The following is a 71773-nucleotide window of genomic DNA, read 5'->3' as shown; positions in this document are numbered from 1 at the left end:
GTGTGAATGCCTGGGACCACCGTGGTCCGTGATTGGTCCACGAATGGTGTGAGTGTTGATGAGCGGATCTCCCATTGGGTCCCCTCCGTTTTGGCGCGAAGGGAACCGTGGATAAGAGGGGGCTGGAAACACCACTACCATGTCGATCTCCTGAGTTCTCACGAACGAAGGAATACAGGAGCCAAGTATCCTGCAACCAAGAGGCTGAACCGAGGAATCGCTGGTGACCCGCTGAAGGACTTCTCCTCTGCACTGCTGTCGTCTTGTGAAACCCTTTTCACCTTTGATCGAACCAGAAGGCCTGTTTGGTACTTCGACCCTTGGAATAGCGGGAACAGCTATTCTCGGCATCTTCACCATCTCCTGCCAGTAAGCCTTCGGAAGCGTCTCTGGGCCATCCAGCTGACTGACCAGCTTACACGGGAGTCTTGCTCTGTAACCGCCGCCAGGTTGTGTAGTATTTTGAGTCCTTGTCACTCTCCCAAGCTTCGTACACTTGGCGTTCCCAGGTCTGAAGGGAGTAGTGTACATTTGGCTCAGATACACACGGCCGCTCCGTTGCCCTGCTGTGGCAACAAACTGTGCAGGTTTCTTCGATTGGGACGTCTTTTTGCTCAACACGACGACGAGGCGTTCCCTGCTCTTCTGAACCTGCCAGCTGCTGAAACTGACGTGGAGAAGCCTGGGTCTGCTTGCATCGGGGACCGGTGAGTAGCATAGCTAGGATCTGGTCGCCCTCCTGCAGGAGCCCATTGCTTTTCCCCGCTGTGTAAAACAGCACCTTTTGTCCGTACTCGCGCTCTGCTTCTGCTCTCTGTGGAGGCTGCGCTTGAGTCGCGGAACTTCTTCTTCTGTTGTGCACTAACACAAACTGCCTGACTTCCTTCGAAGAGCTTCTCCTTTTGCCCGTTGGCACCAGCGCGTGCAGGTACTTTGAGCACAAGGCTCCACTCTTCGCAGGGCTCGGACTTCCATCTAGTTAGGTGCTTCTGAAGGTGAACTGGGTCTAAGCATTATTTCGCACTGCCTGTTTTCCTTCCCTTACAGGTGGACTACACATTTCGTGCATATAACGCTTGAGACTGTCGTATTTGTATATGTATTGTGTTGATATGGTATGTGTTGGTTTAATATCGTTATAGTGTGATTTTCTCGCTACGGTCATTGTTTTAAAGGCCTTGAAATAAATGTGTATATATTTTTAATATAACAACTGTTTGGAGTAGTTTGTAAGTGATCTTGCTTTGTGTGCTCATTGCGAGCTTTCAGTCACCCTCACCCCTCTTGAGACCTAGTCTTGACCGCCGCGATCGCTACCTTGATTGGTCTGGCTTGTCCAGAGGTTACGCTGTTCCAAGTAATTAGGTTGGCCTTCTGAACTTCTGCGCCACCAGGACAGAGTTCAGAAATCCGTCTTAACATGCGCCATTTATCTTGTGTGGCACACAGGTTACTCTGTACATGTGCTTGAAGGAGAACGCCACCTGAGTTGCCAGGTATACTGAGAACCGGCATGCGCCCTTCATCTTGTGTGGCACACAGGTTACTCTGTACATGCGGTTGAAGGAGAACACCGCCTGAGTTGCCAGGTATATTCCGTCTTTTGTGGTGTGGCACACAGGGTACTTTGTATATTCCATGCGGTCAAAATCTTTCTCCGTAGGATTGGTCATGTCATGTATGCCCCATTCTGTTGTCTATGTGCCCGCCACTACTTCTCTTATTCAAACGTGAAGGCGCCCACGCATGGCACTGCCCAGGACCCATATTTGCTTATGTACAGAGTTTCTCATCAAGATGTCCTTGCTATCCTTTTAATAATTAAGATTTTTTTTTTAAATGCCATATTGCCTATCCCACCTGTAGAATGGAGTAGAACATGTCAAGTGTGGGGTCCTTCAAGTCAAGTGAGGAGTGCGTCAGAAGGAGGGAGAGGTTGTCAATACAGTCACAGGGTACAGGATTATCGAGCAGAACGAGTTCAGTGAGTGGGGAACGCTAGTAAGAAAGTTGATGACGTGGGTGAGGGCAGGTGAAGTGGAATGTATGCTCCGGAATCATCAAAGGTGTGGGTGGGTCAAAAGGCAGGGAGAGCGGGGAGGAGGGCAGGGTGAAGAGTCTTCAAAGGGTTTCTCTGTTATGGGGAGGAAAGATGCAAGAAGGGAGGAGAGGTAGAATGAGGTGACGGGTGCAAGCGCCTTCATAATTTGTGAGGTGAAGTTGATGGGAGAACTGGATGGGCCAGCTGAGAGCTGGTAGAGGGCACTTGAAAGGGTAGTAGGGGGTCGGAGGGACTGAGAAATAAAAGGGTGGGCATGGTGTCACATAGGCAGTGAGAAGAAGGAGAGACCAACCCTTGCACCAGCAGTGAGGGTGGAGATGCAAATGGCCATATACCTCAAAGGCTAATTTCTGGCAGGCGGCCTTGTTGGAAACCCACCCTTTCGGGACTACAGCATGCACTTCCCAGCATGGCCCTGGAGAGCAGGAACTGGTTCAAGGTCGTGCCGGAGCAGCCAGAGCTAAGGAGTGTGAGATGGGTGGTGGTGGTGAGGCCCCAAGGGGAATCCCTCACATTGGGGGTGCCAGACCCATGTCCAGAGCTGGCCTGCAGGGATCCTGGAGCCTCTTCAGCTGTTGGCTGGCTGGATCCATGATTGGAGGCGGGGGATGTATCCGCGAGCAGGACAGGTGGTCTGCAGAGGGAGTAAGCACCTTATGGAAGTCTGCAAAGGCTCCCTCATCTTTGACGGGGAAAGACAAGTGTGTTCCATGTCATATCCCCCAGAGGACCCCCAAAGGCATGAAGCCATTAAGCAACTTCTCATCTTTTCCCCATTAGATTTTCTATACCAGTTTCTTTTTTTTGTATTATTTGTGCTTGGTTTATTTCAAACCTTCAGATACAAAATTCACAAAATACAAATAAATCGATCTTAGCATCAATTTCATCATCATTATTACTTCATCAATTCAAATACAAAGAATAATGGACCAATCCAGTAAATAGTCCTTATCTGAGCTTAAAAACCTCATCTGAGAATGTTATCCCTCCGGCCAGAGAAGCTAATTAGGGAGTGCAGTGAGCTGGGCAGGCATTGCCAAGAGTCTAAGAACTCACTATCCTGACCCTGCCACCAGTCGCTCTGGTAACGCTTTACTCAGCCAGAGAAGCTAAATTAGGGAGTGCAGTGAGAACTCAATATCCTGACCCTGCCAGTAGGTGGCATCCTGTCACTCTGGTAACGCTTTACCCATCCAGAGAAGGTAATTAGGGAGTGCAGTGAGATGGGCAGGGATTGCCAAGAGTCTAAGAACTCACTATCCTGACTCTGCCACCAGTCGCTCTGGTGACGCTTTACTCAGCCAGAGAAGCTAATTAGGGAGTGCGGTGAGATGGCCAGGCATTGTCGAGTCTAAGAACTCAATATCCTGACCCTGCAAGCAGGTGGCATCCAGTCGCTCTGGTAACGCTTTACACGGCCAGAGAAGCTAAATTAGGGAGTGCAGTGAGAACTCAATATCCTGACCCTGCCAGTAGGTGGCATCCTGTCGCTCTGGTAACGCTTTACCCATCCAGAGAAGCTAATTAGGGAGTGCAGTGAGATGGGCAGGGATTGCCAAGAGTCTAAGAACTCAATATCCTGACCCAGCCAACAGGTGGCATCCAGTCGCTCTGGTAATGCTTTACCCGACCAGAGAAGCTAATTAGGGAGTGCAGTGAGATGGGCAGGGATTGCCAAGAGTCTAAGAACTCAATATCCTGACCCTGCAAGCAGGTGGCATCCAGTCGCTCTGGTTTTGCCCATTTTGCTTTTCCACCAAACAAAGGGGCACAGTTGCCACTTCTGGATGGATAGATGACAGTGCTGGGCTGGAGACCATGGACATGTTTTTCAAAGTGGCTCCTTATTGCATCATGCCAGGAAGCTAAACGACTCTACGGCTCTGTGTGCCCCCAACAAGGGGGTGATCGCTGTTTGCATCCCGTGGATTCGTGCCGGGTTGGGGGGATACTTTAAAAATGCTTGAACCAGAGATGGGCTGCGGCTGTCTTGCATGTGTGCAATCTCAAGTTATAAACAAGAAAAAAAGATGGCCGCCACCAAAGTAAATAGAAAAAGGACCACGTCCCTTTTCTATGTCTAATGCGGCGGCCAGGTGAAGATGAGAAGGAACCCCGCAACTTCCAGTGCCAGCAGCTAAGTGGGGGTGGCGGGGTGCTAGTGGGGTGTTGACGATGACCTGGGGACTAGAAGGAGGCTGCGGTAGGGGCCTATGGGAAGGATTGAAGGCCCGGTTGTTGAAACTCTAAAACTAAGAAGGAAGGGGCACGGTGGGCTAGTGGAATGCAGGCGGGCACTGGTAGTCTCTGCCCGTATTTCCAGCCACCTGATTGGCTAAACGCTCTTTCCCTAGGAAGAGAAGATATATGGGTCCTGTTACTGGAAGAAAATATTACAACAAGGAACATATATTGTTAGTCGGGGTGACAAGGAGTATCAGGCCAATCACACAAACATGATCCTACACCAAAACCAGTTCCTACACTTACACTACTTTATAATTATGGCATTTTGCACGTGGTCCCACAGTACTGCGCACAGGCGCGAGCGCGCCCACACACACAGGTTCTTGAATTCTGAGTTGTACCAAATAAAAAGAGACCACAATTCAACTCGGGCTTGAAATGTGTCTGCCCCAACCTGGATCCAGTAAAGGAAAATCTATAGAACACGGAAAGTCAACATTTAATGACAAGGGCTCTTGCTGCTCTGTGAGCGAAGGGCATGGCACGGTATGCGACCCAAGATGTAGACATAGTGCCCAACTGAATGCACAGTATGTCTATTCTCTTGTCACCTAGTCACAAAATGTCACCCGGGGCAAGTTTCAACATCCTGTGTGGGTCTGCGCCATTGAACTGAGCAACACAACCGCAGTGTGAAGCAACGGGATCATACTTCTAGCTGGGCAGGATGCCCCCTGCGGCATCCCTGGCGGCGGTCTGCATGGGCACGCTGTCCCTCACCCTTTCTAGAATCTGAATAACGATTACAAGGCATTTCAAGGGCAGCAGCATCAGTCCACAAGAAAGGCACGTGTATCCTTACTTAATACGGGTAACTTTTAAACTAAAGCAGTTCAAGGAAGCTGCAGAGTCCATATCTAGGATAGCTGCAGGGCGCGGAGCTCGCATCAGCAGCCTCACAGAAATGGAATTCCAAAAAGGAACCTGTTACCTAGTGTCCAACAAGCAGACCTGAGTGCAGGCTCCACCGAGGCCTGCAGCACTCAGTCACTCTCTCCTGTCTGGGACCCCTCCCACACGAAGGGCCTACAAAGCAAGGTCCCAGCATGTGAGAAGCCAAACCTTTCCCCAGATGCGCTTCTATGTGATATTTCCCCTGAGCAGGCAATGGGGAAAGCAAGGCCCCCAGCATGTGAGAAGCCAAACCTTTCCCCAGATGCGATTCTATGTGATATTTCTCCCGAGCAGCCAATGGGCAAAGCAGGGCCCCAGCATGTGAGAAGCTAAACCTTTCCACAGATGCGCTTCTATGTGATATTTCCCCTGAGCAGGCAATGGGGAAAGCAAGGCCCCCAGCATGTGAGAAGCCAAACCTTTCCCCAGATGCGATTCTATGTGATATTTCTCCCGAGCAGCCAATGGGCAAAGCAGGGCCCCAGCATGTGAGAAGCTAAACCTTTCCACAGATGCGCTTCTATGTGATATTTCCCCTGAGCAGGCAATGGGCAAAGCAAGGCCCCAGCAGGTGAGAAGCCAAACCTTTCCACAGATGCGCTTCTGAGTGATATTTCCCCTGAGCAGGCAATGGGTGTTAAGACGGATTTCTGAACTCTGTCCTGGCGGCGCAGAAGTTCAGAAGGCCAACCTAATTACTTGGAACAGGGTAACCTCTGGACAAGCCAGACCAATCAGGGTAGCGATCGCGGCGGTCAACACAGAGTAACCTCTGTGCCACACAAGATGAAGGGCGCATGCGGGTTTTCAGTATACCTGGCAACTCAGGTGGCGTTCTCCTTCAAGCACATGTACAGAGTAACCTGTGTGCCACACAAGATAAATGGCGCATGTTAAGACGGATTTCTGAACTCTGTCCTGGTGGCGCAGAAGTTCAGAAGGCCAACCTAATTACTTGGAACAGGGTAACCTCTGGACAAGCCAGACCAATCAAGGTAGCGATCGCGGCGGTCAAGACTAGGTCTCAAGAGGGGTGAGGGTGACTGAAAGCCCGCAATGAGCACACAAAGCAAGAACACTTACAAACTACTCCAAACAGGTGTTATATTAAGAATATATACACATTTATTCCAAGGCCTTTGCAATAATGACCGTAGCGAGAAATCACAATAAAACTCTAGTAAACCAACACATACCAAACCAATACAATATATATACAAATACAAACGAGTCTAAAGCGTTAGATGCACGAAATGTGTAGTCCACCTAGAAGGGAAGGAAAACAGGCAGTGCGAAATAATGCTTGGACCCAGTCCGCCTTCAGAGGCACCTAACTAAAAGGAAGTCCAAGCCCTACAAAGAGTGGAGCCTTGTGCTCAAAAGTACCTGCACACGCTGGTGCCAACGGGCAAAAAGGGGAGTCTCTTCGAGGGAATCAGGCAGTTCAGTTTGGTGCACGAATGAAGAACAACAGAGTTCCGCGACTCAAGCGCAGCCTCCACTGTGGGCAGAAGCAGAGCGTGAGTACGGAAAGGCGTGCTGTTTTGACACAGCGGGGAAAAGCTATGGGCTCTCGCAGGAGGGCAACCAGTTCCTAGCTATGCTACTCACCAGTCCCCGATGCAAGCAGACACAGGCTTCTCCGCGTCAGTTTCAGTTCTGGCAGGTTCAGGAGAGCAGGGGACGTCTCGTCGTCGTGTAGATTCTGCAGCAGCAGAGTTGAGTTAAAGATGTCCCAAACGAAGTGAACCCGCACAGATTGTTGCCACAGCAGGGCAACGGAGCGGCCGTGTGTATCTCAGCCAAATGTACACTACTCACTTCAGACCTGGGAACGCCAAGTGTACGAATCGTGTGAGAGTGACAAGGACTAGAAATACAACACAACCTGGCGGTAGTTACAGAGCAAGACTGCTGGGTAGGCTGGTCAGTCTGCTGGATGGCCCAGAGACACTTCCGAAGGCTTACGTGCAGGAGATGGTGTAGATGCCGAGAATAGCTGTTCCTGCTATTCCAAAGGTCGAAGCACCAATACAGGCCTTCTGGTTCGATGCAAGGAGGAAAGGGTTTCACAGGACGACAGCAGTGCAAAGGAGGATTCCTTCAGCGGGTCACCAGCGATTCCTCGGTCCAGCCTCTGGTTACAGGATACTTGGCTCCTGTATTCCTTCGTTCGTAAGAACTCAGGAGATCGACATGGTAGTGGTGTTTGCAGCCCCCTCTTATCCACGGTCACCTTCGCGCCAAAACGGAGGGCACCCAATGGGAGAGCCGCGCATCAACACACACACCATACGTGGACCAATCACGGACCACGGTGGTCCCAGGCATTCACACCACCCTAGACTCTCTGGCACCCAGGATGTGTATTGGGACCAGACATCCCAGCCCACACCCTGGAGGCACACACACGGCATGTAGAAGCCCGCGAAAGCATCTGTGTTTCGCGGGAATGTACATGCCCAAATAAGGAAGGCCCCGGGTCACCCTGACCCGGGGAAGGTGAAGGGAGCAAGACGGACAGCGGACAGGACAAAGGAGCCTCGTGGTCTGGCCATTTTGGGGAGCCAGGCCACCATTTTGGGTTCAGGGCAAAAACGTGCTCAGAACGCCAAAAGGAGCTCAAAATATAAAGAATCGATCGCTGCCACCAGTCCCGTCACTGAATCACTTGTACCGATCACACACAGTCCTAAACGAGTATCTAGGGCCTGTAGAAGGCTAGAGACCCAAGAGAGCTGTAACTTAGCTTACAGTGCCCTCTTGTGTCGTGTTGCACTAAAGCCGCAACACGATAAAAGAAACTACGGGAAACAGCGTTCCCCGGTACAGACTGTCTTAAGGGCATGTCAGTTTCCCCGTAAGAAAGGAGCGAAAGCCCAGAGGAGTGCGGCAGAAGGCTGCACTTCTCTGGCAAAGTCAATAACAAGGTGAAAAACAACAGCAAAAAGTTTAGGGGTTGCCACATGGAAGGAAAATTACTTACAATTACGAAATCTTTCCTAACAGCAATGCCCCAGCATGTGAGAAGCCAAACCTTTCCCCAGATGCGCTTCTATGTTATATTTCCCCCAAGCAGGCAATGGGCAAACCAATGCCCCAGCATGTGAGAAGCCAAACCTTTCTCCAGATGCGCTTCTATGTGATATTTTCCCTGAGCAGGCAATGGGCAAAGCAAGGCCCCCAGCATGTGAGAAGCCAAACTTTTCCACATATGCGCTTCTAAGTGATATTTCCCCTGAGCAGGCAATGGGCAAAACAGGGCCCTGAGCATGTGAGAAGTCAAACGTTTCCCCAGTTGCGCTTATATGTGATATTTCCCCTGAGCAGGCAATGGGCAAAGCAAGGCCCCAGCATGTGAGAAGCCAAGCCTTTCCACAGATGCGCTACTACGTGATATTTCCCCTGAGCAGGCAATGGGCAAAGCAATGCCCCCAGCATGCGAGAAGCCAAACCTTTCCACAGATGCGCTACTACGGGATATTTCCCCTGAGCAGGCAATGGGCAAAGCAATGCCCCAGCATGTGAGAAGCCAAACCTTTCCACAGATGCGCTTCTACGTGATATTTCCCCTGAGCAGGCAATGGGCAAAGCAGGGCCCCCAGCATGTGAGAAGCCAAACCTTTCCACAGATGCGCTACTACGTGATATTTCCCCTTAGCAGGCAATGGGCAAAGCAACGGCTCCAGAATGCGAGAAGCCAAACCTTTCCACAGAATGCGCTACTACGTGATATTTCCCCTGAGCAGGCAATGGGCAAAGCAATGTGCCCAGAATGCAAGAAGCCAACCCTTTCCACAGATTCGCTTCTATGTGATATTTCCCCTGAGCTGGCAATGGGCAAAGCAAGGCCCCAGCATGCGAGAAGACAAACTTTTCCCCAGATGCGCTTCTATGTGATATTTCCCCCGAGCAGCAAATGGTCAAAGCAATGCCCCAGCATGTGAGAAGCCAAACGTTTCCCCAGATGCGCTTCTATGTGATATTTCCCCTGAGCAGGCAATGGGCAAAGCAATGCACCCAGCATGCGAGAAGCCAAGCCTTTCCACAGATGCGCTACTACGTGATATTTCCCCTGAGATGGCAATGGGCAAAGCAATGCCCCAGCATGTGAGAAGCCAAAACTTTCCCCAGATGCGCTTCTATGTGATATTTCCCCTGAGCAGGCAATGGGCAAAGCAGGGCCCCCAGCATGTGAGAAGCCAAACCTTTCCCCAGATTCGCTTCTGTGTGATATTTCCCCTGAGCAGGCAATGGGCAAAGCAAGGCCCCAGCATGTGAGAAGTAAAACGTTTCCCCAGTTGCGCTTATATGTGATATTTCCCCTGAGCAGGCAATGGGCAAAGCAAGGCCCCAGCATGCAAGAAGCCAAACCTTTCCCCAGATTCGCTTCTGTGTGATATTTCTCCTGAGCAGGCAATGGGCAAAGCAGGGCCCCCAGCATGTGAGAAGCCAAACCTTTCCACAGATGCGCTTCTATGTGATATTTCCCCTGAGCAGGCAATGGGCAAAGCAGGGCCCCCAGCATGTGAGATGCCAAACCTTTCCCCATATGCACTTCTATGTGATATTTCCCCCGAGCAGGAAATGGGCAAAGCAATGCCCCAGCATGTGAGAAGCCAAACCTTTCCCCAGATGCGCCTCTAAGTGATATTTCCCCTGAGCAGGCAATAAGCAAAGCAATGCACCCAGCATGCGAGAAGCCAAACCTTTCCACAGATGCGCTTCTACGTGATATTTCCCCTGAGCAGGCAATGGGCAAAGCAGGGCCCCCAGCATGCGAGAAGCCAAACCTTTCCACAGATGCGCTACTAAGGGATTTTTCCCCTGAGTAGGCAATGGGCAAAGCCATGCCCCAGCATGAGAAGCCAAACCTTTCCACAGATGCGCTTCTACGTGATATTTCCCCTGAGCAGGCAATGGGCAAAGCAGGGCCCCCAGCATGTGAGAAGCCAAACCTTTCCACAGATGCGCTACTACGTGATATTTCCCCTGAGCAGGCAATGGGCAAATCAACGGCCCCAGAATGTGAGAAGCCAAACCTTTCCACAGAATGCGCTACTACGTGATATTTCCCCTGAGCAGGCAACGGGCAAAGCAATGCGCCCAGCATGCAAGAAGCCAAACCTTTCCACAGATGCGCTTCTATGTGATATTTCCACTGAGCAGGGATTTGGGCAAAGCATGGCCCCCAGCATGTGAGAAGCCAAACCTTTCCACAGATGCGCTTCTATGTGATATTTCCCCTGAGCAGGCAATGGGCAAAGCAAGGCCCCAGCATGCAAGAAGCCAAACCTTTCCACAGATGCGCTTCTAAGTGATATTACCCCTGAGCAGGCAATGGGCAAAGCAAGGCCCCAGCATGCGAGAAGACAAACTTTTCCCCAGATGCGCTTCTATGTGATATTTCCCCCGAGCAGGCAATGGTCGAAGCAATGCCCCAGCATGTGAGAAGCCAAACGTTTCCCCAGATGCGCTTCTATGTGATATTTCCACTGAACAGGGAATTGGGCAAAGCAATGCCCCAGCATGTGAGAAGCCAAACCTTTCCACAGATGCGTTTCTAAGTTATGTTTCCGCTGAGCAGGGAATGGGCAAAGCAAAGACCCAGCATGTGAGAAGCCAAACCTTTCCCCAGATGCACTTCTAAGTGATGTTTCCGCTGAGCAGGGAATGGGCAAAGCAAGGACCCAGCATGTGAGAAGCCAAACCTTTCCCCAGATGCGCTTATAAGTGATATTTCCCCCACTTAGCAGGCAATGGGCAAATCCAGGCGCCCAGCATGCGAGAAGCCAAACCTTTCCACAGATGCGCTTCTAAGTGATATTTCCCCTGAGCAGGCAATGGGCAAAGCAAGTCCCCAGCATGTGAGAAGCCAAACCTTTCCGCAGATGCGCTTCTATGTGATATTTCCCCTGAGCAGGCAAAGAGCAAAGCAAGTCCCCAACATGTGAGAAGCCAAACCTTTCCACAGATGCGCTTCTGTGTGATATTTCCCCTGAGCAGGCAATGGTCAAAGCAAGGCCCCAGTATGTGAGAAGTGTAAGAGGATTCAATTCAGCACTACAGCCCAGTTAACGCCTAGTCTAGAATACTGAATGAAAACCCTTATTGATATATCTTTAGGTCCAGTTCATGCGTTCTGGATGACTACCCTTGTATAACACCCCTCTCTTGGAATCCCCCTGACTCCACTGAGCCAAGAAGTCGTTCTGTTTTGCAAGTTAAAAGGTTTATTTGATAAATTAAAATATAGATATCACACCTTATAATAAATTAATAATTGAATCTCACACTTAATCTGATATGATAAATATTAACAACGGAGAATCTGGCACTAGCACACTTCTTTACAATGACTAATGAGTTGACATGAAATGGATAAGGTAGCACACTGGTAAATAGGAACAAAAGTATAATGTGGTAGAGAATGCTTTATGTAGGCTCAGGTGGATGCAATATTCACTGAATGCAATACAGAAAATACTCAATATGATTTCAACCCAACAATGTAATCACTTTTCTCTGGCAATCCCCTCCCCCCCTTGATGCAAGGCAAGGAAATGGAAGGAAAACACACAGTTCTCAGAAATGCAATCAACTGTAATTCAGTTCAATCCAGCAAGCTTTAGACAACAGAAAACAGATAGGAGTTTTTGAAATCACAGGCCCAAATTCTTTGATATGTGCTAGCAATGGATGAGAAATATGCTGGAAACGCTTTGAATTCCCTTTCAGAGGTTCAGGATGAGTGGTATCTAGTTAATATTAGTCCAGGCTCACACTAGCAATGATGCAGGGATAGTTAGCAGGTTAAACGAATTTCTGGCCAATGGAAATCAGCAGCAGCAGTTTTTTACATGTGAAGAAATTGCAAATCGCGGCAAAATTCGCGGATGCGTGTTCCGCGATTGCGGTAAAACTATAAGGGGTAGGAATGCGGTTCTAGGTTCCTAGGAAAGCCACGATTCTAAGCTATCAGAGGAAAGTTACTGCAAGTCTCTAGCTCAAACGGTCGCGGAGATATGAGCGATTTAGTAAAGGTCGTTTTTGGTTTTGTAAATTTTAAACGCACACTTTTTCAAAATGACAAGTGACAAATTTTTTTACTAGAAATGACAGGTGACAGATAGGAGGCAGTTCTACTTAGGTTAAATAGATTGAATTAGATGAATTTAAACTAAGAGATGTGTTCTGAGTTTTGCTAAGTACTCACAAGAGATTTTGAACAGGAAAGCGACTTGGTCACGATCTGGTCAACAGTCTGGTCAGGTCTTTCCGGGTTCTGCTCACAGCGCCTGGTCTGGTCTCTGCTAGGCACAGCACTGCTTTCTCTCTGGTCTGGTCTCTGCTAGGCACAGCACTGCTTTCTCTCTGGTCTGGTCTCTGCTCTGGATAGATTGAAGTCTCTAGTTTGGCTTTCTGGAGTTTGATGGAGGTAAGTATGGATTTTTCCGGCAGGGCTTCCAGCGGCAGATGAAATTGAATCTCTCTATGTGTCCTGACTCTCTGCTTTTATCTGTTTCTTGAGAATGGGTGTGTGTGTTGCATCACTAGACTTGCCCCTCTCACCTGTCATTGGTCAAATTTTCATTCCTTACTTGATTGGCGAACTGAACTGTGAGTCAGAGTGATGTCATTTTATGATCTCTTGAAACCACCTCCCTTATCATCTGTGCACCCAAATCTATATATGATCAAAATACATACTTCAGAGTTACACAGTTGTTTGAAATTACATATACATGGTGTGGCTGAATTTAGCCATGTCTATGTCCAAATCTGCTCATTCTAAGAGCTTGCATTCAAAGAGTGTACATAATTGACTTTTTAACTGCTTTTTCAATTTCTGACATGGACCCAACTTTACATACATGTGTGCAGGGGGTAGGGACATTAACTGATGAAGTTTCAGATTTTTAACATGCACACCTTTATAGTAATATCCACTTTTCCGCTAAAACCCCCCTGAACATACCACCGGTTCCTACCACGTCTTAAACTGTGGGCAGAAAAATCACAAGAATTATGGTATCATTTATAAAATTTTCACATGTCCGCACTATGAGTTATCCACCTTTTTATAAAACCATATCCTTGCTGCAGGGGTGTGTCTTTTCAGGTCACATGGTACAGAAACCAGTCTTTCCAGTTTCTGCCAAGCCAGCTTGCTTCTCACAGGCAGTGCCCCTCCCAGCTTCTCCAGGAGGAAGCCACTTTTTACGACGTCTGTAATAAAAACCTTTGCCTGAGTGGAGAGGGCTTTGTTCAATCTCTGGCAGAGCACAGGAAATTCAATTATCAGATAGGTGGCATATCCTTAGTGTGGGCAGCAAAAGGAACATTGGCCTGGGAACATAGTTGTGACTCAAGTTTCACTCCTGATGGGGGTTAGTTGCTAGGCAAAATCAAGTTCCTTAAGCCAGACCTTCAGCTAACTTTTTGTTGCTTTTAAAATAACTTGTAATTTTACACATGCAGCTAGAATGCTGATTCTAAGTGCAAAACTATGACATTTCAACAGTTACAAAGGCATGTGACACCAAGCATAGGTCACTCATTTAATTTAACATTTTCGATTTTGGTGGTTTTAAATCCAGTTTCAGTTAGGCTTAAGCTGCTGACTCCATAGCATTTTTGTTATAAGCATTGTTTTTGGGCTCTTCATTTCCCAGATTTTGTAGGCACACAAAACTCCATTCTGCCAAATGTCTGCTGGTGTTCAGTAAATATTTTGCACATGTTGCAAGGTTTGAAATAGGCATTTGGCTTGCCTTCAGAAAAACACACAGTGGGTTTTAAAACGCCGGCTTTTGGATAGTGGTGAGTACTGGTACTGCACCCATTTTTGGGATTTTCTTGGATTAATGCATTCTAAACAGGAATGGTTCTTACATGGTAGTAAATCCTTGCTTAACATTGTTTTGATGGGGCTCCTTACAGTAAGATGGTTATGTGGAACCCCACAAAAAGGGTTGAATCTTTAAAGTGGTCCAATGAGTCACGATTTCAGCAACTTTTTGACATCAGTAAAAGTGGATTTTGTTAACAAAGACCTTTCTTTACACTGGTGGGTGGCAAGTTAGGTAACCATTTTGGTGTGCGCACAACTGCGCAGCTTTCCTGGATTTCGGCGCACATGTGGGTTTTCCGCCATCTTGAATTTCCTAAGCCCACAGCACCAAATGTTGTAGCAGGGTAGCTTAAACGTGGGTCAGGACACCCTACAGAAGCCAAACCTTTCCCTAGATGCGCTTCTAAGTGATATTTCCCCTGAGCAGGCAAAGGGCAAAGTAATGCCCCAGCATGCGAGAAGCCAAACCTTTCCCCAGATGCGCTTTTATGTGATATTTCCCCTGAGCAGGCAATGGGCAAAGCAGGGCCCCAGCATGTGAGAAGCCAAACCTTTCCCCAGATGCGCTTCTATGTGATATTTACCCTGAGCAGGCAATGGGCAGAGCCAGGCCCCCAGCATGCGAGAAGCCAAACATTTCACCAGATGCGCTTCTATGTGATATTTCCACTGAGCAGGGAATTGGGCAAAGCATGGCCACCAGCATGTGAGAAGCCAAACCTTTCCACAGTTGCGCTTCTATGTGATATTTCCTCTGAGCAGGCAATGGGCAAAACAATGCCCCCAGCATGCGAGAAACCAAACCTTTCCCTAGATGCGCTTCTATGTGATATTTCCCCTGAGCAGGGAATTGGGCAAAGCAGGGCCCCCAGCATGTGAGAAGCCAAACCTTTCCACAGATGCGCTTCCATGTGATATTTCCCCTGAGCAGGCAATGGGCAAAGCAGGGCCCCCAGCATGTGAGATGCCAAACCTTTCCCCACATGCGCTTCTATGTGATATTTCCTCTGAGCAGGCAATGGGCAAAGCAATGCCCCAGCATCTGAAAAGCCAAACCTTTCCCCAGATGCGCCTCTAAGTGATATTTCCCCTGAGCAGGCATTGGGCAAAGCCAGGCCCCCAGCATGCGAGAAGCCAAACATTTCCACAGAGGCGCTTCTGTGTAATATTTCCCCTGAGCAGGCAATGGGCAAATCAAGGCCCCAGCATGCGAGAAGCCAAACCTTTCCACAGATGCGCTTCTAAGTGATATTTCCCCTGAGCAGGCAATGGGCAAAGCAAGGCCCCAGCATGTGAGAAGCCAAACCTTTCCGCAGATTCGCTTCTATGTGATATTTCCCCTGAGCAGGGAATTGGGCAAAGCAGGGCCCCCAGCATGTGAGAAGCCAAACCTTTCCACAGATGCGATACTACGTGATATTTCCCCTGAGCTGGCAATGGGCAAAGCAATGCCCCAGCATGTGAGAAGCCAAACCTTTCCCCAGATGCGCTTCTATGTTATATTTCCCCCAAGCAGGCAATGGGCAAAGCAATGCCCCAGCATGTGAGAAGCCAAACCTTTCTCCAGATGCGCTTCTATGTGATATTTTCCCTGAGCAGGCAATGGGCAAAGCAAGGCCCCAGCATGAGAGAAGCCAAACGTTTCCCCAGTTGCGCTTATATGTAATATTTCCCCTGAGCAGGCAATGGGCAAAGCAATGCCCCAGCATGTGAGAAGCCAAACTTTTCCACAGATGCACTTCTAAGTGATATTTCCCCTGGCAGGCAATGGGCAAAGCAACGGCTCCAGAATGCGAGAAGCCAAACCTTTCCACAGAATGCGCTACTACGTGATATTTCCCCTGAGCAGGCAATGGTCAAAGCAATGCGCCCAGAATGCAAGAAGCCAACCCTTTCCACAGATTCGCTTCTATGTGATATTTCCCCTGAGCTGGCAATGGGCAAAGCAAGGCCCCAGCATGCGAGAAGACAAACTTTTCCCCAGATGCGCTTCTATGTGATATTTCCCCCGAGCAGGCAATGGTCAAAGCAATGCCCCAGCATGTGAGAAGCCAAACGTTTCCCCAGATGCGCTTCTATGTGATATTTCCCCTGAGCAGGCAATGGGCAAAGCAATGCACCCAGCATGCGAGAAGCCAAACCTTTCCCCAGATGCGCTTCTATGTGATATTTCCCCTGAGCAGGCAATGGGCAAAGCAATGCCCCCAGCATGCGAGAAACCAAACCTTTCCCCAGATGCGCTTCTATGTGATATTTCCCCTGAGCAGGGAATTGGGCAAAGCAGGGCCCCCAGCATGTGTAGAAGCCAAGCCTTTCCACAGATGCGCTACTACGTGATATTTCCCCTGAGATGGCAATGGGCAAAGCAATGCCCCAGCATGTGAGAAGCCAAAACTTTCCCCAGATGCGCTTCTATGTGATATTTCCCCTGAGCAGGCAATGGGCAAAGCAGGGCCCCCAGCATGTGAGAAGCCAAACCTTTCCCCAGATTCGCTTCTGTGTGATATTTCCCCTGAGCAGGCAATGGGCAAAGCAAGGCCCCAGCATGTGAGATGTAAAACGTTTCCCCAGTTGCGCTTATATGTGATATTTCCCGTGAGCAGGCAATGGGCAAAGCAAGGCCCCAGCATGCAAGAAGCCAAACCTTTCCCCAGATGCGCTTCTATGTGATATTTCCCCTGAGCAGGGAATTGGGCAAAGCAGGGCCCCCAGCATGTGTAGAAGCCAAGCCTTTCCACAGATGCGCTACTACGTGATATTTCCCCTGAGCAGGCAATGGGCAAAGCAATGCCCCAGCATGTGAGAAGCCAAACCTTTCCCCAGATGCGCTTCTATGTGATATTTCCCCTGAGCAGGCAATGGGCAAAGCAGGGCCCCCAGCATGTGAGAAGCCAAACCTTTCCACAGATGCGCTACTACGTGATATTTCCCCTGAGCAGGCAATGGGCAAAGCAATGCCCCAGCATGTGAGAAGCCAAACCTTTCCCCAGATGCGCTTCTATGTGATATTTCCCCTGAGCAGGCAATGGGCAAAGCAGGGCCCCCAGCATGTGAGAAGCCAAACCTTTCCCCAGATTCGCTTCTGTGTGATATTTCCCCTGAGCAGGCAATGGGCAAAGCAGGGCCCCCAGCATGTGAGAAGCCAAACCTTTCCACAGATGCGCTTCTATGTGATATTTCCCATGAGTAGGCAATGGGCAAAGCAGGGCCCCCCAGCATGTGAGATGCCAAACCTTTCCCCATATGCACTTCTATGTGATATTTCCCCCGAGCAGGAAATGGGAAAAAGCAATGCCCCAGCATGTGAGAAGCCAAACCTTTCCCCAGATGCGCCTCTAAGTGATATTTCCCCTGAGCAGGCAATAAGCAAAGCAATGCACCCAGCATGCGAGAAGCCAAACCTTTCCACAGATGCGCTTCTACGTGATATTTCCCCTGAGCAGGCAATGGGCAAAGCAGGGCCCCCAGCATGCGAGAAGCCAAACCTTTCCACAGATGCGCTACTAAGGGATATTTCCCCTGAGTAGGCAATGGGCAAAGCCATGCCCCAGCATGAGAAGCCAAACCTTTCCACAGATGCGCTTCTACGTGATATTTCCCCCTGAGCAGGCAATGGGCAAAGCAACGGCCCCAGAATGTGAGAAGCCAAACCTTTCCACAGAATGCGCTACTACGTGATATTTCCCCTGAGCAGGCAACGGGCAAAGCAATGCGCCCAGCATGGAAGAAGCCAACCCTTTCCACAGATTTGCTTCTATGTGATATTTCCCCTGAGCTGGCAATGGGCAAAGCCAAGCCCCCAGCATGTGAGAAGCCAAACCTTTCCACAGATGCGCTTCTACGTGATATTTCCCCTGAGCAGACAATGGGCAAAGCAAGGCCCAGCATGTGAGAAGCCAAATCTTTCCCCAGATGCACTTCCATGTGATATTTCCCCTGAGCAGACAATGGGCAAAGCAAGGCCCCAGCATGCGTGAAGACAAACTTTTCCCCAGATGCGCCTCTAAGTGATATTTCCCCTGAGCAGCCAATGGGCAAAGCAGGGCCCCACCATGTGCGAAGACAAACCTTTCCCCAGATGCGCTTCTATGTGATATTTCCACTGAGCAGGGAATTGGGCAAAGCATGGCCCCCAGCATGTGAGAAGCCAAACTTTTCCACAGATGCGCTTCTATGTGATATTTCCCCTGAGCAGGCAATGGGCAAAGCAATGCCCCCAGCATGCGAGAAACCAAACCTTTCCCCAGATGCGCTTCTATGTGATATTTCCCCTGAGCAGGGAATTGGGCAAAGCAGGGCCCCCAGCATGTGAGAAGCCAAACCTTTCCACAGATGCGCTTCTATGTGATATTTCCCCTGAGCAGGCAATGGGCAAAGCAGGGCCCCCAGCATGTGAGATGCCAAACCTTTCCCCATATGCACTTCTATGTGATATTTCCCCCGAGCAGGAAATGGGCAAAGCAATGCTCCAGCATATGAGAAGCCAAACCTTTCCCCAGATGCGCTTCTATGTGATATTTCCCCCGAGCAGGCAATGGTCGAAGCAATGCCCCAGCATGTGAGAAGCCAAACGTTTCCCCAGATGCCTTCTATGTGATATTTCCCCTGAACAGGGAATTGGGCAAAGCAATGCCCCATTATGTGAGAAGCCAAACCTTTCCCCAGATGCGTTTCTATGTGATATTTCCCCTGAGCAGGCAACGGGCAAAGCAAGGCCCCAGCATGCAAGAAGCCAAACCTTTCCACAGATGCGCTTCTAAGTGATATTTCCCCTGAGCAGGCAATGGGCAAAAAAGGGCCCCACCATGTGCGAAGACAAACCTTTCGCCAGATGCGCTTCTATGTGATATTTCCACTGAGCAGGGAATTGGGCAAAGCATGGCCCCCAGCATGTGAGAAGCCAAACTTTTCCACAGATGCGCTTCTATGTGATATTTCCCCTGAGCAGGCAATGGGCAAAGCAATGCCCCCAGCATGCGAGAAACCAAACCTTTCCCCAGATGCGCTTCTATGTGATATTTCCCCTGAGCAGGGAATTGGGCAAAGCAGGGCCCCCAGCATGTGAGATGCCAAACCTTTCCCCATATGCACTTCTATGTGATATTTCCCCCGAGCAGGAAATGGGCAAAGCAATGCTCCAGCATATGAGAAGCCAAACCTTTCCCCAGATGCGCTTCTACGTGATATTTCCCCTGAGCAGGCAATGGGCAAAGCAAGGCCCCAGCATGCGTGAAGACAAAGTTTTCCCCAGATGCGCTTCTATGTGATATTTCCCCTGACCAGGCAATGGGCAAAGCAAGGCCCCAGCATGCGAGAAGACAAACTTTTCCCCAGATGCGCTTCTATGTGATATTTCCCCCGAGCAGGCAATGGTCGAAGCAATGCCCCAGCATGTGAGAAGCTAAACGTTTCCCCAGATGCGCTTCTATGTGATATTTCCCCTGAACAGGGAATTGGGCAAAGCAATGCCCCATTATGTGAGAAGCCAAACCTTTCCCCAGATGCGTTTCTATGTGATATTTCCCCTGAGCAGGCAACGGGCAAAGCAAGGCCCCAGCATGCAAGAAGCCAAACCTTTCCACAGATGCGCTTCTAAGTGATATTTCCCCTGAGCAGGCAATGGGCAAAAAAGGGCCCCGAGCAAGTGAGAAGTCAAAAGTTTCCCCAGTTGCGCTTATATGTGATATTTCCCCTGAGCAGGCAATGGGCAAAGCAATACCACCAGCATGCGAGAAGCCAAACCTTTCCACTGATGCTCTTCTATGTGATATTTCCCCTGAGCAGGCAATGGGCAAAGCAAGGCCCCAGCATGCGAGAAGCCAAACCTTTCCACAGATGCGCTTCTATGTGATATTTCCCTTGAGCAGGCAATGAGCAAAGCAGGGCCCCCAGAATGTGAGAAGCCAAACCTTTCCACAGATGCGCTACTACGTGATATTTCCCCTGAGCAGGCAATGGGCAAAGCAGGGCCCCCAGAATGTGAGAAGCCAAACCTTTCCACTGATGCGCTACTACGTGATATTTCCCCTGAGCAGGCAATGGGCAAAGCAATGCCCCCAGCATGTGAGAAGCCAAACGTTTCCACAGATGCGCTTCTATGTGATATTACCCATGAGCAGGCAATGGGCAAAGCAGTGCACCCAGCATGCGAGAAGCCAAACCTTTCCACAGATGCGCTTCTATGTGATATTTTCCCTGAGCAGGCAATGGGCAAAGCAGTGCACCCAGCATGTGAGAAGCCAAACCTTTCCACAGATGCGCTACTACCGGATATTTCCCCTGAGCAGGCAATGGGCAAAGCAATGCACCAGCATGTGAGAAGCCAAACCATTCCCCAGATGCGCTTCTCTGTGATATTTCACCTGAACAGGCAATGGGCAAAGCAAGGCCCCAGCATGCGAGAAGCCAAACCTTTCCACAGATGCGCTTCTATGTGATATTACCCATGAGCAGGCAATGGGCAAAGCAGTGCACCCAGCATGCGAGAAGCCAAACCTTTCCACAGATGCGCTTCTATGTGATATTTTCCCTGAGCAGGGAATTGGGCAAAGTAGGGTCCCCAGCATGTGATAAGCCAAATCTTTCCACAGTTTCGCTTCTATGTGATATTTCCCCTGAGCAGACAATGGGCAAAGCCAGGCCCCCAGCATGTGAGAAGCCAAACCTTTCCCCAGATGCGCTACTAAGTGATATTTCCCCAGAGCAGGCAATGGGCAAAGGCAGGCCCCAAGCATGTGAGAAGCCAAACCTTTCCACAGATGCGCTTCTATGTGATATTTCCCCTGAGCAGGCGATGGGCAAATCAATGCCCCAGCATGTGAGAAGCCAAACCTTTCCCCAGATGCGCCTCTAAGTGATATTTCCCCAGCGCAGGCATTGGGCAAAGCCAGGCCCCCAGCATGCGAGAAGCCAAACATTTCCACAGATGCTGCGCTTCTAAGTGATATTTCCCCTGAGCAGGCAATGGGCAAATCAAGGCCCCAGCATGTGAGAAGCCAAACCTTTCCCCAGATGCGCTTCTAAGTGATATTTGCCCTGAGCAGGCAATGGGCAAAGCAAGGCCCCAGCATGTGAGAAGCCAAACCTTTCCACAGATGCGTTTCTAAGTGATGTTTCCGCTGAGCAGGGTATGGGCAAAGCAAGGACCCAGCATGTGAGAAGCCAAACCTTTCCCCAGATGCGCTTCTAAGTGATATTTCCCCTGAGCAGTCAATGGGCAAAGCAAGGCCCCCAGCATGCGAGAAGCCAAACCTTTCCACAGATGCACTTCTGTGTGATATTTCCCCTGAGCAGGCAATGGGCAAATCCGGGCGCCCAGCATGCGAGAAGCCAAACCTTTCCACAGATGCGCTTCTAAGTGATATTTCCCCTGAGCAGGCAATGGGCAAAGCAAGGCCCCAGCATGTGAGAAGCCAAACCTTTCCGCCGATGCGCTTCTAAGTGATATTTCCCCATAGCAGGCAATGGTCAAAGCAAGGCCCCAGCATGTGAGAAGCCAAACCTTTCCCCAGATGCGCTTCTAAGTGATATTTCCACTGAGCAGGCAAAGGGCAAAGTAATGCCCCGCATGTGAGAAGCCAAACCATTCCATAGATGCGCTTCTATGTGATATTTTCCCTGAGCAGGCAATGGGCAAAGCAGGGCCCCAGCATGTGAGAGGCCAAACCTTTCCACAGATGCGCTTCTATGTGATATTTCCCCCGTGCAGGCGATGGGCAAAGCCAGGCCGCCAGCATGAGAGAAGCCAAACCTTTCCCCAGATGCGCTTCTATGTGATATTTACCCTGAGCAGGCAATGGGCAGAGCCAGGCTGTCAAAACCACTTCCCAAAGTTCCTGACCCTGGAGTCTCCTCACCTTGATCTTCACTTTGACTGGTGGCTTTCTGTCTTCTCCTCCGGTCTTTCGGGGTCTTCTCCTCTTCAATGTCCTTCTTAAGGAGTCCTTTCCCCTTCTTGCGTTCGAAGAGATAGGGACGGTCTCCTCCGGAGGCCACCTTGACCGTTATAGAATAAACCGTCAGGTGAACCCTGGGGAGTCCGCCCCTCCCAAGACAGGGAAAAAGCCAGTAAGGCTGAAAAAACCCTGTTAGGCCGTTGGCGAGGATAGATTGGATGAATAGCTGATCCAGATGCCTTTAGGAGTCTTGAGACTAATGTCCGGATGAGATCCACAGTCGAACCACAGCAGAACTGTGGTTCCTTGACAGAGAGAAGGGCGCCTTGGAAGAGGCGCTAGATTGGGGAGTCACGAAGGAATATCTTGTCAGCTTCCGGAAGGAAAAAACAGGCTCCGAAACAGCTGACGAAAGTAAGTTGGAGGGTAATTGCAAGAAATAGAGGAGTGACGCCCAAAGTATTAGAGGGAGAGAAAACACGAAAGAGTAGAAAAGGGAGAGCTAGTGACTGTGAGAGTGCGCGAATGCGAGATTGAGTGAAATGCTAGAAAGTAAATATGAGAGAGCGAATGACTATGAGAGTGCGCGAGTGCGAGATTGTGTGAAATGCGAGAGGGTATGAATGAGAGAAATAGAAGGATCGAGGGACTAAAGGAAGGCAAGAGAGAACGGCCCTCGCCCTGCGAGAAGGCGAAGAACCGCGGAGTACAAACAAGGAAGCAAAAGAGGAGCTTGGTTGGCTATCGTAGACACGAAAGCGAAAGTCAGCATAGCGAGTTGCAACGCAACTAGCAAGGAGGGCGTGGCTTCCTTTTAAGCCGCAAACCACCAAAAAGACTAGACCGCTCACCAACAGACCATCGTGACCTAATAACGCCTCCATCTTGCCCATAACTTCCACGGTCTCCGCGGCGTGACAGTATGCCCTCTCCTTACCCCTTCTCCCCCAGGCTTCCCTGGGTGAAGGCGATGGAACAGTCTGAGAAGACGTGGGGCATGGATGTTACGTCTGGGCTCCCAAGATCGTTCTGCTGTGGAATATCCTTTCCAATGGACCAGGTATTGTACAGTACCATGTCTGTAACGGGAATCCACCAGCCTCTCCACTTCATATTCCTCAGGGTCCGGGACATCGATCCTTAAAGAAGAGGGTTTACGATAATTAGTAGGATCGGGAACGTAAGCCTTTAGGAGAGAGGTATGGAACACAGGATGGATCCTCTTCATCTTGGGTGGTAAATGTAATCGAAAAGCCACCGGATTTACTTGAGTTGCAATGGGGAACGGACCTATGAAGCGGGCCGAGAATTTTCCGGGGTGAACCCAACGTGGGAGATATTTGGTGGATAACCACACCTTGGTTCCTACCACCCAGTTAGGGTTAGGAGCTCGCTTCTTATCCGCATATTTCTTGTAACTTATCCGACTAGCCTCCAAGTTCTGTACCGCTTCCTTTTGGATGACACGGAGATCATGAAGACGTTGATCTACCGAGGGTACAGTTGTAGAAGAACTCTCGAAAAGAGGTATATGTCTCGGATGATACCCGTAGGTAAAAAAGAAGGGACTGATACCTGTAGCAGAATGTTGGGTGTTGTTGTATGTAAACTCAGCCAGAGCTAGATAGGACTGCCACTTATCCTGCTCTTGATTGCAGAAACAACGTAGATATTGTTCAATTGTGGCATTGAGGCGTTCGGTCTGGCCGTTACTCTGGGGATGATAACCAGAAGACAATGCCCTCTGAATCCCCAGAGAGTTGCATAAGGCTGACCAAAAACGAGAAGTAAATTGGGTACCCCTGTCAGACACAATGGTCCGAGGCAAGCCATGTAGTCTCACTACGTCTCTCAGGAACACCTCGGCAGTCACAGGGGCGGAAGGCAAGCCCTGTAGGGGAGAGAAATGTGCCATCTTGCTCAGGGAATCGATCGTCACCATAATAGCTGTGTAATCCCCTGAAGGGGGAAGATCAACAATGAAGTCGGTAGAAACATGCATCCAGGGTTGAGATGGTAGAGGCTCTTGTTGGAGCAGACCCAAAGGTCTGTGAGTGGTATTCTTGTTGGCGGCACAGACTGGACAACTCATAACATAAGTCTTAATGTCCTTTACCATTGTCGGCCACCAGAAATATCTAGAAGCCAGGCCTAAGGTTGCCTTCTGTCCCTTGTGACCCGCCGACGGTAGGTCGTGACACCAATATAGAGCCTGTGTTTGGAACTCTTTAGATGGTAGAAATAGAGCGTCTTGATGAAAGTACAATCCACCCTTCTTCACCAGAAGAGGTTGATACTCCGAAGCCACCTCGATATGGTTAGTGGCAAGCTCTACTTCTTGTAGAAAAGAGCTGACCACTCCCAGGATTCTCTTGCCAGCAAGTATCCCATCATGGCCCTGTTCCTCTTCCTCTCGGTATTCCAGGCTCCGAGAAAGAGCGTCTGCTAGGGCGTTCTCCTTCCCGGGAAGATATGTGATCTCAAAGTAATATTGGGAAAAGAAATAGGCCCATCGAGCGTGTCTGGAGTTGCGACACTCCATTTGCTGCAATATCTTCAGATTCCGGTGGTCTGTACGAACCAGAAAGGGATGGGCAGCCCCCTGTAACAAATGTCTCCATTCGATGCAGGCCTGCCGGATAGCCAGTAACTCTCGTTCCAGAACCGAATAATTCCTTTCACTAGATGTAAGGGTTCTCGAATAATAAGCCACCGGATGTTCCACTCCATCTTTGCCGGTTTGAAGAAGGGCAGCTCCGATTGCCCCTCCGGAGGCATCTGTTTCAACCACGAAGGGGAGAGACTGGTTAGGTTGTACCAGAATGGGAGCAGTCGTAAAGGCTTTCTTGAGTACCATGAAGGCTTGGTCGGCATCCTCATCCCATTCAAACTTCTGGCCTTTCTTTAGAAGACGGGTGATGGGTAAGACTATGTCCGAGAAGCTTGGGATAAATCTTCTGTAGAAGTTGGAAAGACCCAAAAACCTCTGTATGTCTTTAGGACTCTTCGGAACAGACCACCTAAGGACTGCCCTTACCTTCTCCGGATCCATCTGTACCCCTTCCTTGGAGACAATAAAACCTAAGTATGACACTGAGGTGGCCTCAAAAATGCACTTTTCTGGCTTAACCAGAAGCTGATTTTCCCTTAATCTTTGGAGGACTAGGGAGACATGTCTTCGGTGTTCTGAGAGAGAGGAGGAAAAAACCAAAATATCGTCCAAATAGACCACCACCGAGGCATACAGTAAGTCCGAGAAAATCTTATCTACAAAGCGCTGGAAGACAGCGGGGGCGTTCACCAGGCCAAAGGGTATAACTCTATATTCAAAATGTCCCAGAGGGGTTCGAAAGGCAGTCTTCCATTCATCCCCTTTCTTTATTCTCAACAGATGGTAGGCTCCACGAAGATCTAATTTGGTGAATATAGAGGCTCCTTCGACTGCTTCGAGTACCTCCTTTATGAGCGGCATAGGGTATCTGTCCCGTATGGTCAAGCTGTTCAATCCTCGATAATCTATGCACGGCCTGAGTTCAGTAGAGCCCTTCTTTGGGATGAAGAACATTGAAGCCCCTGCAGGAGAATGAGATTCCTGGATCAGGCCGTTCTGTAAATTGGCATCTAGATACTCCTTCAATGCCCTTCTTTCTGGTAGGGACATCGGATACATGCGTCCAAAGGGTACGGAAGCTTCAGGTTTCAAATTAATGGCACAATCCTCAGCTCGATGAGGAGGCAAGGTGCGGGGTAGTTTGTCCTCAAATATCTCGGCATGTTGCTGATAATACGGAGGGATTGTTTGCACCACAGCCGAGGAGGTCGGAATAGCAGCTCCCTCTCCCTTGACAGGAATCGTCTGGGGAAGACATGAAGTGAAACAATATGAAGACTGAAAACTTACAGTATTAGTAGCCCAGTCTATCCTGGGATTATGCTTGCGCAACCAGGGTATGCCCAGGATGACTGGGAAATGGGCGGCTCTGATGACATCAAAGGTAATTTGTTCCTGGTGTTGGAACAAAGACATAGTGGCTGGACTAGTCTCTTGAATGATGGGTCCAGAAGAGAGAGGAACTCCGTCTACACCCTCTACCGGTAAAGGACAGACCTTCTGAATCAGAGGAATGGCTTGTTCTCGAACCCACTGAATGTCTATGAAATTCCCGGCAGCACCGCAATCCAGCATCGCCAAGGTTTCCACTGAAGCTAGAGATCCGAAAGTTAGTTGGACTGTAAAAACCATGAGCCTATGGTCCTCCTTAGATTTATCCTGTTGCCTGGAATTGCAGGGATCAATCGATTCCACCCGGTGCCTTTCCCTGCTTAAGACCGGGGAGACGCGTTTCCCGACCGTCTCGGGGGAACTTCGGGACAACTCCGAAGCAGATGTTTAGATGATCCGCAGTACATGCAGAGACCCAGTTCTCTGCGTCTCTTTCGTTCCTCAGGAGTCAACGGACCCCTAGTCGATCCTATTTGCATAGGTTCCTCTGGCTGTGATCGATTAGAAGGGGTTGAGGCAGTTACTCCAAAGGTCTGATTTGGTCGGAACCTCCTTCGTTCTAATCTTCGCTCTTGCAATCTAAACTCCAATTGCAGAGACAGCGTGACCAACTCTGGGAAGGAAGCAGGACGTGCCATCCTGGCTAGTTCATCCTTAAGTTCATCATGTAATCCTCTTCGGAAGAGGGTCTGCTGGGCTGTATCTGGCCACCCTGCCTCCGTTGCCAACTTCAGAAATGCGGAGGCGTATGTCTGTACACCTTGATTCCCCTGACGGAGATCCAGAAGGGCTTCATATGAGGAATATTGGACCTCTGGTCGTTCAAATCTATTCCGCATCAATAGAAGAAACTGTGCGTAATCATTAACCGCAGGACTAGCTTGAGCTATTAATGGGGTAGCCCATGCCAAGGCGTTACCCACTAGGTTGGAGACCAAAAACCCAACTTTGGCCCTATCGAGTTCATAGGCCTTAGGTCGGAAGGTAAAGTAAATCATACAGGCATCCAAAAATTCTTTCAGGAGCTGTGGACTGCCATCATATTTCCCGAAGGAGAACGTCAAGGGAGGCAGGTCTCCTCGGGAATCCTCGCGGGTTGCCACCTGCTGTTGTAAGTTGATGTTTTCAGTTCGAAGGTTCTGAACTTCTGCCTGGAGGCCCTGAATCGCTGTTACCATCTCCTGGTATTGTTCCAAGGAGGCCATTGTACTCGTTTGGCGTTGCAAACTGTCAAAACCACTTCCCAAAGTTCCTGACCCTGGAGTCTCCTCACCTTGATCTTCACTTTGACTGGTGGCTTTCTGTCTTCTCCTCCGGTCTTTCGGGGTCTTCTCCTCTTCAATGTCCTTCTTAAGGAGTCCTTTCCCCTTCTTGCGTTCGAAGAGATAGGGACGGTCTCCTCCGGAGGCCACCTTGACCGTTATAGAATAAACCGTCAGGTGAACCCTGGGGAGTCCGCCCCTCCCAAGACAGGGAAAAAGCCAGTAAGGCTGAAAAAACCCTGTTAGGCCGTTGGCGAGGATAGATTGGATGAATAGCTGATCCAGATGCCTTTAGGAGTCTTGAGACTAATGTCCGGATGAGATCCACAGTCGAACCACAGCAGAACTGTGGTTCCTTGACAGAGAGAAGGGCGCCTTGGAAGAGGCGCTAGATTGGGGAGTCACGAAGGAATATCTTGTCAGCTTCCGGAAGGAAAAAACAGGCTCCGAAACAGCTGACGAAAGTAAGTTGGAGGGTAATTGCAAGAAATAGAGGAGTGACGCCCAAAGTATTAGAGGGAGAGAAAACACGAAAGAGTAGAAAAGGGAGAGCTAGTGACTGTGAGAGTGCGCGAATGCGAGATTGAGTGAAATGCTAGAAAGTAAATATGAGAGAGCGAATGACTATGAGAGTGCGCGAGTGCGAGATTGTGTGAAATGCGAGAGGGTATGAATGAGAGAAATAGAAGGATCGAGGGACTAAAGGAAGGCAAGAGAGAACGGCCCTCGCCCTGCGAGAAGGCGAAGAACCGCGGAGTACAAACAAGGAAGCAAAAGAGGAGCTTGGTTGGCTATCGTAGACACGAAAGCGAAAGTCAGCATAGCGAGTTGCAACGCAACTAGCAAGGAGGGCGTGGCTTCCTTTTAAGCCGCAAACCACCAAAAAGACTAGACCGCTCACCAACAGACCATCGTGACCTAATAACGCCTCCATCTTGCCCATAACTTCCACGGTCTCCGCGGCGTGACACAGGCCCCCAGCATGCGAGAAGCCAAGCCTTTCCACAGATGCGCTTCTGTGTGATATTTCCCCTGAGCAGGCAATGGTCAAAGCAAGGCCCCAGCATGTGAGAAGCCAAACCTTTCCACAGATGCGCTTCTATGTGATATTTTCCCTGAGCAGGCAATGGGCAAAGCAGGGCCCCAGCATGTGAGAGGCCAAACCTTTCCACAGATGCGCTTCTATTTGATATTTCCCCCGTGCAGGAAATGGGCAAAGCAATGCCCCAGCATGTGAGAAGCCAAACCTTTCCCCAGATGCGCCTCTAAGTGATATTTCCCCTGAGCAGGCATTGGGCAAAGCAATGCCACAGCATGTGAAAAGCCAAACCTTTCCACAGATGCGCTTCTATGTGATATTTCCCCTGAGCAGGCAATGGGCAAAGCAGGGCACCCAGCATGTGAGATGCCAAACCTTTCCCATATGCACTTCTATGTGATATTTCCCCCGAGCAGGAAATGGGCAAAGCAATGCCCCAGCATGTGAGAAGCCAAACCTTTCCCCAGATGCGCCTCTAAGTGATATTTCCCCTGAGCAGGCATTGGGCAAAGCCAGGCCCCCAGCATGCGAGAAGCCAAGCATTTCCACAGAGGCACTTCTGTGTAATATTTCCCCTGAGCAGGCAATGGGCAAATCAAGGCCCCAGCATGTGAGAAGCCAAACCTTTCCCCATATGCGCTTCTATGTGATATTTACCCTGAGAAGGCAATGGGCAAAGCAGGGCCCCAGCATGTGAGAAGCCAAACCTTTCCCCAGATGTGCTTCTATGTGATATTTCCCCTGAGCAGGGAATTGGGCAAAGCAGGGCCCCCAGCATGTGAGAAGCCAAACCTTTCCACAGATGCGCTTCTATGTGAAATTTCCCCTGAGCAGGCAATGGGCAAAGCAGGGCCCCAGCATGTGAGAAACCAAACCTTTCGCCAGATGCGCTGCTAAGTGATGTTTCCGCTGAGCAGGCAATGGGCAAAGCAGGGCCCCATCATGTGAGAAACCAAACCTTTCAGATGCGCTTCTATGTGATATTTTCCCTGAGCAGGGAATTGGGCAAAGTAGGGTCCCCAGCATGTGAGAAGCCAAATCTTTCCACAGTTTCGCTTCTATGTGATATTTCCCCTGAGCAGACAATGGGCAAAGCCAGGCCCCCAGCATGTGAGAAGCCAAACCTTTCCCCAGATGCGCTTCTATGTGATATTTACCATGAGCAGGCAATGGGCAGAGTCAGGCCCCCAGAATGCGAGAAGCCAAACCTTTCCCCAGATGTGCTACTACGTGATATATCCCCAGAGCAGGTAATGGGCAAAGGCAGGCCCCCAGCATGCGAGAAGCCAAACATTTCCACAGAGGCGCTTCTGTGTAATATTTCCCCTGAGCAGGCAATGGGCAAATCAAGGCCCCAGCATGTGAGAAGCCAAACCTTTCCACAGATGCGCTACTACGTGATATTTCCCCTGAGCTGGCAATGGGCAAAGCAATGCCCCAGCATGTGAGAAGCCAAACCTTTCCCCAGATGCGCTTCTATGTGATATTTCCCCCAAGCAGGCAATGGGCAAAGCAATGCCCCAGCATGTGAGAAGCCAAACCTTTCCACAGATGCGCTACTACGTGATATTTCCCCTGAGCTGGCAATGGGCAAAGCAATGCCCCAGCATGTGAGAAGCCAAACCTTTCCCCAGTTGCGCTTATATGTGATATTTCCCCTGAGCAGGCAATGGGCAAAGCAAGGCCCCAGCATGCAAGAAGCCAAACCTTTCCCCAGATGCGCTTCTATGTGATATTTCCCCTGAGCAGGGAATTGGGCAAAGCAGGGCCCCCAGCATGTGTAGAAGCCAAGCCTTTCCACAGATGCGCTACTACGTGTTATTTCCCCTGAGCAGGCAATGGGCGATGCAGGGCCCCCAGCATGTGAGAAGCCAAACCTTTCCCCGGATTCGCTTCTGTGTGATATTTCCCCTGAGCACGCAATGGGCAAATCAGGGCCCCAAGCATGTGAGAAGTCAAACGTTTCCCCAGTTGCGCTTATATGTGATATTTCCCCTGAGCAGGCAATGGGCAAAGCAAGGCCCCAGCATGCAAGAAGCCAAACCTTTCCACAGATGCGCTAATAAGTGATATTTCCCCTGAGCAGGCAATGGGCAAAACAGGGCCCCGAGCAAGTGAGAAGCCAAACCTTTCCCCAGATGTGCTACTACGTGATATTTTCCCTGAGCAGGCAATGGGCAAAGCAAGGCCCCAGCATGTGAAAAGCCAAACCTTTCCACAGATGAACTTCTATGTGATATTTCCCCTGAGCAGGCAATGGGCAAAGCAATACCCCCAGCATGCGAGAAGCCAAACCTTTCCACCGATGCGCTTCTATGTGATATTTCCCCTGAGCAGGCAATGGGCAAAGCAAGGCACAGCATGCGACAAGCCAAACCTTTCCACAAATGCGCTTCTATGTGATATTTCCCCTGAGCAGGCAATAGGCAAAGCAATGCACCCAGCATGCGAGAAGCCAAACCTTTCCACAGATGCGCTTCTACGTGATATTTCCCCTGAGCAGGCAATGGGCAAAGCAGGGCCCCCAGCATGCGAGAAGCCAAACCTTTCCACAGATGCGCTACTAAGGGATATTTCCCCTGAGTAGGCAATGGGCAAAGCCATGCCCCAGCATGTGAGAAGCCAAACCTTTCCACAGATGCGCTTCTACGTGATATTTCCCCTGAGCAGGCAATGGGCAAAGCAGGGCCCCCAGCATGTGAGAAGCCAAACCTTTCCACAGATGCGCTACTATGTGATATTTCCCCTGAGCAGGCAATGGGCAAAGCAACGGCCCCAGAATGTGAGAAGCCAAACCTTTCCACAGAATGCGCTACTACGTGATATTTCCCCTGAGCAGGCAACGGGCAAAGCAATGCGCCCAGCATGCAAGAAGCCAACCCTTTCCACAGATTTGCTTCTATGTGATATTTCCCCTGAGCTGGCAATGGGCAAAGCCAAGCCCCCAGCATGTGAGAAGCCAAACCTTTCCACAGATGCGCTTCTATGTGATATTTCCCCTGAGCAGGCAATGGGCAAAGCAAGGCCCAGCATGTGAGAAGCCAAGCCTTTCCCCAGATGCACTTTTTTGTGATATTTCCCCTGAGCAGACAATGGGCAAAGCAAGGCCCAACATGCGAGAAGACAAACCTTTCCCCAGATGCGCTTCTATGTGATATTTCCCCCGAGCAGGCAATGGTCGAAGCAATGCCCCAGCATGTGAGAAGAAAAACGTTTCCCCAGATGCGCTTCTATGTGATATTTCCCCTGAACAGGGAATTGGGCAAAGCAATGCCCCATTATGTGAGAAGCCAAACCTTTCCCCAGATGCTCTTCTATGTGATATTTCCCCTGAGCAGGCAATGGGCAAAGCAAGGCCCCAGCATGCAAGAAGCCAAACCTTTCCACAGATGCGCTTCTAAGTGATATTTCCCCCGAGCAGGCAATGGGTAAAACAGGGCCCCGAGCAAGTGAGAAGTCAAACGTTTCCCCAGTTGCGCTTATATGTGATATTTCCCCTGAGCAGGCAATGGGCAAAGCAAGGCCCAGCATGCGAGAAGCCAAACCTTTCCACAGATGCGCTTCTGAGTGATATTTCGCCTGAGCAGGCAATGGGCAAAGCAATACCCCCAGCATGCGAGAAGCCAAACCTTTCCACTGATGCTCTTCTATGTGATATTTCCCCTGAGCAGGCAATGGGCAAAGCAAGGCCCCAGCATGCGAGAAGCCAAACCTTTCCACAGATGCGCTTCTATGTGATATTTCCCTTGAGCAGGCAATAGGCAAAGCAATGCACCCAGCATGTGAGAAGCCAAACCTTTCCACAGATGCGCTTCTATGTGATATTTCCCCTGAGCAGGCAATGGGCAAAGCAGGGCCCCAGCATGTGAGAGGCCAAACCTTTCCACAGATGCGCTTCTATGTGATATTTCCCCCGTGCAGGCGATGGGCAAAGCCAGGCCGCCAGCATGTGAGAAGCCAAACCTTTCCCCAGATGCGCTTCTATGTGATATTTACCCTGAGCAGGCAATGGGCAGAGCCAGGCCCCCAGCATGCGAGAAGCCAAGCCTTTCCACAGATGTGCCTCTAAGTGATATTTCCCCTGAGCAGGCAATGGGCAAAGCAGGGCCCCCAGAATGTGAGAAGCCAAACCTTTCTACAGATGCGCTACTACGTGATATTTCCCCTGAGCAGGCAATGGGCAAAGCAATGCACCAGCATGTGAGAAGCCAAACCATTCCCCAGATGCGCTTCTCTGTGATATTTCACCTGAACAGGCAATGGGCAAAGCAAGGCCCCAGCATGCGAGAAGCCAAACCTTTCCACAGATGCGCTTCTATGTAATATTACCCATGAGCAGGCAATGGGCAAAGCAGTGCACCCAGCATGCGAGAAGCCAAACCTTTCCACAGATGCGCTTCTATGTGATATTTCCCCAGAGCAGGCAATGTGTAATGCAGGGCCCCAGCATGTGAGAAGCCAAATCTTTCCACAGTTTCGCTTCTATGTGATATTTCCCCTGAGCAGACAATGGGCAAAGCCAGGCCCCCAGCATGTGAGAAGCCAAACCTTTCCCCAGATGCGCTTCTATGTGATATTTACCATGAGCAGGCAATGGGCAGAGTCAGGCCCCCAGAATGCGAGAAGCCAAACCTTTCCCCAGATGCGCTACTACGTGATATTTCCCCAGAGCAGGCAATGGGCAAAGGCAGGCCCCCAGCATGTGAGAAGCCAAACCTTTCCACAGATGCGCTTCTATGTGATATTCCCCTGAGCAGGCGATGGGCAAATCAATGCCCCAGCATGTGAGAAGCCAAACCTTTCAGATGCGCTTCTATGTGATATTTCCCCTGAGCAGGGAATTGGGCAAAGTAGGGTCCCCAGCATGTGAGAAGCCAAATCGTTCCACAGTTTCGCTTCTATGTGATATTTCCCCTGAGCAGACAATGGGCAAAGCCAGGCCCCCAGCATGTGAGAAGCCAAACCTTTCCCCAGATGCGCTTCTATGTGATATTTACCATGAGCAGGCAATGGGCAGAGTCGGGCCCCCAGAATGTGAGAAGCCAAACCTTTCCCCAGATGTGCTACTACGTGATATTTCCCCAGAGCAGGTAATGGGCAAAGGCAGGCCCCCAGCATGTGAGAAGCCAAACCTTTCCACAGATGTGCTTCTATGTGATATTTCCCCTGAGCAGGCGATGGGCAAATCAATGCCCCAGCATGTGAGAAGCCAAACCTTCCCCCAGATGCGTTTCTAAGTGATATTTCCCCTGAGCAGGCAATGGGCAAAGCAAGGCCCCAGCATGTGAGAAGCCAAACCTTTCCACAGATGCGTTTCTAAGTGATGTTTCCGCTGAGCAGGGAATGGGCAAAGCAAGGACCCAGCAAGTGAGAAGCCAAACCTTTCCCCAGATGCGCTTCTAAGTGATATTTCCCCTGAGCAGGCAATGGGCAAAGCAAGGCCCCCAGCATGCGAGAAGCCAAACAATTCCACAGATGCTGCGCTTCTAAGTGATATTTCCCCTGAGCAGGCAATGGGCAAATCAAGGCCCCAGCATGTGAGAAGCCAAACCTTTCCCCAGATGTGCTTCTAAGTGATATTTCCCCTGAGCAGGCAATGCGCAAAGCAAGGCCCCAGCATGTGAGAAGCCAAACCTTTCCCCAGATGCGCTTATAAGTGATATTTCCCCTGAGCAGGCAATGGGCAAAGCAAGGCCCCCAGCATGCGAGAAGCCAAACCTTTCCACAAATGCACTTCTGTGTGATATTTCCCCTGAGCAGGCAATGGGCAAATCCAGGCGCCCAGCATGCGAGAAGCCAAACCTTTCCACAGATGCGCTTCTAAGTGATATTTCCCCTGAGCAGTCAATGGGCAAAGCAAGGCCCCAGCATGTGAGAAGCCAAACCTTTCCCCAGATGCGCTTCTAAGTGATATTTCCCCTGAGCAGGCAAAGGGCAAAGTAATGCCCCAGCATGCGAGAAGCCAAACCTTTCCCCAGATGCGCTTCTATGTGATATTTCCCCTGAGCAGGCAATGGGCAAAGCAGGGCCCCAGCATGTGAGAAGCCAAACCTTTCCCCAGATGCGCTTCTATGTGATATTTACCCTGAGCAGGCAATGGGCAGAGCCAGGCCCCCAGCATGCGAGAAGCCAAACCTTTCGCCAGATGCGCTTCTATGTGATATTTCCACTGAGCAGGGAATTGGGCAAAGCATGGCCCCCAGCATGTGAGATGCCAAACCTTTCCCCATATGCACTTCTATGTGATATTTCCCCTGAGCAGGAAATGGGCAAAGCAATGCCGCAGCATGTGAGAAGCCAAACCTTTCCCCACATGCGCTTCTATGTGATATTTCCTCTGAGCAGGCAATGGGCACAGCAAGGCCCCCAGCATGTGAGAAGCCAAACCTTTCCACAGATGCGCTTCTATGTGATATTTCCCCTGAGCAGGCGATGGGCAAAGCAATGCCCCAGCATCTGAAAAGCCAAACCTTTCCCCAGATGCGCCTCTAAGTGATATTTCCCCTGAGCAGGCATTGGGCAAAGCCAGGCCCCCAGCATGTGAGAAGCCAAACCTTTCCACAGATGCGCTACTACGTGATATTTCCCCTGAGCTGGCAAGGGGCAAAGCAATGCCCCAGCATGTGAGAAGCCAAACCTTTCCCCAGATGCGCTTCTATGTGATATTTCCCCCAAGCATGCAATGGGCAAAGCAATGCCCCAGCATGTGAGAAGCCAAACCTTTCCCCAGATGCGCTTCTATGTGATATTTCCCCTGAGCAGGGAATTCGGCAAATCCATGTGCCCAGCATGCGAGAAGCCAAACCTTTCCACAGATGCGCTTCTAAGTGATATTTCCCCTTCGCAGGCAATGGGCAAATCCAGGCGCCCAGCATGCGAGAAGCCAAACCTTTCCACAGATGCGCTTCTAAGTGATATTTCCCCTGAGCAGGCAATGGGCAAAGCAAGGCCCCAGCATGTGAGAAGCCAAAACTTTCCGCAGATGCGCTTCTAAGTGATATTTCCCCTGAGCAGGCAAAGAGCAAAGCAAGTCCCCAACATGTGAGAAGCCAAACCTTTCCACAGATGCGCTTCTGTGTGATATTTCCACTGAGCAGGCAATGGTCAAAGCAAGGCCCCAGCATGTGAGAAGCCAAACCTTTCCCCAGATGCGCTTCTAACTGATATTTCCCCTGAGCAGGCAAAGGGCAAAGTAAAGCCCCAGCATGTGAGAAGCCAAACCTTTCCACAGATGCACTTCTATCTGATATTTCCCCTGAGCAGGCAATGTGCAAAGCAGGGCCCCAGCATGTGAGAGGCCAAACCTTTCCACAGATGCGCTTCTATGTGATATTTCCCCCGTGCAGGCGATGGGCAAAGCCAGGCCGCCAGCATGTGAGAAGCCAAACCTTTCCCCAGATGCAATTCTATGTGATATTTACCCTGAGCAGGCAATGGGCAGAGCCAGGCCTCCTGCATGCGAGAAGCCAAGCCTTTCCCCAGATGCGCTTTATGTGATATTTCCCCTGAGCAGGGAATTGGGCAAAGCAGGGCCCCCAGCATGTGAGAAGCCAAACCTTTCCACAGATGCGCTTCTATGTGATATTTCCCCCAAGCAGGAAATGGGCAAAGCAATGCCCCAGCATGTGAGAAGCCAAACCTTTCCCCAGATGCGCTTCTATGTGATATTTCCTCTGAGCAGGCAATGGGCACAGCAAGGCCCCCAGCATGTGAGAAGCCAAACCTTTCCACAGATGCGCTACTACGTGATATTTCCCCTGAGCTGGCAATGGGCAAAGCAATGCCCCAGCATGTGAGAAGCCAAACCTTTCCCCAGTTGCACTTATATGTGATATTTCCCCTGAGCAGGCAATGGGCAAAGCAAGGCCCCAGCATGCAAGAAGCCAAACCTTTCCCCAGATGCGCTTCTATGTGATATTTCCCCTGAGCAGGGAATTGGGCAAAGCAGGGCCCCCAGCATGTGTAGAAGCCAAGCCTTTCCACAGATGCGCTACTACGTGATATTTCCCCTGAGCAGGCAATGGGCAAAGCAAGGCCCCAGCATGTGAGAAGCCAAACCTTTCCCTAGATGCGCTTCTATGTGATATTTCCCCTGAGCACGCAATGGGCAAAACAGGGCCCCAAGCATGTGAGAAGTCAAACGTTTCCCCAGTTGCACTTATATGTGATATTTCCCCTGAGCAGGCAATGGGCAAAGCAAGGCCCCAGCATGCAAGAAGCCAAACCTTTCCACAGATGCGCTAATAAGTGATATTTCCCCTGAGCAGGAAATGGGCAAAACAGGGCCCCGAGCAAGTGAGAAGCCAAACCTTTCCCCAGATGTGCTACTACGTGATATTTCCCCTGAGCAGGCAACGGGCAAAGCAAGGCCCCAGCATGTGAAAAGCCAAACCTTTCCACAGATGAACTTCTATGTGATATTTCCCCTGAGCAGGCAATGGGCAAAGCAATACCCCCAGCATGCGAGAAGCCAAACCTTTCCACCGATGCGCTTCTATGTGATATTTCCCCTGAGCAGGCAATGGGCAAAGCAAGGCACAGCATGCGAGAAGCCAAACCTTTCCACAAATGCGCTTCTATGTGATATTTCCCCTGAGCAGGCAATAGGCAAAGCAATGCACCCAGCATGCGAGAAGCCAAACCTTTCCACAGATGCGCTTCTACGTGATATTTCCCCTGAGCAGGCAATGGGCAAAGCAGGGCCTCCAGCATGCGAGAAGCCAAACCTTTCCACAGATGCGCTACTAAGGGATATTTCCCCTGAGTAGGCAATGGGCAAAGCCATGCCCCAGCATGTGAGAAGCCAAACCTTTCCACAGATGCGCTTCTACGTGATATTTCCCCTGAGCAGGCAATGGGCAAAGCAGGGCCCCCAGCATGTGAGAAGCCAGACCTTTCCACAGATGCGCTACTATGTGATATTTCCCCTGAGCAGGCAATGGGCAAAGCAACGGCCCCAGAATGTGAGAAGCCAAACCTTTCCACAGAATGCGCTACTACGTGATATTTCCCCTGAGCAGGCAACGGGCAAAGCAATGCGCCCAGCATGCAAGAAGCCAACCCTTTCCACAGATTTGCTTCTATGTGATATTTCCCCTGAGCTGGCAATGGGCAAAGCCAAGCCCCCAGCATGTGAGAAGCCAAACCTTTCCACAGATGCGCTTCTATGTGATATTTCCTCTGAGCAGGCAATGGGCAAAGCAAGGCCCAGCATGTGAGAAGCCAAGCCTTTCCCCAGATGCACTTTTTTGTGATATTTCCCCTGAGCAGACAATGGGCAAAGCAAGGCCCCAGCATGCGTGAAGACAAACTTTTCCCCAGATGCGCTTCTATGTGATATTTCCCCTGACCAGGCAATGGGCAAAGCAAGGCCCCAGCATGCGAGAAGACAAACCTTTCCCCAGATGCGCTTCTATGTGATATTTCCCCCGAGCAGGCAATGGTCGAAGCAAGGCCCAGCATGCGAGAAGCCAAACCTTTCCACAGATGCGCTTCTGAGTGATATTTCCCCTGAGCAGGCAATAGGCAAAGCAATGCACCCAGCATGCGAGAAGCCAAACCTTTCCACTGATGTTCTTCTATGTGATATTTCCCCTGAGCAGGCAATGGGCAAAGCAAGGCCCCAGCATGCGAGAAGCCAAACCTTTCCACAGATGCGCTTCTATGTGATATTTCCCTTGAGCAGGCAATAGGCAAAGCAATGCACCCAGCATGTGAGAAGCCAAACCTTTCCACAGATGCGCTTCTATGTGATATTTCCCCTGAGCAGGCAATGGGCAAAGCAGGGCCCCAGCATGTGAGAGGCCAAACCTTTCCACAGATGCGCTTCTATGTGATATTTCCCCTGAGCAGGCAATGGGCAAAGCAAGGCCCCAGCATGCGAGAAGCCAAACCTTTCCACAGATTCGCTTCTATGTGATATTTCCCTTGAGCAGGCAATAGGCAAAGCAATGCACCCAGCATGTGAGAAGCCAAACCTTTCCACAGATGCGCTTCTATGTGATATTTCCCCTGCGCAGGCAATAGGCAAAGCTGGGCCCCAGCATGTGAGAGGCCAAACCTTTCCACAGATGTGCTTCTATGTGATATTTCCCCCGTGCAGGCGATGGGCAAAGCCAGGCCGCCAGCATGTGAGAAGCCAAACCTTTCCCCAGATGCGCTTCTATGTGATATTTCCCCTGAGCAGGCAATGGGCAAAGCAGGGCCCCCAGAATGTGAGAAGCCAAACCTTTCTACAGATGCGCTACTACGTGATATTTCCCCTGAGCAGGCAATGGGCAAAGCAATGCCCCCAGCATGTGAGAAGCCAAACCTTTCCACAGATGCGCTACTACCGGATATTTCCCCTGAGCAGGCAATGGGCAAAGCAATGCACCAGCATGTGAGAAGCCAAACCATTCCCCAGATGCGCTTCTCTGTGATATTTCACCTGAACAGGCAATGGGCAAAGCAAGGCCCCAGCATGCGAGAAGCCAAACCTTTCCACAGATGCGCTTCTATGTGATATTACCCATGAGCAGGCAATGGGCAAAGCAGTGCACCCAGCATGCGAGAAGCCAAACCTTTCCACAGATGCGCTTCTATGTGATATTTCCCCAGAGCAGGCAATGTGTATTGCAGGGCCCCAGCATGTGAGAAACCAAACCTTTCCCCAGATGCGCTGCTAAGTGATGTTTCCGCTGAGCAGGCAATGGGCAAAGCAGGGCCCCATCATGTGAGAAACCAAAGCTTTCCCCAGATGCGTTTGTATTTGATATTTTCCCTGAGCAGGGAATTGGGCAGAGTAGGGTCCCCAGCATGTGAGAAGCCAAACCTTTCCCCAGATGCGCTTCTATGTGATATTTCCCCAGCGCAGGCATTGGGCAAAGCCAGGCCCCCAGCATGCGAGAAGCCAAACATTTCCACAGATGCTGCGCTTCTAAGTGATATTTCCCCTGAGCAGGCAATGGGCAAATCAAGGCCCCAGCATGTGAGAAGCCAAACCTTTCCCCAGATGCGCTTCTAAGTGATATTTGCCCTGAGCAGGCAATGGGCAAAGCAAGGCCCCAGCATGTGAGAAGCCAAACCTTTCCACAGATGCGTTTCTAAGTGATGTTTCCGCTGAGCAGGGAATGGGCAAAGCAAGGACCCAGCATGTGAGAAGCCAAACCTTTCCCCAGATGTGCTTCTAAGTGATATTTCCCCTGAGCAGGCAATGGGCAAAGCAAGGCCCCCAGCATGCGAGAAGCCAAACCTTTCCACAGATGCACTTCTGTGTGATATTTCCCCTGAGCAGGCAATGGGCAAATCCGGGCGCCCAGCATGCGAGAAGCCAAACCTTTCCACAGATGCGCTTCTAAGTGATATTTCCCCTGAGCAGGCAAAGAGCAAAGCAAGTCCCCAACATGAGAGAAGCCAAACCTTTCAACAGATGCGCTTCTGTGTGATATTTCCCCTGAGCAGGCAATGGTCAAAGCAAGGCCCCAGCATGTGAGAAGCCAAACCTTTCCCCAGATGCGCTTCTGAGTGATTTTTCCCCTGAGCAGGCAAAGGGCAAAGTAATGCCCCGCATGTGAGAAGCCAAACCTTTCCACAGATGCGCTTCTATGTGATATTTTCCCTGAGCAGGCAATGGGCAAAGCAGGGCCCCAGCATGTGAGAAGCCAAACCTTTCCACAGATGCGCTTCTATGTGATATTTCCCCCGTGCAGGCGATGGGCAAAGCCAGGCCGCCAGCATGTGAGAAGCCAAACCTTTCCCCAGATGCGCTTCTATGTGATATTTACCCTGAGCAGGCAATGGGCAGAGCCAGGCCCCCAGCATGCGAGAAGCCAAGCCTTTCCACAGATGCGCCTCTAAGTGATCTTTCCCCTGAGCAGCCAATGGGCAAAGCAGGGCCCCACCATGTGCGAAGACAAACCTTTCGCCAGATGCGCTTCTATGTGATATTTCCACTGAGCAGGGAATTGGGCAAAGCATGGCCCCCAGCATGTGAGAAGCCAAACCTTTCCACAGATGCGCTTCTATGTGATATTTCCCCTGAGCAGGCAATGGGCAAAGCAATGCCCCCAGCATGCGAGAAACCAAACCTTTCCCCAGATGCGCTTCTATGTGATATTTCCCCTGAGCAGGGAATTGGGCAAAGCAGGGCCCCCAGCATGTGAGAAGCCAAACCTTTCCACAGATGCGCTTCTATGTGATATTTCCCCTGAGCAGGCAATGGGCAAAGCAGGGCCCCCAGCATGTGAGATGCCAAACCTTTCCCCATATGCACTTCTATGTGATATTTCCTCTGACCAGGCAATGGGCAAAGCAAGGCCCCAGCATGCGAGAAGACAAACCTTTCCCCAGATGCGCTTCTATGTGATATTTCCCCCGAGCAGGCAATGGTCGAAGCAATGCCCCAGCATGTGAGAAGAAAAACGTTTCCCCAGATGCGCTTCTATGTGATATTTCCCCTGAACAGGGAATTGGGCAAAGCAATGCCCCATTATGTGAGAAGCCAAACCTTTCCCCAGATGCGCTTCTATGTGATATTTCCCCTGAGCAGGCAATGGGCAAAGCAAGGCCCCAGCATGCAAGAAGCCAAACCTTTCCACAGATGCGCTTCTAAGTGATATTTCCCCTGAGCAGGCAATGGGCAAAACAGGGCCCCGAGCAAGTGAGAAGTCAAACGTTTCCCCAGTTGCGCTTATATGTGATATTTCCCCTGAGCAGGCAATGGGCAAAGCAAGGCCCAGCATGCGAGAAGCCAAACCTTTCCACAGATGCGCTTCTGAGTGATATTTCCCCTGAGCAGGCAATAGGCAAAGCAATGCACCCAGCATGCGAGAAGCCAAACCTTTCCACAGATGCGCTTCTGAGGGATATTTCCCCTGAGCAGGCAATGGGCAAAGCAGGGCCCCCAGCATGTGAGATGCCAAACCTTTCCCCATATGCGCTTCTATGTGATATTTCCTCTGAGCAGGCAATGGGCACAGCAAGGCCCCCAGCATGTGAGAAGCCAAACCTTTCCACAGATGCGCTACTACGTGATATTTCCCCTGAGCTGGCAATGGGCAAAGCAATGCCCCAGCATGTGAGAAGCCAAACCTTTCCCCAGTTGCGCTTATATGTGATATTTCCCCTGAGCAGGCAATGGGCAAAGCAAGGCCCCAGCATGTGAGAAGCCAAACCTTTCCCCAGATGCGCTTCTATGTGATATTTCCCCTGAGCAGGGAATTGGGCAAAGCATGGCCCCCAGCATGTGAGAAGCCAAACCTTTCCACAGATGCGCTTCTATGTGATATTTCCCCTGAGCAGGCAATGGGCAAAGCAATGCCCCCAGCATGCGAGAAACCAAACCTTTCCCCAGATGCGCTTCTATGTGATATTTCCCCTGAGCAGGGAATTGGGCAAAGCAGGGCCCCCAGCATGTGAGAAGCCAAACCTTTCCACAGATGCGCTTCTATGTGATATTTCCCCCAAGCAGGAAATGGGCAAAGCAATGCCCCAGCATGTGAGAAGCCAAACCTTTCCCCAGATGCGCTTCTATGTGATATTTCCTCTGAGCAGGCAATGGGCACAGCAAGGCCCCCAGCATGTGAGAAGCCAAACCTTTCCACAGATGCGCTACTACGTGATATTTCCCCTGAGCTGGCAATGGGCAAAGCAATGCCCCAGCATGTGAGAAGCCAAACCTTTCCCCAGTTGCGCTTATATGTGATATTTCCCCTGAGCAGGCAATGGGCAAAGCAAGGCCCCAGCATGCAAGAAGCCAAACCTTTCCCCAGATGCGCTTCTATGTGATATTTCCCCTGAGCAGGGAATTGGGCAAAGCAGGGCCCCCAGCATGTGTAGAAGCCAAGCCTTTCCACAGATGCGTTACTACGTGATATTTCCCCTGAGCAGGCAATGGGCAAAGCAAGGCTCCAGCATGTGAGAAGCCAAACCTTTCCCTAGATGCGCTTCTATGTGATATTTCCCCTGAGCAGGCAATGGGCAAAGCAGGGCCCCCAGCATGTGAGAAGCCAAACCTTTCCCCAGATTCGCTTCTGTGTGATATTTCCCCTGAGCACGCAATGGGCAAAACAGGGCCCCAAGCATGTGAGAAGTCAAACGTTTCCCCAGTTGCGCTTATATGTGATATTTCCCCTGAGCAGGCAATGGGCAAAGCAAGGCCCCAGCATGCAAGAAGCCAAACCTTTCCACAGATGCGCTAATAAGTGATATTTCCCCTGAGCAGGCAATGGGCAAAACAGGGCCCCGAGCAAGTGAGAAGCCAAACCTTTCCCCAGATGTGCTACTACGTGATATTTTCCCTGAGCAGGCAATGGGCAAAGCAAGGCCCCAGCATGTGAAAAGCCAAACCTTTCCACAGATGAACTTCTATGTGATATTTCCCCTGAGCAGGCAATGGGCAAAGCAATACCCCCAGCGTGCGAGAAGCCAAACCTTTCCACCGATGCGCTTCTATGTGATATTTCCCCTGAGCAGGCAATGGGCAAAGCAAGGCACAGCATGCGAGAAGCCAAACCTTTCCACAAATGCGCTTCTATGTGATATTTCCCCTGAGCAGGCAATAGGCAAAGCAATGCACCCAGCATGCGAGAAGCCAAACCTTTCCACAGATGCGCTTCTATGTGATATTTCCCCTGAGCAGGCAATGGGCAAAGCAGGGCCCCCAGCATGCGAGAAGCCAAACCTTTCCACAGATGCGCTACTAAGGGATATTTCCCCTGAGTAGGCAATGGGCAAAGCCATGCCCCAGCATGTGAGAAGCCAAACCTTTCCACAGATGCGCTTCTACGTGATATTTCCCCTGAGCAGGCAATGGGCAAAGCAGGGCCCCCAGCATGTGAGAAGCCAAACCTTTCCACAGATGCGCTACTATGTGATATTTCCCCTGAGCAGGCAATGGGCAAAGCAACGGCCCCAGCATGTGAGAAGCCAAACCTTTCCACAGATGCGCTTCTATGTGATATTTCCCCTGAGCAGGCAATGGGCAAAGCAAGGCCCAGCATGTGAGAAGCCAAGCCTTTCCCCAGATGCACTTTTTTGTGATATTTCCCCTGAGCAGACAATGGGCAAAGCAAGGCCCCAGCATGCGTGAAGACAAACTTTTCCCCAGATGCGCTTCTATGTGATATTTCCCCTGACCAGGCAATGGGCAAAGCAAGGCCCCAGCATGCGAGAAGACAAACCTTTCCCCAGATGCGCTTCTATGTGATATTTCCCCCGAGCAGGCAATGGTCGAAGCAATGCCCCAGCATGTGAGAAGAAAAACGTTTCCCCAGATGCGCTTCTATGTGATATTTCCCCTGAACAGGGAATTGGGCAAAGCAATGCCCCATTATGTGAGAAGCCAAACCTTTCCCCAGATGCGCTTCTATGTGATATTTCCCCTGAGCAGGCAATGGGCAAAGCAAGGCCCCAGCATGCAAGAAGCCAAACCTTTCCACAGATGCGCTTCTAAGTGATATTTCCCCTGAGCAGGCAATGGGCAAAACAGGGCCCCGAGCAAGTGAGAAGTCAAACGTTTCCCCAGTTGCGCTTATATGTGATATTTCCCCTGAGCAGGCAATGGGCAAAGCAAGGCCCAGCATGCGAGAAGCCAAACCTTTCCACAGATGCGCTTCTGAGTGATATTTCCCCTGAGCAGGCAATAGGCAAAGCAATGCACCCAGCATGCGAGAAGCCAAACCTTTCCACTGATGCTCTTCTATGTGATATTTCCCCTGAGCAGGCAATGGGCAAAGCAAGGCCCCAGCATGCGAGAAGCCAAACCTTTCCACAGATGCGCTTCTATGTGATATTTCCCTTGAGCAGGCAATAGGCAAAGCAAAGCACCCAGCATGTGAGAAGCCAAACCTTTCCACAGATGCGCTTCTATGTGATATTTCCCCTGAGCAGGCAATGGGCAAAGCAGGGCCCCAGCATGTGAGAGGCCAAACCTTTCCACAGATGCGCTTCTATGTGATATTTCCCCCGTGCAGGCGATGGGCAAAGCCAGGCCGCCAGCATGTGAGAAGCCAAACCTTTCCCCAGATGCGCTTCTATGTGATATTTACCCTGAGCAGGCAATGGGCAGAACCAGGCCCCCAGCATGCGAGAAGCCAAGCCTTTCCACAGATGTGCCTCTAAGTGATATTTCCCCTGAGCAGGCAATGGGCAAAGCAGGGCCCCCAGAATGTGAGAAGCCAAACCTTTCTACAGATGCGCTACTACGTGATATTTCCCCTGAGCAGGCAATGGGCAAAGCAATGCCCCCAGCATGTGAGAAGCCAAACCTTTCCACAGATGCGCTACTACCGGATATTTCCCCTGAGCAGGCAATGGGCAAAGCAATGCACCAGCATGTGAGAAGCCAAACCATTCCCCAGATGCGCTTCTCTGTGATATTTCACCTGAACAGGCAATGGGCAAAGCAGTGCACCCAGCATGCGAGAAGCCAAACCTTTCCACAGATGCGCTTCTATGTGATATTTCCCCAGAGCAGGCAATGTGTATTGCAGGGCCCCAGCATGTGAGAAACCAAACCTTTCCCCAGATGCGCTGCTAAGGGATGTTTCCGCTGAGCAGGCAATGGGCAAAGCAGGGCCCCATCATGTGAGAAACCAAACCTTTCCCCAGATGCGCTTCTATTTGATATTTTCCCTGAGCAGGGAATTGGGCAGAGTAGGGTCCCCAGCATGTGAGAAGCCAAATCTTTCCACAGTTTCGCTTCTATGTGATATTTCCCCTGAGCAGACAATGGGCAAAGGCAGGCCCCCACATGTGAGAAGCCAAACCTTTCCCCAGATGCGCTTCTGTGATATTTCCCCTGAGCAGGCGATGGGCAAATCAATGCCTCAGCATGTGAGAAGCCAAACCTTTCCCCAGATGCGCCTCTAAGTGATATTTCCCCAGCGCAGGCATTGGGCAAAGCCAGGCCCCCAGCATGCGAGAAGCCAAACATTTCCACAGATGCTGCGCTTCTAAGTGATATTTCCCCTGAGCAGGCAATGGGCAAATCAAGGCCCCAGCATGTGAGAAGGCAAACCTTTCCCCAGATGCGCTTCTAAGTGATATTTGCCCTGAGCAGGCAATGGGCAAAGCAAGGCCCCAGCATGTGAGAAGCCAAACCTTTCCACAGATGCGTTTCTAAGTGATGTTTCCGCTGAGCAGGGAATGGGCAAAGCAAGGACCCAGCATGTGAGAAGCCAAACCTTTCCCCAGATGTGCTTCTAAGTGATATTTCCCCTGAGCAGGCAATGGGCGAATCAAGGCCCCAGCATGCGAGAAGCCAAACCTTTCCCCATATGCGCTTCTATGTGATATTTACCCTGAGAAGGCAATGGGCAAAGCCAGGCCCCCAGCATGCGAGAAGCCAAACCTTTCCACAGATGCGCCTCTAAGTGATATTTTCCCTGAGCAGGCGATGGGCAAAGCAATGCCCCAGCATGTGAAAAGCCAAACCTTTCCCCAGATGCGCCTCTAAGTGATATTTCCCCTGAGCAGGCATTGGGCAAAGCCAGGCCCCCAGCATGCGAGAAGCCAAACATTTCCACAGAGGCGCTTCTGTGTAATATTTCCCCTGAGCAGGCAATGGGCAAATCAAGGCCCCAGCATGTGAGAAGCCAAACCTTTCCCCATATGCGCTTCTATGTGATATTTACCCTGAGAAGGCAATGGGCAAAGCCAGGCCCCCAGCATGCGAGAAGCCAAACCTTTCCACAGATGCGCCTCTAAGTGATATTTCCCCTGAGCAGGCAATGGGCAAAGCAGGGCCCCCAGCATGTGAGAAGCCAAACCTTTCCATAGATGCGCTTCTATGTGAAATTTCCCCTGAGCAGGCAATGGGCAAAGCAGGGCCCCATCATGTGAGAAACCAAACCTTTCCCCAGATGCGCTTCTATGTGATATTTACCATGAGCAGGCAATGGGCAGAGTCAGGCCCCCAGAATGCGAGAAGCCAAACCTTTCCCCAGATGCGCTACTACGTGATATTTCCCCAGAGCAGGCAATGGGCAAAGGCAGGCCCCCAGCATGTGAGAAGACAAACCTTTCCCCAGATGCGCTTCTATGTGATATTTCCCCCGAGCAGGCAATGGTCGAAGCAATGCCCCAGCATGTGAGAAGAAAAACGTTTCCCCAGATGCGCTTCTATGTGATATTTCCCCTGAACAGGGAATTGGGCAAAGCAATGCCCCATTATGTGAGAAGCCAAACCTTTCCCCAGATGCGCTTCTATGTGATATTTCCCCTGAGCAGGCAATGGGCAAAGCAAGTCCCCAGCATGCAAGAAGCCAAACCTTTCCACAGATGCGCTTCTAAGTGATATTTCCCCTGAGCAGGCAATGGGCAAAACAGGGCCCCGAGCAAGTGAGAAGTCAAACGTTTCCCCAGTTGCGCTTATATGTGATATTTCCCCTGAGCAGGCAATGGGCAAAGCAAGGCCCAGCATGCGAGAAGCCAAACCTTTCCACAGATGCGCTTCTGAGTGATATTTCGCCTGAGCAGGCAATGGGCAAAGCAATACCCGCAGCATGCGAGAAGCCAAACCTTTCCACTGATGCTCTTCTATGTGATATTTCGACTGAGCAGGCAATGGGCAAAGCAAGGCCCCAGCATGCGAGAAGCCAAACCTTTCCACAGATGCGCTTCTATGTGATATTTCCCTTGAGCAGGCAATAGGCAAAGCAATGCACCCAGCATGTGAGAAGCCAAACCTTTCCACAGATGCGCTTCTATGTGATATTTCCCCTGAGCAGGCAATGGGCAAAGCAGGGCCCCAGCATGTGAGAGGCCAAACCTTTCCACAGATGCGCTTCTATGTGATATTTCCCCCGTGCAGGCGATGGGCAAAGCCAGGCCGCAAGCATGTGAGAAGCCAAACCTTTCCCCAGATGCGCTTCTATGTGATATTTACCCTGAGCAGGCAATGGGCAGAGCCAGGCCCCCAGCATGCGAGAAGCCAAGCCTTTCCACAGATGTGCCTCTAAGTGATATTTCCCCTGAGCAGGCAATGGGCAAAGCAGGGCCCCCAGAATGTGAGAAGCCAAACCTTTCCACAGATGCGCTACTACCGGATATTTCCCCTGAGCAGGCAATGGGCAAAGCAATGCACCAGCATGTGAGAAGCCAAACCATTCCCCAGATGCGCTTCTCTGTGATTTTTCACCTGAACAGGCAATGGGCAAAGCAAGGCCCCAGCATGCGAGAAGCCAAACCTTTCCACAGATGCGCTTCTATGTGATATTACCCATGAGCAGGCAATGGGCAAAGCAGTGCACCCAGCATGCGAGAAGCCAAACCTTTCCACAGATGCGCTTCTATGTGATATTTCCCCAGAGCAGGCAATGTGTATTGCAGGGCCCCAGCATGTGAGAAACCAAACCTTTCCCCAGATGCGCTGCTAAGTGATGTTTCCGCTGAGCATGCAATGGGCAAAGCAGGGCCCCATCATGTGAGAAACCAAACCTTTCCCCAGATGCGCTTCTATTTGATATTTTCCCTGAGCAGGGAATTGGGCAGAGTAGGGTCCCCAGCATGTGAGAAGCCAAATCTTTCCACAGTTTCGCTTCTATGTGATATTTCCCCAGCTCAGGCATTGGGCAAAGCCAGGCCCCCAGCATGCGAGAAGCCAAACATTTCCACAGATGCTGCGCTTCTAAGTGATATTTCCCCTGAGCAGGCAATGGGCAAATCAAGGCCCCAGCATGTGAGAAGCCAAACCTTTCCCCAGATGCGCTTCTAAGTGATATTTGCCCTGAGCAGGCAATGGGCAAAGCAAGGCCCCAGCATGTGAGAAGCCAAACCTTTCCACAGATGCGTTTCTAAGTGATGTTTCCGCTGAGCAGGGAATGGGCAAAGCAAGGACCCAGCATGTGAGAAGCCAAACCTTTCCCCAGATGTGCTTCTAAGTGATATTTCCCCTGAGCAGGCAATGGGCAAAGCAAGGCCCCCAGCATGCGAGAAGCCAAACCTTTCCACAGATGCACTTCTGTGTGATATTTCCCCTGAGCAGGCAATGGGCAAATCCGGGCGCCCAGCATGCGAGAAGCCAAACCTTTCCACAGATGCGCTTCTAAGTGATATTTCCCCTGAGCAGGCAATGGGCAAAGCAAGGCCCCAGCATATGAGAAGCCAAACCTTTCCGCAGATGCGCTTCTAAGTGATATTTCCCCTGAGCAGGCAAAGAGCAAAGCAAGTCCCCAACATGAGAGAAGCCAAACCTTTCCACAGATGCGCTTCTGTGTGATATTTCCCCTGAGCAGGCAATGGTCAAAGCAAGGCCCCAGCATGTGAGAAGCCAAACCTTTCCCCAGATGCGCTTCTGAGTGATTTTTCCCCTGAGCAGGCAAATGGCAAAGTAATGCCCCGCATGTGAGAAGCCAAACCTTTCCACAGATGCGCTTCTATGTGATATTCTCCCTGAGCAGGCAATGGGCAAAGCAGGGCCCCAGCATGTGAGAAGCCAAACCTTTCCACAGATGCGCTTCTATGTGATATTTCCCCCGTGCAGGCGATGGGCAAAGCCAGGCCGCCAGCATGTGAGAAGCCAAACCTTTCCCCAGATGCGCTTCTATGTGATATTTACCCTGAGCAGGCAATGGGCAGAGCCAGGCCCCCAGCATGCGAGAAGCCAAGCCTTTCCACAGATGCGCCTCTAAGTGATATTTCCCCTGAGCAGCCAATGGGCAAAGCAGGGCCCCACCATGTGCGAAGACAAACCTTTCGCCAGATGCGCTTCTATGTGATATTTCCACTGAGCAGGGAATTGGGCAAAGCATGGCCCCCAGCATGTGAGAAGCCAAACCTTTCCACAGATGCGCTTCTATGTGATATTTCCCCTGAGCAGGCAATGGGCAAAGCAATGCCCCCAGCATGCGAGAAACCAAACCTTTCCCCAGATGCGCTTCTATGTGATATTTCCCCTGAGCAGGGAATTGGGCAAAGCAGGGCCCCCAGCATGTGAGAAGCCAAACCTTTCCACAGATGCGCTTCTATGTGATATTTCCCCTGAGCAGGCAATGGGCAAAGCAGGGCCCCCAGCATGTGAGATGCCAAACCTTTCCCCATATGCACTTCTATGTGATATTTCCCCCGAGCAGGAAATGGGCAAAGCAATGCCCCAGCATGTGAGAAGCCAAACCTTTCCCCAGATGCGCTTCTATGTGATATTTCCTCTGAGCAGGCAATGGGCACAGCAAGGCCCCCAGCATGTGAGAAGCCAAACCTTTCCACAGATGCGCTACTACGTGATATTTCCCCTGAGCTGGCAATGGGCAAAGCAATGCCCCAGCATGTGAGAAACCAAACCTTTCCCCAGTTGCGCTTATATGTGATATTTCCCCTGAGCAGGCAATGGGCAAAGCAAGGCCCCAGCATGTGAGAAGCCAAACCTTTCCCCAGATGCGCTTCTATGTGATATTTCCCCTGAGCAGGGAATTGGGCAAAGCATGGCCCCCAGCATGTGAGAAGCCAAACCTTTCCACAGATGCGCTTCTATGTGATATTTCCCCTGAGCAGGCAATGGGCAAAGCAATGCCCCCAGCATGCGAGAAACCAAACCTTTCCCCAGATGCGCTTCTATGTGATATTTCCCCTGAGCAGGGAATTGGGCAAAGCAGGGCCCCCAGCATGTGAGAAGCCAAACCTTTCCACAGATGCGCTTCTATGTGATATTTCCCCCAAGCAGGAAATGGGCAAAGCAATTCCCCAGCATGTGAGAAGCCAAACCTTTCCCCAGATGCGCTTCTATGTGATATTTCCTCTGAGCAGGCAATGGGCACAGCAAGGCCCCCAGCATGTGAGAAGCCAAACCTTTCCACAGATGCGCTACTATGTGATATTTCCCCTGAGCTGGCAATGGGCAAAGCAATGCCCCAGCATGTGAGAAGCCAAACCTTTCCCCAGTTGCGCTTATATGTGATATTTCCCCTGAGCAGGTAATGGGCAAAGCAAGGCCCCAGCATGCAAGAAGCCAAACCTTTCCCCAGATGCGCTTCTATGTGATATTTCCCCTGAGCAGGGAATTGGGCAAAGCAAGGCCCCAGCATGTGAGAAGCCAAACCTTTCCCTAGATGCGCTTCTGTGTGATATTTCCCCTGAGCAGGGAATTGGGCAAAGCAAGGCCCCAGCATGCAAGAAGCCAAACCTTTCCACAGATGCGCTAATAAGTGATATTTTCCCTGAGCAGGCAATGGGCAAAGCAAGGCCCCAGCATGTGAAAAGCCAAACCTTTCCACAGATGAACTTCTATGTGATATTTCCCCTGAGCAGGCAATGGGCAAAGCAATACCCCCAGCATGCGAGAAGCCAAACCTTTCCACCGATGCGCTTCTATGTGATATTTCCCCTGAGCAGGCAATGGGCAAAGCAAGGCACAGCATGCGAGAAGCCAAACCTTTCCACAAATGCGCTTCTATGTGATATTTCCCCTGAGCAGGCAATAGGCAAAGCAATGCACCCAGCATTCGAGAAGCCAAACCTTTCCACAGATGCGCTTCTACGTGATATTTCCCCTGAGCAGGCAATGGGCAAAGCAGGGCCCCCCAGCATGCGAGAAGCCAAACCTTTCCACAGATGCGCTACTAAGGGATATTTCCCCTGAGTAGGCAATGGGCAAAGCCATGCCCCAGCATGTGAGAAGCCAAACCTTTCCAGAGATGCGCTTCTACGTGATATTTCCCCTGAGCAGGCAATGGGCAAAGCCAAGCCCCCAGCATGTGAGAAGCCAAACCTTTCCACAGATGCGCTTCTGTGTGATATTTCCCCTGAGCAGGCAATGGGCAAAGCAAGGCCCAGCATGTGAGAAGCCAAGCCTTTCCCCAGATGCACTTTTTTGTGATATTTCCCCTGAGCAGACAATGGGCAAAGCAAGGCCCCAGCATGCGTGAAGACAAACTTTTCCCCAGATGCGCTTCTATGTGATATTTCCCCTGACCAGGCAATGGGCAAAGCAAGGCCCCAGCATGCGAGAAGACAAACCTTTCCCCAGATGCGCTTCTATGTGAAATTTCCCCCGAGCAGGCAATGGTCGAAGCAATGCCCCAGCATGTGAGAAGAAAAACGTTTCCCCAGATGCGCTTCTATGTGATATTTCCCCTGAACAGGGAATTGGGCAAAGCAATGCCCCATTATGTGAGAAGCCAAACCTTTCCCCAGATGCACTTCTATGTGATATTTCCCCTGAGCAGGCAATGGGCAAAGCAAGGCCCCAGCATGCGAGAAGCCAAACCTTTCCACAGATGCGCTTCTATGTGATATTTCCCTTGAGCAGGCAATAGGCAAAGCAATGCACCCAGCATGTGAGAAGCCAAACCTTTCCACAGATGCGCTTCTATGTGATATTTCCCCTGAGCAGGCAATAGGCAAAGCAGGGCCCCAGCATGTGAGAGGCCAAACCTTTCCACAGATGCGCTTCTATGTGATATTTCCCCCGTGCAGGCGATGGGCAAAGCCAGGCCGCCAGCATGTGAGAAGCCAAACCTTTCCCCAGATGCGCTTCTATGTGATATTTACCCTGAGCAGGCAATGGGCAGAGCCAGGCCCCCAGCATGTGAGAAGCCAAACCTTTCCACAGATGCGCTTCTATGTGATATTTCCCCTGAGCAGGCAATGGGCAAAGCAGGGCCCCCAGAATGTGAGAAGCCAAACCTTTCTACAGATGCGCTACTACGTGATATTTCCCCTGAGCAGGCAATGGGCAAAGCAATGCCCCCAGCATGTGAGAAGCCAAACCTTTCCACAGATGCGCTACTACCGGATATTTCCCCTGAGCAGGCAATGGGCAAACCAATGCACCAGCATGTGAGAAGCCAAACCATTCCCCAGATGCGCTTCTCTGTGATATTTCACCTGAACAGGCAATGGGCAAAGCAAGGCCCCAGCATGCGAGAAGCCAAACCTTTCCACAGATGCGCTTCTATGTGATATTACCCATGAGCAGGCAATGGGCAAAGCAGTGCACCCAGCATGCGAGAAGCCAAACCTTTCCACAGATGCGCTTCTATGTGATATTTCCCCAGAGCAGGCAATGTGTAATGCAGGGCCCCAGCATGTGAGAAACCAAACCTTTCCCCAGATGCGCTGCTAAGTGATGTTTCCGCTGAGCAGGCAATGGGCAAAGCAGGGCCCCATCATGTGAGAAACCAAACCTTTCCCCAGATGCGCTTCTATTTGATATTTTCCCTGAGCAGGGAATTGGGCAGAGTAGGGTCCCCAGCATGTGAGAAGCCAAACCTTTCCACAGATGCGCTACTACCGGATATTTCCCCTGAGCAGGCAATGGGCAAACCAATGCACCAGCATGTGAGAAGCCAAACCATTCCCCAGATGCGCTTCTCTGTGATATTTCCCCTGAGCAGGCATTGGGCAAAGCCAGGCCCCCAGCATGTGAGAAGCCAAACCTTTCCACAGATGCGCTACTACGTGGTATTTCCCCTGAGCTGGCAAGGGGCAAAGCAATGCCCCAGCATGTGAGAAGCCAAACCTTTCCCCAGATGCGCTTCTATGTGATATTTCCCCCAAGCAGGCAATGGGCAAAGCAATGCCCCAGCATGTGAGAAGCCAAACCTTTCCCCAGATGCGCTTCTATGTGATATTTCCCCTGAGCAGGGAATTGGGCAAATCCAGGCGCCCAGCATGCGAGAAGCCAAACCTTTCCACAGATGCGCTTCTAAGTGATATTTCCCCTTCGCAGGCAATGGGCAAATCCAGGCGCCCAGCATGCGAGAAGCCAAACCTTTCCACAGATGCGCTTCTAAGTGATATTTCCCCTGAGCAGGCAATGGGCAAAGCAAGGCCCCAGCATGTGAGAAGCCAAACCTTTCCGCAGATGCGCTTCTAAGTGATATTTCCCCTGAGCAGGCAAAGAGCAAAGCAAGTCCCCAACATGTGAGAAGCCAAACCTTTCCACAGATGCGCTTCTGTGTGATATTTCCACTGAGCAGGCAATGGTCAAAGTAAAGCCCCAGCATGTGAGAAGCCAAACCTTTCCACAGATGCACTTCTATGTGATATTTCCCCTGAGCAGGCAATGTGCAAAGCAGGGCCCCAGCATGTGAGAGGCCAAACCTTTCCACAGATGCGCTTCTATGTGATATTTCCCCCGTGCAGGCGATGGGCAAAGCCAGGCCGCCAGCATGTGAGAAGCCAAACCTTTCCCCAGATGCAATTCTATGTGATATTTACCCTGAGCAGGCAATGGGCAGAGCCAGGCCTCCTGCATGCGAGAAGCCAAGTCTTTCCACAGATGCGCCTCTAAGTGATATTTCCCCTGAGCAGGCAAAGAGCAAAGCAAGTCCGCAACATGTGAGAAGCCAAACCTTTCCCCAGATGCGCTTCTAAGTGATATTTACCCTGAGCAGCCAATGGGCAAAGCAGGGCCCTACCATGTGCGAAGACAAACCTTTCGCCAGATGCGCTTCTATGTGATATTTCCACTGAGCAGGGAATTGGGCAAAGCATGGCCCCCAGCATGTGAGAAGCCAAACCTTTCCACAAGTGCGCTTCTATGTGTTATTTCCCCTGAGCAGGCAATGGGCAAAGCAATGCCCCCAGCATGCGAGAAACCAAACCTTTCCCCAGATGCGCTTCTATGTGATATTTCCCCTGAGCAGGGAATTGGGCAAAGCAGGGCCCCCAGCATGTGAGAAGCCAAACCTTTCCACAGATGCGCTTCTATGTGATATTTCCCCCAAGCAGGAAATGGGCAAAGCAATGCCCCAGCATGTGAGAAGCCAAACCTTTCCCCAGATGCGCTTCTATGTGATATTTCCTCTGAGCAGGCAATGGGCACAGCAAGGCCCCCAGCATGTGAGAAGCCAAACCTTTCCACAGATGCGCTACTACGTGATATTTCCCCTGAGCTGGCAATGGGCAAAGCAATGCCCCAGCATGTGAGAAGCCAAACCTTTCCCCAGTTGCGCTTATATGTGATATTTCCCCTGAGCAGGCAATGGGCAAAGCAAGGCCCCAGCATGCAAGAAGCCAAACCTTTCCCCAGATGCGCTTATATGTGATATTTCCCCTGAGCAGGGAATTGGGCAAAGCAGGGCCCCCAGCATGTGTAGAAGCCAAGCCTTTCCACAGATGCGCTACTACGTGATATTTCCCCTGAGCAGGCAATGGGCAAAGCAAGGCCCCAGCATGTGAGAAGCCAAACCTTTCCCTAGATGCGCTTCTATGTGATATTTCCCCTGAGCAGGCAATGGGCAAAGCAGGGCCCCCAGCATGTGAGAAGCCAAACCTTTCCCCAGATTCGCTTCTGTGTGATCTTTCCCCTGAGCACGGAATGGGCAAAACAGGGCCCCAAGCATGTGAGAAGTCAAACGTTTCCCCAGTTGCACTTATATGTGATATTTCCCCTGAGCAGGCAATGGGCAAAGCAAGGCCCCAGCATGCAAGAAGCCAAACCTTTCCACAGATGCGCTAATAAGTGATATTTCCCCTGAGCAGGCAATGGGCAAAACAGGGCCCCGAGCAAGTGAGAAGCCAAACCTTTCCCCAGATGTGCTACTACGTGATATTTCCCCTGAGCAGGCAATGGGCAAAGCAAGGCCCCAGCATGTGAAAAGCCAAACCTTTCCACAGATGAACTTCTATGTGATATTTCCCCTGAGCAGGCAATGGGCAAAGCAATACCCCCAGCATGCGAGAAGCCAAACCTTTCCACCGATGCGCTTCTATGTGATATTTCCCCTGAGCAGGCAATGGGCAAAGCAAGGCACAGCATGCGAGAAGCCAAACCTTTCCACAAATGCGCTTCTATGTGATATTTCCCCTGAGCAGGCAATAGGCAAAGCAATGCACCCAGCATGCGAGAAGCCAAACCTTTCCACAGATGCGCTTCTACGTGATATTTCCCCTGAGCAGGCAATGGGCAAAGCAGTGCCCCCAGCATGCGAGAAGCCAAACCTTTCCACAGATGCGCTACTAAGGGATATTTCCCCTGAGTAGGCAATGGGCAAAGCCATGCCCCAGCATGTGAGAAGCCAAACCTTTCCACAGATGCGCTTCTACGTGATATTTCCCCTGAGCAGGCAATGGGCAAAGCAAGGCCCCCAGCATGTGAGAAGCCAAACCTTTCCACAGATGCGCTTCTACGTGATATTTCCCCTGAGCAGGCAATGGGCAAAGCAACGGCCCCAGAATGTGAGAAGCCAAACCTTTCCACAGAATGCGCTACTACGTGATATTTCCCCTGAGCAGGCAACGGGCAAAGCAATGCGCCCAGCATGCAAGAAGCCAACCCTTTCCACAGATTTGCTTCTATGTGATATTTCCCCTGAGCTGGCAATGGGCAAAGCCAAGCCCCCAGCATGTGAGAAGCCAAGCCTTTCCCCAGATGCACTTTTTTGTGATATTTCCCCTGACCAGGCAATGGGCAAAGCAAGGCCCCAGCATGCGAGAAGACAAACCTTTCCCCAGATGCGCTTCTATGTGATATTTCCCCTGAGCAGGCAATGGGCAAATCCGGGCGCCCAGCATGCGAGAAGCCAAACCTTTCCACAGATGCGCTTCTAAGTGATATTTCCCCTGAGCAGGCAATGGGCAAAGCAAGGCCCCAGCATATGAGAAGCCAAACCTTTCCGCAGATGCGCTTCTAAGTGATATTTCCCCTGAGCAGGCAAAGAGCAAAGCAAGTCCCCAACATGAGAGAAGCCAAACCTTTCCACAGATGCGCTTCTGTGTGATATTTCCCCTGAGCAGGCAATGGTCAAAGCAAGGCCCCAGCATGTGAGAAGCCAAACCTTTCCCCAGATGCGCTTCTAAGTGATTTTCCCCTGAGCAGGCAAAGGGCAAAGTAATGCCCCGCATGTGAGAAGCCAAACCTTTCCACAGATGCTCTTCTATGTGATATTTTCCCTGAGCAGGCAATGGGCAAAGCAGGGCCCCAGCATGTGAGAAGCCAAACCTTTCCACAGATGCGCTTCTATGTGATATTTCCCCCGTGCAGGCGATGGGCAAAGCCAGGCCGCCAGCATGTGAGAAGCCAAACCTTTCTCCAGATGCGCTTCTATGTGATATTTACCCTGAGCAGGCAATGGGCAGAGCCAGGCCCCCAGCATGCGAGAAGCCAAGCCTTTCCACAGATGCGCCTCTAAGTGATATTTCCCCTGAGCAGCCAATGGGCAAAGCAGGGCCCCACCATGTGCGAAGACAAACCTTTCGCCAGATGCGCTTCTATGTGATATTTCCACTGAGCAGGGAATTGGGCAAAGCATGGCCCCCAGCATGTGAGAAGCCAAACCTTTCCACAGATGCGCTTCTATGTGATATTTCCCCTGAGCAGGGAATTGGGCAAAGCAGGGCCCCCAGCATGTGAGAAGCCAAACCTTTCCACAGATGCGCTTCTATGTGATATTTCCCCTGAGCAGGCAATGGGCAAAGCAGGGCCCCCAGCATGTGAGATGCCAAACCTTTCCCCATATGCACTTCTATGTGATATTTCCCCCGAGCAGGAAATGGGCAAAGCAATGCCCCAGCATGTGAGAAGCCAAACCTTTCCCCAGATGCGCTTCTATGTGATATTTCCTCTGAGCAGGCAATGGGCACAGCAAGGCCCCCAGCATGTGAGAAGCCAAACCTTTCCACAGATGCGCTTCTATGTGATATTTTCCCTGAGCAGGCGATGGGCAAAGCAATGCCCCAGCATGTGAAAAGCCAAACCTTTCCCCAGATGCACCTCTAAGTGATATTTCCCCTGAGCAAGCATTGGGCAAAGCCAGGCCCCCAGCATGCGAGAAGCCAAACATTTCCACAGAGGCGCTTCTGTGTAATATTTCCCCTGAGCAGGCAATGGGCGAATCAAGGCCCCAGCATGTGAGAAGCCAAACCTTTCCCCATATGCGCTTCTATGTGATATTTACCCTGAGAAGGCAATGGGCAAAGCCAGGCCCCCAGCATGCGAGAAGCCAAACCTTTCCACAGATGCGCCTCTAAGTGATATTTTCCCTGAGCAGGCGATGGGCAAAGCAATGCCCCAGCATGTGAAAAGCCAAACCTTTCCCCAGATGCGCCTCTAAGTGATATTTCCCCTGAGCAGGCATTGGGCAAAGCCAGGCCCCCAGCATGCGAGAAGCCAAACATTTCCACAGAGGCGCTTCTGTGTAATATTTCCCCTGAGCAGGCAATGGGCAAATCAAGGCCCCAGCATGTGAGAAGCCAAACCTTTCCCCATATGCGCTTCTATGTGATATTTACCCTGAGAAGGCAATGGGCAAAGCCAGGCCCCCAGCATGCGAGAAGCCAAACCTTTCCACAGATGCGCCTCTAAGTGATATTTCCCCTGAGCAGGCAATGGGCAAAGCAGGGCCCCCAGCATGTGAGAAGCCAAACCTTTCCATAGATGCGCTTCTATGTGAAATTTCCCCTGAGCAGGCAATGGGCAAAGCAGGGCCCCATCATGTGAGAAACCAAACCTTTCAGATGCGCTTCTATGTGATATTTTCCCTGAGCAGGGAATTGGGCAAAGTAGGGTCCCCAGCATGTGAGAAGCCAAATCTTTCCACAGTTTCGCTTCTATGTGATATTTCCCCTGAGCAGACAATGGGCAAAGCCAGGCCCCCAGCATGTGAGAAGCCAAACCTTTCCCCAGATGCGCTTCTATGTGATATTTACCATGAGCAGGCAATGGGCAGAGTCAGGCCCCCAGAATGCGAGAAGCCAAACCTTTCCCCAGATGCGCTACTACGTGATATTTCCCCAGAGCAGGCAATGGTCGAAGCAATGCCCCAGCATGTGAGAAGACAAACCTTTCCCCAGATGCGCTTCTATGTGATATTTCCCCTGAACAGGGAATTGGGCAAAGCAATGCCCCATTATGTGAGAAGCCAAACCTTTCCCCAGATGCGCTTCTATGTGATATTTCCCCTGAGCAGGCAATGGGCAAAGCAAGGCCCCAGCATGCAAGAAGCCAAACCTTTCCACAGATGCGCTTCTGAGTGATATTTCGCCTGAGCAGGCAATGGGCAAAGCAATACCCGCAGCATGCGAGAAGCCAAACCTTTCCACTGATGCTCTTCTATGTGATATTTCCCCTGAGCAGGCAATGGGCAAAGCAAGGCCCCAGCATGCGAGAAGCCAAACCTTTCCACAGATGCGCTTCTATGTGATATTTCCCTTGAGCAGGCAATAGGCAAAGCAATGCACCCAGCATGTGAGAAGCCAAACCTTTCCACAGATGCGCTTCTATGTGATATTTCCCCTGAGCAGGCAATGGGCAAAGCAGGGCCCCAGCATGTGAGAGGCCAAACCTTTCCACAGATGCGCTTCTATGTGATATTTCCCCCGTGCAGGCGATGGGCAAAGCCAGGCCGCCAGCATGTGAGAAGCCAAACCTTTCCCCAGATGCGCTTCTATGTGATATTTACCCTGAGCAGGCAATGGGCAAAGCAGGGCCCCCAGAATGTGAGAAGCCAAACCTTTCCCCAGATGCGCTTCGATGTGATATTTCCTCTGAGCAGGCAATGGGCACAGCAAGGCCCCCAGCATGTGAGAAGCCAAACCTTTCCACAGATGCGCTTCTATGTGATATTTTCCCTGAGCAGGCGATGGGCAAAGCAATGCCCCAGCATGTGAAAAGCCAAACCTTTCCCCAGATGCACCTCTAAGTGATATTTCCCCTGAGCAGGCATTGGGCAAAGCCAGGCCCCCAGCATGCGAGAAGCCAAACATTTCCACAGAGGCACTTCTGTGTAATATTTCCCCTGAGCAGGCAATGGGCGAATCAAGGCCCCAGCATGTGAGAAGCCAAACCTTTCCCCATATGCGCTTCTATGTGATATTTTCCCTGAGCAGGCGATGGGCAAAGCAATGCCCCAGCATGTGAAAAGCCAAACCTTTCCCCAGATGCGCCTCTAAGTGATATTTCCCCTGAGCAGGCATTGGGCAAAGCCAGGCCCCCAGCATGCGAGAAGCCAAACATTTCCACAGAGGCGCTTCTGTGTAATATTTCCCCTGAGCAGGCAATGGGCAAATCAAGGCCCCAGCATGTGAGAAGCCAAACCTTTCCACATATGCGCTTCTATGTGATATTTACCCTGAGAAGGCAATGGGCAAAGCCAGGCCCCCAGCATGCGAGAAGCCAAACCTTTCCACAGATGCGCCTCTAAGTGATATTTCCCCTGAGCAGGCAATGGGCAAAGCAGGGCCCCCAGCATGTGAGAAGCCAAACCTTTCCCCAGATTCGCTTCTGTGTGATATTTCCCCTGAGCACGCAATGGGCAAAACAGGGCCCCAAGCATGTGAGAAGTCAAACGTTTCCCCAGTTGCGCTTATATGTGATATTTCCCCTGAGCAGGCAATGGGCAAAGCAAGGCCCCAGCATGCAAGAAGCCAAACCTTTCCACAGATGCGCTAATAAGTGATATTTTCCCTGAGCAGGCAATGGGCAAAGCAAGGCCCCAGCATGTGAAAAGCCAAACCTTTCCACAGATGAACTTCTATGTGATATTTCCCCTGAGCAGGCAATGGGCAAAGCAATACCCCCAGCATGCGAGAAGCCAAACCTTTCCACCGATGCGCTTCTATGTGATATTTCCCCTGAGCAGGCAATGGGCAAAGCAAGGCACAGCATGCGAGAAGCCAAACCTTTCCACAAATGCGCTTCTATGTGATATTTCCCCTGAGCAGGCAATAGGCAAAGCAATGCACCCAGCATTCGAGAAGCCAAACCTTTCCACAGATGCGCTTCTACGTGATATTTCCCCTGAGCAGGCAATGGGCAAAGCAGGGCCCCCAGCATGCGAGAAGCCAAACCTTTCCACAGATGCGCTACTAAGGGATATTTCCCCTGAGTAGGCAATGGGCAAAGCCATGCCCCAGCATGTGAGAAGCCAAACCTTTCCACAGATGCGCTTCTACGTGATATTTCCCCTGAGCAGGCAATGGGCAAAGCAGGGCCCCCAGCATGTGAGAAGCCAAACCTTTCCACAGATGCGCTACTATGTGATATTTCCCCTGAGCAGGCAATGGGCAAAGCAACGGCCCCAGAATGTGAGAAGCCAAACCTTTCCACAGATGCGCTACTATGTGATATTTCCCCTGAGCAGGCAATGGGCAAAGTAACGGCCCCAGAATGTGAGAAGCCAAACCTTTCCACAGAATGCGCTACTACGTGATATTTCCCCTGAGCAGGCAACGGGCAAAGCAATGCGCCCAGCATGCAAGAAGCCAACCCTTTCCACAGATTTGCTTCTATGTGATATTTCCCCTGAGCTGGCAATGGGCAAAGCCAAGCCCCCAGCATGTGAGAAGCCAAGCCTTTCCCCAGATGCACTTTTTTTTGATATTTCCCCTGAGCAGACAATGGGCAAAGCAAGGCCCCAGCATGCGTGAAGACGAACTTTTCCCCAGATGCGCTTCTATGTGATATTTCCCCTGACCAGGCAATGGGCAAAGCAAGGCCCCAGCATGCGAGAAGACAAACCTTTCCCCAGATGCGCTTCTATGTGATATTTCCCCTGAGCAGGCAATGGGCAAATCCGGGCGCCCAGCATGCGAGAAGCCAAACCTTTCCACAGATGCGCTTCTAAGTGATATTTCCCCTGAGCAGGCAATGGGCAAAGCAAGGCCCCAGCATATGAGAAGCCAAACCTTTCCGCAGATGCGCTTCTAAGTGATATTTCCCCTGAGCAGGCAAAGAGCAAAGCAAGTCCCCAACATGAGAGAAGCCAAACCTTTCCACAGATGCGCTTCTGTGTGATATTTCCCCTGAGCAGGCAATGGTCAAAGCAAGGCCCCAGCATGTGAGAAGCCAAACCTTTCCCCAGATGCGCTTCTAAGTGATTTTTCCCCTGAGCAGGCAAAGGGCAAAGTAATGCCCCGCATGTGAGAAGCCAAACCTTTCCACAGATGCTCTTCTATGTGATATTTTCCCTGAGCAGGCAATGGGCAAAGCAGGGCCCCAGCATGTGAGAAGCCAAACCTTTCCACAGATGCGCTTCTATGTGATATTTCCCCCGTGCAGGCGATGGGCAAAGCCAGGCCGCCAGCATGTGAGAAGCCAAACCTTTCTCCAGATGCGCTTCTATGTGATATTTACCCTGAGCAGGCAATGGGCAGAGCCAGGCCCCCAGCATGCGAGAAGCCAAGCCTTTCCACAGATGCGCCTCTAAGTGATATTTCCCCTGAGCAGCCAATGGGCAAAGCAGGGCCCCACCATGTGCGAAGACAAACCTTTCGCCAGATGCGCTTCTATGTGATATTTCCACTGAGCAGGGAATGGGCAAAGCATGGCCCCCAGCATGTGAGAAGCCAAACCTTTCCACAGATGCGCTTCTATGTGATATTTCCCCTGAGCAGGGAATTGGGCAAAGCAGGGCCCCCAGCATGTGAGAAGCCAAACCTTTCCACAGATGCGCTTCTATGTGATATTTCCCCTGAGCAGGCAATGGGCAAAGCAGGGCCCCCAGCATGTGAGATGCCAAACCTTTCCCCATATGCACTTCTATGTGATATTTCCCCCGAGCAGGAAATGGGCAAAGCAATGCCCCAGCATGTGAGAAGCCAAACCTTTCCCCAGATGCGCTTCTATGTGATATTTCCTCTGAGCAGGCAATGGGCACAGCAAGGCCCCCAGCATGTGAGAAGCCAAACCTTTCCACAGATGCGCTTCTATGTGATATTTTCCCTGAGCAGGCGATGGGCAAAACAATGCACCAGCATGTGAAAAGCCAAACCTTTCCCCAGATGCACCTCTAAGTGATATTTCCCCTGAGCAGGCATTGGGCAAAGCCAGGCCCCCAGCATGCGAGAAGCCAAACATTTCCACAGAGGCGCTTCTGTGTAATATTTCCCCTGAGCAGGCAATGGGCGAATCAAGGCCCCAGCATGTGAGAAGCCAAACCTTTCCCCATATGCGCTTCTATGTGATATTTACCCTGAGAAGGCAATGGGCAAAGCCAGGCCCCCAGCATGCGAGAAGCCAAACCTTTCCACAGATGCGCCTCTAAGTGATATTTTCCCTGAGCAGGCGATGGGCAAAGCAATGCCCCAGCATGTGAAAAGCCAAACCTTTCCCCAGATGCGCCTCTAAGTGATATTTCCCCTGAGCAGGCATTGGGCAAAGCCAGGCCCCCAGCATGCGAGAAGCCAAACATTTCCACAGAGGCGCTTCTGTGTAATATTTCCCCTGAGCAGGCAATGGGCAAATCAAGGCCCCAGCATGTGAGAAGCCAAACCTTTCCCCATATGCGCTTCTATGTGATATTTCCCCTGAGCAGGCAATGGGCAAAGCAGGGCCCCCAGCATGTGAGAAGCCAAACCTTTCCATAGATGCGCTTCTATGTGAAATTTCCCCTGAGCAGGCAATGGGCAAAGCAGGGCCCCATCATGTGAGAAACCAAACCTTTCAGATGCGCTTCTATGTGATATTTTCCCTGAGCAGGGAATTGGGCAAAGTAGGGTCCCCAGCATGTGAGAAGCCAAATCTTTCCACAGTTTCGCTTCTATGTGATATTTCCCCTGAGCAGACAATGGGCAAAGCCAGGCCCCCAGCATGTGAGAAGCCAAACCTTTCCCCAGATGCGCTTCTATGTGATATTTACCATGAGCAGGCAATGGGCAGAGTCAGGCCCCCAGAATGCGAGAAGCCAAACCTTTCCCCAGATGCGCTACTACGTGATATTTCCCCAGAGCAGGCAATGGGCAAAGGCAGGCCCCCAGCATGTGAGAAGACAAACCTTTCCCCAGATGCGCTTCTATGTGATATTTCCCCCGAGCAGGCAATGGTCGAAGCAATGCCCCAGCATGTGAGAAGAAAAACGTTTCCCCAGATGCGCTTCTATGTGATATTTCCCCTGAACAGGGAATTGGGCAAAGCAATGCCCCATTATGTGAGAAGCCAAACCTTTCCCCAGATGCGCTTCTATGTGATATTTCCCCTGAGCAGGCAATGGGCAAAGCAAGGCCCCAGCATGCAAGAAGCCAAACCTTTCCACAGATGCGCTTCTGAGTGATATTTCGCCTGAGCAGGCAATGGGCAAAGCAATACCCGCAGCATGCGAGAAGCCAAACCTTTCCACTGATGCTCTTCTATGTGATATTTCCCCTGAGCAGGCAATGGGCAAAGCAAGGCCCCAGCATGCGAGAAGCCAAACCTTTCCACAGATGCGCTTCTATGTGATATTTCCCTTGAGCAGGCAATAGGCAAAGCAATGCACCCAGCATGTGAGAAGCCAAACCTTTCCACAGATGCGCTTCTATGTGATATTTCCCCTGAGCAGGCAATGGGCAAAGCAGGGCCCCAGCATGTGAGAGGCCAAACCTTTCCACAGATGCGCTTCTATGTGATATTTCCCCCGTGCAGGCGATGGGCAAAGCCAGGCCGCCAGCATGTGAGAAGCCAAACCTTTCCCCAGATGCGCTTCTATGTGATATTTACCCTGAGCAGGCAATGGGCAGAGCCAGGCCCCCAGCATGCGAGAAGCCACGCCTTTCCACAGATGTGCCTCTAAGTGATATTTCCCCTGAGCAGGCAATGGGCAAAGCAGGGCCCCCAGAATGTGAGAAGCCAAACCTTTCCCCAGATGCGCTTCTATGTGATATTTCCTCTGAGCAGGCAATGGGCACAGCAAGGCCCCCAGCATGTGAGAAGCCAAACCTTTCCACAGATGCGCTTCTATGTGATATTTTCCCTGAGCAGGCGATGGGCAAAGCAATGCCCCAGCATGTGAAAAGCCAAACCTTTCCCCAGATGCACCTCTAAGTGATATTTCCCCTGAGCAGGCATTGGGCAAAGCCAGGCCCCCAGCATGCGAGAAGCCAAACATTTCCACAGAGGCGCTTCTGTGTAATATTTCCCCTGAGCAGGCAATGGGCGAATCAAGGCCCCAGCATGTGAGAAGCCAAACCTTTCCCCATATGCGCTTCTATGTGATATTTACCCTGAGAAGGCAATGGGCAAAGCCAGGCCCCCAGCATGCGAGAAGCCAAACCTTTCCACAGATGCGCCTCTAAGTGATATTTTCCCTGAGCAGGCGATGGGCAAAGCAATGCCCCAGCATGTGAAAAGCCAAACCTTTCCCCAGATGCGCCTCTAAGTGATATTTCCCCTGAGCAGGCATTGGGCAAAGCCAGGCCCCCAGCATGCGAGAAGCCAAACATTTCCACAGAGGCGCTTCTGTGTAATATTTCCCCTGAGCAGGCAATGGGCAAATCAAGGCCCCAGCATGTGAGAAGCCAAACCTTTCCCCATATGCGCTTCTATGTGATATTTACCCTGAGAAGGCAATGGGCAAAGCCAGGCCCCCAGCATGCGAGAAGCCAAACCTTTCCACAGATGCGCTTCTATGTGATATTACCCATGAGCAGGCAATGGGCAAAGCAGGGCCCCCAGCATGCGAGAAGCCAAACCTTTCCACAGATGCGCTTCTATGTGATATTTCCCCAGAGCAGGCAATGTGTATTGCAGGGCCCCAGCATGTGAGAAACCAAACCTTTCCCCAGATGCGCTGCTAAGTGATGTTTCCGCTGAGCAGGCAATGGGCAAAGCAGGGCCCCATCATGTGAGAAACCAAACCTTTCCCCAGATGCGCTTCTATTTGATATTTTCCCTGAGCAGGGAATTGGGCAGAGTAGGATCCCCAGCATGTGAGAAGCCAAATCTTTCCACAGTTTCGCTTCTATGTGATATTTCCCCAGCGCAGGCATTGGGCAAAGCCAGGCCCCCAGCATGCGAGAAGCCAAACCTTTCCACAGATGCTGCGCTTCTAAGTGATGTTTCCGCTGAGCAGGGAATGGGCAAAGCAAGGACCCAGCATGTGAGAAGCCAAACCTTTCCCCAGATGTGCTTCTAAGTGATATTTCCCCTGAGCAGGCAATGGGCAAAGCAAGGCCCCCAGCATGCGAGAAGCCAAACCTTTCCACAGATGCACTTCTGTGTGATATTTCCCCTGAGCAGGCAATGGGCAAATCCGGGCGCCCAGCATGCGAGAAGCCAAACCTTTCCACAGATGCGCTTCTAAGTGATATTTCCCCTGAGCAGGCAATGGGCAAAGCAAGGCCCCAGCATATGAGAAGCCAAACCTTTCCGCAGATGCGCTTCTAAGTGATATTTCCCCTGAGCAGGCAAAGAGCAAAGCAAGTCCCCAACATGAGAGAAGCCAAACCTTTCCACAGATGCGCTTCTGTGTGATATTTCCCCTGAGCAGGCAATGGTCAAAGCAAGGCCCCAGCATGTGAGAAGCCAAACCTTTCCCCAGATGCGCTTCTGAGTGATTTTTCCCCTGAGCAGGCAATTGGCAAAGTAATGCCCCGCATGTGAGAAGCCAAACCTTTCCACAGATGCGCTTCTATGTGATATTCTCCCTGAGCAGGCAATGGGCAAAGCAGGGCCCCAGCATGTGAGAAGCCAAACCTTTCCACAGATGCGCTTCTATGTGATATTTCCCCCGTGCAGGCGATGGGCAAAGCCAGGCCGCCAGCATGTGAGAAGCCAAACCTTTCCCCAGATGCGCTTCTATGTGATATTTACCCTGAGCAGGCAATGGGCAGAGCCAGGCCCCCAGCATGCGAGAAGCCAAGCCTTTCCACAGATGCGCCTCTAAGTGATATTTCCCCTGAGCAGCCAATGGGCAAAGCAGGGCCCCACCATGTGCGAAGACAAACCTTTCGCCAGATGCGCCTCTATGTGATATTTCCACTGAGCAGGGAATTGGGCAAAGCATGGCCCCCAGCATGTGAGAAGCCAAACCTTTCCACAGATGCGCTTCTATGTGATATTTCCCCTGAGCAGGCAATGGGCAAAGCAATGCCCCCAGCATGCGAGAAACCAAACCTTTCCCCAGATGCGCTTCTATGTGATATTTCCCCTGAGCAGGGAATTGGGCAAAGCAGGGCCCCCCAGCATGTGAGAAGCCAAACCTTTCCACAGATGCGCTTCTATGTGATATTTCCCCTGAGCAGGCAATGGGCAAAGCAGGGCCCCCAGCATGTGAGATGCCAAACCTTTCCCCATATGCACTTCTATGTGATATTTCCCCCGAGCAGGAAATGGGCAAAGCAATGCCCCAGCATGTGAGAAGCCAAACCTTTCCCCAGATGCGCTTCTATGTGATATTTCCTCTGAGCAGGCAATGGGCACAGCAAGGCCCCCAGCATGTGAGAAGCCAAACCTTTCCACAGATGCGCTACTACGTGATATTTCCCCTGAGCTGGCAATGGGCAAAGCAATGCCCCAGCATGTGAGAAGCCAAACCTTTCCCCAGTTGCGCTTATATGTGATATTTCCCCTGAGCAGGCAATGGGCAAAGCAAGGCCCCAGCATGCAAGAAGCCAAACCTTTCCCCAGATGCGCTTCTATGTGATATTTCCCCTGAGCAGGGAATTGGGCAAAGCAAGGCCCCAGCATGTGAGAAGCCAAACCTTTCCCTAGATGCGCTTCTATGTGATATTTCCCCTGAGCAGGCAATGGGCAAAGCCAGGCCCCCAGCATGCGAGAAGCCAAACCTTTCCACAGATGCGCCTCTAAGTGATATTTCCCCTGAGCAGGCAATGGGCAAAGCAGGGCCCCCAGCATGTGAGAAGCCAAACCTTTCCATAGATGCGCTTCTATGTGAAATTTCCCCTGAGCAGGCAATGGGCAAAGCAGGGCCCCATCATGTGAGAAACCAAACCTTTCAGATGCGCTTCTATGTGATATTTTCCCTGAGCAGGGAATTGGGCAAAGTAGGGTCCCCAGCATGTGAGAAGCCAAATCTTTCCACAGTTTCGCTTCTATGTGATATTTCCCCTGAGCAGACAATGGGCAAAGCCAGGCCCCCAGCATGTGAGAAGCCAAACCTTTCCCCAGATGCGCTTCTATGTGATATTTACCATGAGCAGGCAATGGGCAGAGTCAGGCCCCCAGAATGCGAGAAGCCAAACCTTTCCCCAGATGCGCTACTACGTGATATTTCCCCAGAGCAGGCAATGGTCGAAGCAATGCCCCAGCATGTGAGAAGACAAACCTTTCCCCAGATGCGCTTCTATGTGATATTTCCCCTGAACAGGGAATTGGGCAAAGCAATGCCCCATTATGTGAGAAGCCAAACCTTTCCCCAGATGCGCTTCTATGTGATATTTCCCCTGAGCAGGCAATGGGCAAAGCAAGGCCCCAGCATGCAAGAAGCCAAACCTTTCCACAGATGCGCTTCTGAGTGATATTTCGCCTGAGCAGGCAATGGGCAAAGCAATACCCGCAGCATGCGAGAAGCCAAACCTTTCCACTGATGCTCTTCTATGTGATATTTCCCCTGAGCAGGCAATGGGCAAAGCAAGGCCCCAGCATGCGAGAAGCCAAACCTTTCCACAGATGCGCTTCTATGTGATATTTCCCTTGAGCAGGCAATAGGCAAAGCAATGCACCCAGCATGTGAGAAGCCAAACCTTTCCACAGATGCGCTTCTATGTGATATTTCCCCTGAGCAGGCAATGGGCAAAGCAGGGCCCCAGCATGTGAGAGGCCAAACCTTTCCACAGATGCGCTTCTATGTGATATTTCCCCCGTGCAGGCGATGGGCAAAGCCAGGCCGCCAGCATGTGAGAAGCCAAACCTTTCCCCAGATGCGCTTCTATGTGATATTTACCCTGAGCAGGCAATGGGCAAAGCAGGGCCCCCAGAATGTGAGAAGCCAAACCTTTCCCCAGATGCGCTTCGATGTGATATTTCCTCTGAGCAGGCAATGGGCACAGCAAGGCCCCCAGCATGTGAGAAGCCAAACCTTTCCACAGATGCGCTTCTATGTGATATTTTCCCTGAGCAGGCGATGGGCAAAGCAATGCCCCAGCATGTGAAAAGCCAAACCTTTCCCCAGATGCACCTCTAAGTGATATTTCCCCTGAGCAGGCATTGGGCAAAGCCAGGCCCCCAGCATGCGAGAAGCCAAACATTTCCACAGAGGCACTTCTGTGTAATATTTCCCCTGAGCAGGCAATGGGCGAATCAAGGCCCCAGCATGTGAGAAGCCAAACCTTTCCCCATATGCGCTTCTATGTGATATTTTCCCTGAGCAGGCGATGGGCAAAGCAATGCCCCAGCATGTGAAAAGCCAAACCTTTCCCCAGATGCGCCTCTAAGTGATATTTCCCCTGAGCAGGCATTGGGCAAAGCCAGGCCCCCAGCATGCGAGAAGCCAAACATTTCCACAGAGGCGCTTCTGTGTAATATTTCCCCTGAGCAGGCAATGGGCAAATCAAGGCCCCAGCATGTGAGAAGCCAAACCTTTCCACATATGCGCTTCTATGTGATATTTACCCTGAGAAGGCAATGGGCAAAGCCAGGCCCCCAGCATGCGAGAAGCCAAACCTTTCCACAGATGCGCCTCTAAGTGATATTTCCCCTGAGCAGGCAATGGGCAAAGCAGGGCCCCCAGCATGTGAGAAGCCAAACCTTTCCCCAGATTCGCTTCTGTGTGATATTTCCCCTGAGCACGCAATGGGCAAAACAGGGCCCCAAGCATGTGAGAAGTCAAACGTTTCCCCAGTTGCGCTTATATGTGATATTTCCCCTGAGCAGGCAATGGGCAAAGCAAGGCCCCAGCATGCAAGAAGCCAAACCTTTCCACAGATGCGCTAATAAGTGATATTTTCCCTGAGCAGGCAATGGGCAAAGCAAGGCCCCAGCATGTGAAAAGCCAAACCTTTCCACAGATGAACTTCTATGTGATATTTCCCCTGAGCAGGCAATGGGCAAAGCAATACCCCCAGCATGCGAGAAGCCAAACCTTTCCACCGATGCGCTTCTATGTGATATTTCCCCTGAGCAGGCAATGGGCAAAGCAAGGCACAGCATGCGAGAAGCCAAACCTTTCCACAAATGCGCTTCTATGTGATATTTCCCCTGAGCAGGCAATAGGCAAAGCAATGCACCCAGCATTCGAGAAGCCAAACCTTTCCACAGATGCGCTTCTACGTGATATTTCCCCTGAGCAGGCAATGGGCAAAGCAGGGCCCCCAGCATGCGAGAAGCCAAACCTTTCCACAGATGCGCTACTAAGGGATATTTCCCCTGAGTAGGCAATGGGCAAAGCCATGCCCCAGCATGTGAGAAGCCAAACCTTTCCACAGATGCGCTTCTACGTGATATTTCCCCTGAGCAGGCAATGGGCAAAGCAGGGCCCCCAGCATGTGAGAAGCCAAACCTTTCCACAGATGCGCTACTATGTGATATTTCCCCTGAGCAGGCAATGGGCAAAGCAACGGCCCCAGAATGTGAGAAGCCAAACCTTTCCACAGATGCGCTACTATGTGATATTTCCCCTGAGCAGGCAATGGGCAAAGTAACGGCCCCAGAATGTGAGAAGCCAAACCTTTCCACAGAATGCGCTACTACGTGATATTTCCCCTGAGCAGGCAACGGGCAAAGCAATGCGCCCAGCATGCAAGAAGCCAACCCTTTCCACAGATTTGCTTCTATGTGATATTTCCCCTGAGCTGGCAATGGGCAAAGCCAAGCCCCCAGCATGTGAGAAGCCAAGCCTTTCCCCAGATGCACTTTTTTTTGATATTTCCCCTGAGCAGACAATGGGCAAAGCAAGGCCCCAGCATGCGTGAAGACGAACTTTTCCCCAGATGCGCTTCTATGTGATATTTCCCCTGACCAGGCAATGGGCAAAGCAAGGCCCCAGCATGCGAGAAGACAAACCTTTCCCCAGATGCGCTTCTATGTGATATTTCCCCTGAGCAGGCAATGGGCAAATCCGGGCGCCCAGCATGCGAGAAGCCAAACCTTTCCACAGATGCGCTTCTAAGTGATATTTCCCCTGAGCAGGCAATGGGCAAAGCAAGGCCCCAGCATATGAGAAGCCAAACCTTTCCGCAGATGCGCTTCTAAGTGATATTTCCCCTGAGCAGGCAAAGAGCAAAGCAAGTCCCCAACATGAGAGAAGCCAAACCTTTCCACAGATGCGCTTCTGTGTGATATTTCCCCTGAGCAGGCAATGGTCAAAGCAAGGCCCCAGCATGTGAGAAGCCAAACCTTTCCCCAGATGCGCTTCTAAGTGATTTTTCCCCTGAGCAGGCAAAGGGCAAAGTAATGCCCCGCATGTGAGAAGCCAAACCTTTCCACAGATGCTCTTCTATGTGATATTTTCCCTGAGCAGGCAATGGGCAAAGCAGGGCCCCAGCATGTGAGAAGCCAAACCTTTCCACAGATGCGCTTCTATGTGATATTTCCCCCGTGCAGGCGATGGGCAAAGCCAGGCCGCCAGCATGTGAGAAGCCAAACCTTTCTCCAGATGCGCTTCTATGTGATATTTACCCTGAGCAGGCAATGGGCAGAGCCAGGCCCCCAGCATGCGAGAAGCCAAGCCTTTCCACAGATGCGCCTCTAAGTGATATTTCCCCTGAGCAGCCAATGGGCAAAGCAGGGCCCCACCATGTGCGAAGACAAACCTTTCGCCAGATGCGCTTCTATGTGATATTTCCACTGAGCAGGGAATGGGCAAAGCATGGCCCCCAGCATGTGAGAAGCCAAACCTTTCCACAGATGCGCTTCTATGTGATATTTCCCCTGAGCAGGGAATTGGGCAAAGCAGGGCCCCCAGCATGTGAGAAGCCAAACCTTTCCACAGATGCGCTTCTATGTGATATTTCCCCTGAGCAGGCAATGGGCAAAGCAGGGCCCCCAGCATGTGAGATGCCAAACCTTTCCCCATATGCACTTCTATGTGATATTTCCCCCGAGCAGGAAATGGGCAAAGCAATGCCCCAGCATGTGAGAAGCCAAACCTTTCCCCAGATGCGCTTCTATGTGATATTTCCTCTGAGCAGGCAATGGGCACAGCAAGGCCCCCAGCATGTGAGAAGCCAAACCTTTCCACAGATGCGCTTCTATGTGATATTTTCCCTGAGCAGGCGATGGGCAAAACAATGCACCAGCATGTGAAAAGCCAAACCTTTCCCCAGATGCACCTCTAAGTGATATTTCCCCTGAGCAGGCATTGGGCAAAGCCAGGCCCCCAGCATGCGAGAAGCCAAACATTTCCACAGAGGCGCTTCTGTGTAATATTTCCCCTGAGCAGGCAATGGGCGAATCAAGGCCCCAGCATGTGAGAAGCCAAACCTTTCCCCATATGCGCTTCTATGTGATATTTACCCTGAGAAGGCAATGGGCAAAGCCAGGCCCCCAGCATGCGAGAAGCCAAACCTTTCCACAGATGCGCCTCTAAGTGATATTTTCCCTGAGCAGGCGATGGGCAAAGCAATGCCCCAGCATGTGAAAAGCCAAACCTTTCCCCAGATGCGCCTCTAAGTGATATTTCCCCTGAGCAGGCATTGGGCAAAGCCAGGCCCCCAGCATGCGAGAAGCCAAACATTTCCACAGAGGCGCTTCTGTGTAATATTTCCCCTGAGCAGGCAATGGGCAAATCAAGGCCCCAGCATGTGAGAAGCCAAACCTTTCCCCATATGCGCTTCTATGTGATATTTCCCCTGAGCAGGCAATGGGCAAAGCAGGGCCCCCAGCATGTGAGAAGCCAAACCTTTCCATAGATGCGCTTCTATGTGAAATTTCCCCTGAGCAGGCAATGGGCAAAGCAGGGCCCCATCATGTGAGAAACCAAACCTTTCAGATGCGCTTCTATGTG

Source organism: Ambystoma mexicanum, chromosome 5q, assembly GCF_040938575.1.
Source record: "Ambystoma mexicanum isolate Mex_15411 chromosome 5q, UKY_AmexF1_1, whole genome shotgun sequence".
NCBI classification, from domain to species: Eukaryota; Metazoa; Chordata; class Amphibia; order Caudata; family Ambystomatidae; genus Ambystoma; species Ambystoma mexicanum.
The sequence above is the reverse complement of the archived record's forward strand: the minus strand, read 5'-3'. Positions refer to the sequence as shown.